This window comes from Arachis stenosperma, chromosome 4 (genome assembly GCF_014773155.1).
Source record: "Arachis stenosperma cultivar V10309 chromosome 4, arast.V10309.gnm1.PFL2, whole genome shotgun sequence".
NCBI lineage: Eukaryota > Viridiplantae > Streptophyta > Magnoliopsida > Fabales > Fabaceae > Arachis > Arachis stenosperma.
Window position 1 is genome coordinate 30,265,289 of NC_080380.1, and position 72,089 is coordinate 30,337,377.

Sequence of the window (72,089 nt, forward strand, 5' to 3'; positions counted from 1 at the left end):
ATTTTAGATGTGTTATACTTAAAAAAATAATTTTTATGAACAACCATTTTAATAATTTTAAAAATGTTAATATTTTAATTAGTAATAAAAAAATTCAACTAATAAAAAAAAGAAATATTACATGCGTTTTTGTCGAATAAGATATAAAAATATTAATTTTGTTTTTAATATTTAAATTTAAATTTTAGATTTATGATTTTAGATGTGTTTCATAAATATTTTATATATAACTTAATAATTTTAGATGTGTTATAATTGAAAAAAAATTTATGAACATACATTTTAATAATTTTAAAAATATTGATGTTCAAATATATAAGTAATAAAAAAAATTCAACTAATAATAACGAAATAAGAAATATTAGATGTGTTTTTTTTAATAAAATCTAAAAAAATTAATTTTATTTTTAACGTTTATATTTAAATTTTAGATTTATGATTTTGGATGTGTTTTAAAAATATTTTGTGTAAAACTTAATAATTTTATATGTGTTATAATTTAAAAAAATAATTTTATAAACATAAATTTTAATAATTTTTAAAACGTTAATGTTCAAATATATAAGTAATAAAAAAATTTAACTAAAAATAAAAAATAAAAATATTAGATGAATTTTTATCGAATAAGATATTAAGAAAATAATTTTATTTTTAAAGTTTAAATTCAAATTTTAAATTTATGATTTTGGATGTGTTTTAACTTAATAATTTTATATGTGTTATAACTGAAAAAAACAATTTTTATGAACATATATTTTAATAATTTTAAAAACGTTAATGTTTAAATGTATAAGTAATGAAAAAATTTAACTAATAATAAAAAAATAAGAAATATTAGAAGCATTTTTATGGAATAAGATATAAAAAAATTAATTTTATTTTTAATGTTTAAATTTAAATTTTAAATTTATGATTTTAGATGTGTTTTAAAAATATTTTGTATATAACTTAATAATTTTAGATGTGTTATAACTGAAAAGGAAATAATTTTTATGAACATAAATTTTAATAATTTTAAAAAAATTCAAATAATAATAAAAAATAAAAAATATTAGATGCGTTTTTATCGAATAAGATAAAAAAATTTATTTTGTTTTTAACGTTTAAATTTAAATTTTAGATTTAAGATTTTTGATGTGTTTTAAAAATATTTTGTATATAACTTAATAATTTTAGATGTGTTATAAATGAAAAAAAAATCAAATTTTATGAATATACATTTTAATAATTTTAAAAACGTTAATGTTCAAATATATAAATAATGAAAAAATTCGACTAATAATAAGAAAATAAGAAATATTAGATGCGTTTTTATCAAATAAGATATAAAAAAATTAATTTTGTTTTTAATGTTTAAATTTTAGATTTATAATTTTGGATGTGTTTAAAAAATATTTTGTATATAACTTAATAATTGTAGATGTGTTATAATTGAAAAAAAATAAATTTTATGAACATAAATTTTAATAATTTTAAAAACATTAATGTTCAAATATATAAGTAATAAAGAAATTCAACTAATAATAAAATATAAGAAATATTAGATGAATTTTTATGAATAAGATATTAAAAAGATTCATTTTTATTTCTGCAACAATTTTTTTATTTTGCATAGTCATTAAATTTTTTTTAATTGTGAATTATTGATAACTAAATTCACAAAGTAAATATTTAGAGGACTAAGTGATTAAGTCATTCACATATACTTTTATTTTTGTACTTCAAAACCTGAAAATATTAAAAATGAAAAAAATGTAACCAATAAATAATCAATAATCAATCAATCAGATGATATTAGATAGATATTATGAAATTTTTTTTAGATTTAGAACATAATTTATAAACTTAAAAAGAAGTATAATAATAATAATAAAATATTAAATTTACCTGTAAAAGAGTAGCACTTTTTGAATTGAATTTTTTTATAAAGCACGTGAGAGAGAAGAACCTAGGAGACAAAAGAACGTAGGAGAGAATAAAAAAATAAAAAAATAACTATTTTATGAAATGAGTAAAAAGTTAAAAAAATTCTAATATTTAAAATTTAAATTAATTTTAATTATTAAGATATTTATCTATAAAATAAGAATTTGTTTTAATTAAAATTTAATAAAATAATATTATTAATATAATTAGATATTTTTAAATATTGTCTTTTATTTAGCTTTTAGAAAAGAGAAAAAATAGAAAATAAATTACTCTTCTTCTTTTTTGAATAATTGATACATAAAAATAGATTTTTAAATTAAATAAATAATAATGAGCAATGCTAGGGGGCCAGCAATATTTGTGATTGGTAGCCATCAACTAGCCATCAATGATGATTTGATGGTATGAGATTGGTGTGAGATTTCATCCAATGGCTCACATTTATCTGCTGGTTACATACTGGCCAAAATGCAATAAAATTGCTGCCCCCTAGACTTTTCCATTAATAATAAATTTAAAAAAAAAAACTGAATAAAAATTAAAATTTAAAAAATAACTAATATTTTTTAATATTATTTGAATTAAAAATTAATTAAAAACTGAAAATTAAGAGACACCTAATATTTTTCTTTCCCTTGTTGTGTTCTTGATAAATATAGTTACATGTTCACAATGTGTCCCAGTATAAAAATGGATACGTAGTACGCCACATGTATGTGTATATCAAAAATAATAATTGTAGGTTAATTGGTGGTTATGTAATTATATAAATATATGTTATTTAATTATTATTATTTAAATTATTTTTTTATCAATAATAAATGTAGATTTATTTGTTATAATTTGTTTGAGTGAGAGTACATAAAGAGTACATAGTATATAAAATGTAATAATTTATTAGATATTTTTAAGAGAATTTTTCATTCTTTTCAACAACGAGAATAACTTATTTTTACCTATCTTTTAATCCTTTTGGTTCATCAACATGCACTCATTGCTGATTCTATATCAAACTCGACGGTAAACAAGTGGAATATCCTGTGCATTTTTGGACGTTGGAGAACGTATATGCTTAGAGAGATAAGTTAAATCTTAGCATAGGAGACCAACGATTGAACAATGTTATGACATATATACATCACTTTAGTCCCCAATAGTCACTATGAAACACTCTGAGGATTATGTCTCCTTCGACCATAAGAATGCCGTATACAAAGGCATCTAGACTTGATGAAGAGCCTCAGTAGTTTCAATATACTTGGGGCTTGATTTTAGGATAGACGGCTATTATGGAAGTTTATAGTCTTGCTTGTAAGAAAAATTTTGTTAGCTTTGACTCTATTATGAAAATTTATGGCCTTGCATCCGAGAAAAATCTAGAGAAATTTAAAAGTGATGAAATATTCTTTGGCAGTACTCCTCTACCACCTCCTACTCTTAAACGGAAAGAAGATTTAAAAAAACCATAGGTGGGAATAAACAGGCACTACTCTTTGGTAAAAAATATGGAAAATAACTTAGACATCATATATTTGTGTTCAAGTGTTTATGTTACAAAGTTATTTAATAGTTTGATTTTTTAATTGATGATTGAAAAACTATTGGGAGGAATGTACTAAAGACAATCTATAGTGTGCGATTATAAGGTAACATTATCAGATTGTATGATGAAAATGTTGACTTTTTTTGTTATGATACCAGGAGTAATCTTTGCATGAAATTTAGAAAAAAAAAATTTAATATCTATTGAATTATTACACTTTATATACTATGTACTCCATATATACTCTTACTAAAAAAATTATAACAAATAAATCTACATCTATTATTAATAAAAAATAATCTAAATAATATTTATTTTTAATATATATTTTATATTTAGAATATATTTTATATTATAATTAATTTTAGTAACTAATTTTAATATATAATATAAATAAAAAATATAACAAATTATCAATAATGTTCTAGTATGTAAATAAATTATAAATTAATACACGCAATGAATAACAATTCGAGTGTACAATGTGTTCTTTATATTGTGTGTATAATGCAAAGTGAGAATTAAATAAAAATTTAATTATTATTGATTTGGTAACTTATATCATTTATAAATTTTGTTATATTTTAGTTTAATAAAAAATATTTAAAATATTAAAATTAACTTAAATATTTTAAAATTATTTTATTTTATATTTTTTAATTATTTATAAAATAATTAAATAACATCAAATGCATTAAATATATAATTATAAATATTATACATATAAAATTATAGAATTTAAATTATTATCTTCTTATCACCCATTTCTAGTTACAAATTTCTTCCCTTTAGAAAAATGTCACAATAAAAAAGTGTGGTTGGTGTATTTATGCAGCAAGAGAATTAGAATCTATACCTGCAAATGGTACTTGAGTCGGGGAAGCAGCAGCAACAAACAGAGACAAACCATGCAAAAGAATAGATATGATGCAATCATTTGAGCCCCAAATATAGATATGCATAGGTGTATCTATATAATTAAGAATAATATATAATAATTAGTATGAAATAATAAAAAGGTTTGGAGTCGATCTCTTCTATCGCTATAACCTTTCTTTGTATGTATGTATATGCTTTACATTACAATATAATTATTGTTCACAATAAAGAAGTGTTCAATAGAGACTTCTTGTCAAATGGTGCAACCAAATAATCGTCTTAGATCAAAAAACATAAATAGAAAAGCGGAATACCTGGCTTGAGTTTGGAAATTTTATATTTAATTAAATGATGATTAAATATTATTAAAATATAAAATAAAAAATTATTTAAATTATTAAAAATTTTATTTAATAATTTTTAATAGGTTGTTTGATAATTTTTGTTTAAGTGTGCAGCAAAACAACCTATTTTTAATAGTGGGCCAAATTTTAATCAAGCCCATTTTTGAATATGAAACATTGAACTTTGGGCAAAACTAATTAAATCAAGTGGCTGAATAAAAAAAGGAAACAAAGGAGCCCAAATCCCTCAAAATTCATCATAAATTAAAGAAAAAAACAAATGGCCCAAAGATTTCATGCAAGCTTCGGTTGCCATGGTAACTAGAAATTAAAATCTAATTTGATTTAATCAAAAGAAAGTTTCCTCAAGAAGCTAAAAGTCTCGCAGGTTACTTTTGGTCTTAGAAAATGAAAGTGAGAATTCAATTAAGTTTAATTTACTTTGAATGCTTTCTTTAAAAGTTTCTTCTTCTGTCTTTGTTTTCGGTCACTCCAATTCATCAAAAAAGAATATGAAAGAAAAAATAAAGTCATAGAGAATAGCCAAAAAAGATATTTGTCATTAAAAAAATAATTTGAAGAAAAGTTTTAAAACTGTCGATTGCCAAAAATAGAAGCAAATCCGCCTTTGTCAAATAGAAGATCTAACTTGATAAAAGTTCATTTCCATCACTACAAAAAAAAGTAATATTTATAATAAAAAAATTGTTACAAAAAATTAAAATTTTGAAACAAAAGAGTTTTGTAACAAAAAAGGGGTCGTTGCAGTATGTCCCATTACAAAAAGTTTTTGTAACAAAAAATGAAATTGTTACAATTTAAAGTAATATTTTGTAACAATTTTTTGTGATACAAAAAATCAAAAATCGTTACAAAAGTGATAACAAATTTTGATCTTCAAAATATTTTTGGTGACAATATACCTATCATAAAATTTTGTTACAAAATATAACAATCATATTTTTTTCCTGTCTCATGGCCGACCACATTGATGAGACAACTTTCAATGAACCCTTTAAGAAAGACCTTCATCTTATGATAGATCATCTTAATGAAAAGATCATATGCTTCTTAAATGAAAACTATGATCTTGAATCTCAAGTTATCATTCTAAAAGAAGAAAATATTTTTCTTAAAGATAAATTAAAGGAAGGCGAAAATGCTGTTGATCTTATTGAAAAAAATAAGTAGTTAAAGGCTGAAATTAAGAGTTGTGAATACCATCATTCTGTGATTGCAAATATAAATTATTTTGAGAAAAATGAAATGTTGCATAAAGAGGTGAAAAGATTGAAAGAAGATCTGGCTAAATTTGTTTCAAGTTCAGAAAATTTAAATAATCTTTTGGCCAGTCAAAAATCTTTTTATGAAAAAGTTGGGTTGGGTTGGAAGCTTCTCCTTCTATATTAAGGGTGAATGGTCAAGGGGTTGAGATCAAGGAGAGTAAGTAAGAGCATAGAGTTCTCATAGCTACCAGAGCTTCTTGAGTTCTTCTCATTCAATGATGTTCATTTTGTTTTCTTTTTCTTAATTTTATCTGTCTGAGTCTCATGGTAAAAAAGACAAACATGGTGAGGTTTGTAAGAAAAAATCAGTGAAAGAAAAAAGACAGTGATCAAAATTAGAGAAAAAGTCATAGATGTTTCAGAGTTTCTTTGTATATCTTTCTGTTGTATTTCATGATCCTGTGTGGATTCTCTTACAAGTTGGGTTAGCACTTTGCAATTGAAAGTTAGGTTTTGAGTCTTAGTCGAATTCAGATTGGGTGTAGAATCTGAATTTGTCCCAAATAGAAATGGGTAGTTCCTAAAAAAAATTGGTGTTTGTAATGTTGTGAAAACATAATGAAATTCCATCATTATTGTGATGAAGACTAGATATAGACTACATTTAGTGACGGACCCAGAAAATTTTAAAAGTGGGGGCAAAAATATATATACTAAAATAAATTTTGTTAAATATTATTAATTATATAGAGATATAAAAATTAAAAGAGTTAGTGAACACTTTCATTCTTAAAATACTATTCATTATATATAATTTATAAAAAAATAATTTTTATTTCTAAAACTTTAACTTAAAATATTTTAATTAAATTATATAAATACCTTATTATCCTAACTAATTTTGTATACACATTTAATAATAAAAGACTGAATTAATTGGTATATTAGCACCTAATGATACACTAATATTTATAATTTGAAACTAGAATTATATATAAATACTAAAAAAATTAAATCTGTATACGAAAAGTATGTTTATATAAAATAATAAAAACATAATTCACTATTTTTTCTTTCTTTCTTTTTAAAATAATTAAATTTGTTATATATTTTTTAATTTAATTTTGATATAATGTTAGATGAAAGATTTTATAAATCTGTTTAATTATGTATTATAATTAAAATATTTTTTTATTACTATTTCTAAAAATAAAAATATATTCTAAATTAGTAAATTAATCAATTTATTTTAAAATTTTATATGCAACATAGGTACATATAATAGAACAAAAGATAAAAAATAAGTAATAAAAATGAATAAATCGAAAATAAAATAAAATATATAAAGTCACGAAGAAAATAAAATATTAGATTAATACCTAAACTACAATTGTTTGAATTAAAATTTGCAATTGAAAATATCAAAAAGAGAAATAATGGAATTAAAAGATACATAGGGTCATGGAAAACTATATAAAAAACATAAAAAATTTAAAATTTATTTTTTGATAAAGAGAAGATGACCACTAGATAAGGAACAGAAAAAAAAAAGTTAAAAATATAAAAATACAAAGAGGGTTTAAGGGAATAAAGGAGTGACGACACAAGAATTAAATTTGATTAGGTTAAATAATAATCAAAATGATAGAGAAATAAAAAAAGTGAATTTGGAACTTTAGCTAATTGAGTTTAATTTATTTATAGTGGGGTCATTTAAAATTTAAAGTGGGAGCATATTATATATAACTATATTTTTTTTAAAAAAAATTAAAAACACTGTGGGGGCAAGTGCCCCCTCTTCTTAACTAATGGGTCCGTCCCTGACTACATTACACCTAGTAGCTAAACTAGGATATATCTAGTGTTATTTCTTCTTCTCTACTCCTTTCTCAGTTTTTAGTTATCAGGAGACAAAAACAAAAGTGTCTCTCAACTCAACACGAGACAAAACAAAAGTATCTCTCAACTCGATACGAGACAAAAACAGAAATATCTCCTGAAATTTTTTTAAAAAGGCAAAAGTTAATATTCAATAAAAAATGACTAAGATTCAAACTCCCTCTCTCTTAGCCACTAGTTACCATCACCTTAAAAAAATTCAATACATAGAAAAAGAAAAATATTGTACGACTTATATTGTTAATATATTCATTCGAAATTAAAACTTATTACTTCATTACAATACGAAAGAGTAGTTCTCATTTTTTAACAATCGATATGTATCACATCCCATTCTTATTTCTTATGCAGATCCAATAGTACTCAATATAATAATAACTATCAAGAATGAATGAAAGGTCGTCCCTTTAATTAATTCGCCATAGCAGGCACATGAAGTTTCTCTCATGCCCAACTACCAATCCTAACTACCAAATTAACATATACCAATACATACACATACATATATGTCTCCCAATATATACTCTTATAAATAGAGCACACATTCCCACAGGTTTTCTCATCTTTCTCATCTCATATATTTTATAGCAACTTAAATTAATTATGAATACCATGAAAGCCTTTTTGTTGATGTTCTTGTTTTTCACCTATGTTGCTGCGGCTACTGATAATAAGCCATTTGAAGCTGATGCAACACAAGGTAAAAATATAATATAACGAGAATTTCTTAGATGCTGTAAAAATAAATGATATTTCTTCTTATTTATCTATATTGTGATATATCAGTAATCTTAGAAGGAGAAGAGAGGGGCTAGCTAGTTAAGTGTATTTTTAAATTTTGAAAATTTAATTTTAAAAAAGTAAAATGAGTCACATTATTGATAGCCACAGTATAATTAAATGGAATATATAGAGCAGGGATTCTTATTTCTTTCTCTTAGAGCACGTAGGAAATTTTCTAATGTATTAATACTATCATGTATACAATGAATTTAATTTTAACTCATTGACCATATAAAAAACTATACAATTGTATGATAATATCTACTCTTTAAAATAATTATTTATTATATAAATATAACAAATAATTATTTTTATTAATACGATAATATATAATTGGATATATATAAATTGCTTTAACATTAAAATTAAATTCGTTTAGAATATATATAGTGGTACCACTATTTATATGACATTTGTGAATGTATTCTCTAATATGTCTATATTATGATGATAGTTATAGATCTATAATGTTTCAAAAAATATTACTAAAATTAAATAATATTTTTTATTATTTTACAATACTTTTAAAAAATATTGTCAAAATATTAAAAAATAACTTTAAATGGTAATATTTACATAATTATCGTAACCATCATAAGTAGTAGGGACATACTATTTATTTTTTATAACTATATGGAGCATGCAGGAAGCATAACAAAAGTGTTGGAATCAATCCCTGGTGGAGCAGAATATTATGTGTTGGGTAAAGGAGGAGAGCTCAGCACATGCCATCACCATTGCATTATTGGCATCTTAATCTATTGTTGCGATTCTTACTCCCTTCCACGTAAGATCGCAAAATATGCATAGCTCTTTCCATCGATAATCTATGCATCACCTGCCCCAGCTTCCATCACTAAATATATAAGAGTTATGAAATAAAGTACAGAGTATTTCTATCTCTCTATATCTCTGTATACACCATGTTATATGTACGTGTACGTCTTGTATTGTACGTGTCTTCCATGCATGTGCCTTCCAATATCTTGTAATGTTACACTTATTGTTATCAATGTTATGTATTTTCAATTCATATAAATTAATAGTGTGTTTCAATCCCGGCCCCTGGCCTCTAACTACATGATTTTATTATTTATTAATTTTCTTCTAAAACGTTAATTATTTGTTTTATTTTTTCTTGGAAAACACAACGCACACTAACGTCAAAGTTTATATATAAATTATTAATACATGCAATGGATATAAATTGTTTATATGGGAAAATATATAGATAGTTATATCAATGGTGTTCTAGTACTAGCTAGTATGCCGTACGTCAGTAAATCAGTGAAGTCGTGTAACCAAATATTTTATAACTAAAAAATATTAATAAAAAATTACTAAAATTTATTAATTTTGATTTTATTTAATATATTTTATAATAAATAAATATTAAATAAAATAAATATATTTTTTTTCTAACATTATTACCGATCTTGTAATTATGTTCTTAAGAACTTTTAAAGTAACCCTATACATTGTTATTGAAATTGGACAAGACCAACCGATTCGATCAAAAAATCGATAAACTAAATTTATTATCAGTCTGGTTCAATATTTAAACCACACAAAGTATTGAATTAGAACGAATTGGTTAAATCTGAAGCGAATTGGTCCAACTAAACTGCTTAAAATTTATAAATTTTTAAAATGTGAGAATTCAGGTTCAAACCCTTATTATCTTTGAGTAAAATGTCCTCTTTTGCCACCAAACTGTTTTATTTTTTATTAATATATATGCAAATTATAATATATATAAATATATTTTTATCAAATAGTTTATTTTTATTTAATTTATTTTAATTTTAATTATAAATTCACTCATTTTTAAATTAATTATATTTTTATTTAACAATAATTATAAACTCGCTTATTTTTTCTTTTCATAATTATATAATATCTATTAATATTATTTTTTAATAAATACTTATAGTATATAATAATATAATAAATATAAACTAATTAATAAATTATTAAAATTTAAAAATAGTAGTTATTTTAATATAAAAACAAAATAAAAATATCTATGATAGAATAAAATTAACAAAATATTTATTGTTTCTATTCTATATTGTTTTAGAATAACTAGATATTTTTAAAATATTAGTAAAAAAAAGAAGTAGGCTGCAGAGGCAGAAATAAAGAAAAAAAGACAGAGAAAAAGAGGAACAGAGAGATGACAGAAAACAACGAAGTAGTGGACCCAAGTAGCGTCGCCAACAGTGTATTACGGAGTCGAAGATCAGAGAACAAGCACAATGCAAGGGAGAACAAGCAATCTTGCGGATGGAGAGGATCAGAAAACGACTACGGCGCAGAGAGAGAATCAGAGAGCGAACTACCGCAAAGAGGGAGGAACAAGGAATGAACGACGTTGATGGAAAGTAAAGAGAGGAGTAAAAATTCTAGCAGAGCTCTAAATTTTTCTCTTTAAAACTCAAATTAAAAGAAATAGATGAAATGTGAAAAACAAAAAAATTAAAAAATAAATATTTAATTATTAATTTTTTTAAAAATAAAAAATAGAATTTATTTTATAAATATTTTAGTGATAATTAATCATACTTTTATATAAAAGTAGGAGAAAGAAATTCGTGATCATGTTTTTAAAATTGGTAAAGATATATTCTCTTAGTCTCTAATTTATTTTTATTATCAACATGCTTATATGATTGTTAAAGACACGTGTCACGTTATAATTTAATTATGTGTAGCAGTATAATAACGAATTTATTAGTAATACTTAATATGTTAACACAAATAATTACATCATATGTCATAATATTACTTAACTACCTGTTAATTTATGTCATATATTATAATATTATTCGTTCACATATATAATTTAGGTGAGTTCTACCCAACCCCTTCTATTTCAACATGTAAATTACTCCTCGTGACGTGATATGCTTTAATTGGATGCTTAGTTTTAGTTTGAGTTAATTTAACTCAATAAGAGTTAATATGTTAACTAAAGTAGGGTAATTTTGTAATTAAATATTTTTATAAGAGAGATAAATATATAATTTCTATAAACATTAAAAAATAAAGTTATATTTTTATCATTGTGTAGAAATTCAATTTACCCCAGTCTCATTTCTCTCTGAAATTGAAAGAAAAAATCAACTCATTGGGTGTTCCATATTTTGATGAACCAGGAAATAAGGGTGTGTTTGGCAACCACGTTCAAAGAGAAGAAGTACGTTTAGATATCTTGAAAGCTGTAATTTTTGGTTTGGCAAATTTTTGATTCATGAACGCAGAAGTGATTTTGCATTCAAAACCACGTTTTCAAGAAGCAAGCTTCTGCGTTTCACCAACGGGCTTTTAGCCATCAATACTTAATCTTTATTTATTTTTTACCAATTTTATCCTTTATACATACTATTGTATTATTTATATTATTTTTGTTTATATGAACTATCTTTTTCTATTATTTACTATTTTTTATTAATTATTTATTTGATATTATACACTTTTATAATTATAATTTTTTTGTATTATTTTTATTTTTTTAAATATAATATATTGATCCTATTAAAAAAGTAAATTAAACAAAAAATTAATTGTAAATAATAATAATAAAAAATTATAACATACTAAAAAAGAGTATTAAGAGTACTAAAAATATACTGTATAAAAAATATCATAAAATTTTTTTTGATTTATTTCAATTACTACTAAAATAAATATTCAATTTTTTTTATTATTTTTAGTACTCTCTAAAATTTATATTTTGTTAGTTTTAATTAAAAGTATATTTTGCCAATTTTTATATATTATTTTTATCTTAGTGTATAAATATTAATTTTATTATAGAATTAATTAATAACATCTATTCAAATATCTAAATTAAAATAATATACAAAAATTATTTAAGTTGATGTCTATTTTAGTAATTTTGTATCTAAAAGTGATTTGAATAGTGTAATCCAAACAACATTTATTTTATATTTTATTCAAACTCCCGTTTGCAAACCGTAATCCAAACACACACTAAGTATTTAGAGAAAATAACTAATTAAATGGCCAGGAAAAAATTTTTTGAGTCTATCAGAACACTGTTCTTAGAACTCAATGATACAGATGTACGAGCCTATAGAATAGATCCTGTTCAAGTAAGGTCGTGTTCTGTGTTTTGTGTTCTTTGTGTTTAGTTATAAAAACTGCTTTTGTTTTGTGAACCTAGCCCATGTGAGACTAAGTTTACGTTTGCGAAATTTAGAAAATCTTAAAATTTAAGAACGTGAAATCGATTATGATGGCTTTTTATGATGATAGTGTAGAAGGGAAAGACGAAAAAGAAAATGAAAATAATGATGATGATAATGATGATGATGATGGTGATAGTGATGATGATATGAGATTTCTGGATGGCATTGAAATTAAATTTGGAGGTATTTAATTACATAATCACCCACTTTGGACTATAATTTAATTACCAATAAGTTAACCATAGTTAACATAGCAACCAATTAAAAGATGACATGTCACAGAGGGTAAATTACATGTTATTATAGGAAGAGTAGGCTAGAATTTACCTATAATTTATTATGTCATTATTGTAAAAATACTAAATTAGTCTTTAATTTTATATTAAATAACTCATTTTAATCTTTAAAATTAGTTTATGTAATTATGCACTAATTTTATTTTATAAATTTAAAAATTTTAATATTTTTAAATATATTAATTTTAATTATATTTTTTACATATTGTTTAAATATTATCATCTTTATAAATATTTTTAAGATTTTATCATTTTATAATTATAAGAATCGAAACAAAATGTATTTTAATTTTTAATTTATTAAAAATATGTGTTTTATGATATAACATATGATTCTGCAGATCATGTATAATATATCATATGTCATTGACTGATATGTCATTATATTATTATTACAAGTGTCGCTATCAAGTCACCTTAGCATCCTGTTAAAGAAAAAAAATATTAAGACTACAATAGTACGTTTTTTTAATCCTATAATTAATACCATTTGAATCTCGAGCGTCTCAGAGAACACTTTGAAATTTAATCTCCGATAATTAATAAAGCACTAATAATCTCCAGGTGGGCATGTGCGGTCAAGATTGCATTGCACATAATGTGGTCATAGTAGTAACACACTCCAGCCACAATCAATAGTGTATGTGGCAGTATATATTCATAGCTTCAGATATTTATTGTTTTCGTTTCATGGTTCAACCACAAACATAGACCAGCCCATAACACAGCGCTTTAGCTTGTTTAGTTTTTCAAGCATGCAATTCTTGTCAGTGGGTTTACCGGCCAACAAGGTTCCGGTTCGGTCACTGAACATGAACCCAACAAGAATGTCAATGAAGGACCCTGGCAACATGGCTGTGGTGGCTGCTCCCAAATGGGCCCAGAAAACCATTACTTTGCCTCCTCACAAACGCGGTTGTCATCTCGTTACTCCAAAGGTTCTCTTCTCTTCTCTTCTTTAATCTTAATTATTAATAATAATAGTAATAGTAATAGGAAAAACCCATCTTTGAATTAGTTCAGAGTTAGTTAGCAATTAGATAATTAGTTATTGCTGACTCAGCTAAGTTAGTGGAACTGCTTACACTTTCTACCATTCATCAATTTTCCAACCATTTTGGATGAGACGTGAAATTCATGATGTGTTTGCAAATCTCACACTCCATTACTTTGATATCCGAAATTGAAGAAGTAACTTAAACATAATTTTAATATACTGTGTTGGTGTCTATTGTCACGCATAGTTTCAGTGATCGATCATGGGATTCTATTTTTTCTGTAATTCTTTAAAACATTTGTACTGTATCATCATGGGTTAAACAAATGGTCATTGACTCAGATAGTGAAAGAAATTGAACAAGATTTGTCTGGATTCAAGTGTGGCCTAGCTCATGTATTTTGTAAGTATATTCTTGTAAATTGCAACGCCCCTCCCCCCTCCTTTGTTTTTTTTTTTTTTTTTGAATCCTTAGACTAACCTGAAAAATATAATGAGGAGAAAATACAGTGCATCACACAAGTGCTTCTCTAACCATCAATGAGAATTATGACTATGATGTTCGGGATGATACAGAAACGTTCCTCAATCGGATAGTTCCTGAGGTTAGTTCAATTTTAGTTTAGCTAATATGAATTAATTTACTCTAATGCCAATGATTTATGATGTGAAGAAGTCTCCATTTTGTAATGTTGTTGTGCAGGGGCCATCTGCACCTTGGAGGCATACTATAGAGGGTCAGTGCTGATTTTATTCACCAATAATCTCAAGTTTCTGCTTATTTATTTATTTTGAAGTTGATTATTTTAGTGATCTTTGCATTGTTAATTGGTGAAGTAATGAAATAATTGGAATTTGCACTTTGTCAGAACAGATTGAAGAAACAGTCATCTAATAGTATATAAAAGGGTGAATACTCATCTCTCCGATTTTTAATAAAAAAAAAAATTACTTTTTTGGATCTTTAATATTTAATTTTTGTGAGATTAATTAGTTTTTCTATCAATGATCTTTTTTCAGAATATATTTATATGATATGTTAATCATTAATATATTTTTTATTTAAAATTTTATAAATAAAAATAATTTAAAAATTATTAATATTTTTCAGTTTTACACAATAAATTTAATTACAATATTTTAAAAAATAATAAAAAATTAAATGATATTGACAATTATCCCCAACAGCTTAACAAAAATAAATATTAAAGAACGAAAAGAATTTTTTTTTCTTAAAAACTTCGTAGTGTTTCGAAATAATTATCACTGTTTAATTAAAGTTTTTCCTCTATATAAAATGAATTGGCTATAATATAATCTTCTACTTATGACTATAATTTCAGGCCCAGATGACATGCCTGCACATATCAAATCATCTATGTTTGGTTGTGCACTCTTGTAAGAAATTCAATGACTTCATGTTCAGCTTAATTCGTTATTATGGGTTATGCAGAATTATTTTATTTATATTTTTTTTCTACTATTTGTTCTTTTAGGATACCTATTACGAATGGAAGGCTTAACATGGGAACATGGCAGGTGAGTATTTTAGTAATGCCATATTGTAAATATTTTTATTGTCAAAAATCACATACTTGATAAGTTGCTTGGCGTTGCATTGGGTTCCTTTAATTTCAATGATTGTGCATGTGAGTTCTGTTTGTTGTCATAAGATGCTACTTCAAATTAAATTCATAGTAATATAGGGTAAATGTGATTAAATTGATTTGATAAAAAATAACGTTAAACTACTTTAAAATGAGTGACCTTGTCATTGACCCTTAATAAATGGACTCTGTCACTCCATTATTGTGGAAGTGGAACAATACCTTATCATTATCTGGATTATTATTCCATTAAACTATTGATTAGATTTTCTGATGATGTTTAATTATGGTTAATTGAAGGGTATATGGCTTTGTGAGCACCGGGATTATCCTACACCCCGCACAGTTGTCGTCACTCTTAATGGAATATGACATGCTATACAAAAGGCCTCCTTATCTCTGTTTTCAAGTAGGTCAATATTTCTTGAATAATGTAATCTTTATTGTAAGTTTATAGCTAGAAAACCACCACTTGAATATGTGTTTCGATACCAATGCCCTGAATCATTTAGGTAATGACATCAACCGAAATCAATTCTTCACCATGACTTTCCGTAAATTAAAGAATGAATATATCACCCATTCACCCTTGTTTCCAGATGCAATAGGAATATAGGATAGTCTTCAAATAATGGAAAGGGTCCAATGGTGAAAAGTTTCAACCATGATTCTTTTACACCAACTTTACTCATTATTAAGAAGGAAAATTTTCACGAATAATCACCATATAATAGAGTTTTTACTAACGAAAATAATTAATAACAAAAAAGAATCCAGCAAAAACAGTCTTAATTTATTTATTTAAGATTCAATAAATACTAAATAAGATAACCTCGAGCGGTTTTATTATTGATCAATATCCTCGGCGGAAGGTGCTAGGAAATTAAACCAAATATAGTATTTGACGTTCGATATTTTGTCCTCAATGCTTGTTTTCTGGTTGCCTTAGGATTACGCGTTTAATCAAGTATATCCACCGGATCAACGCAATTGTTTTTATTTGCATAGTTTTGACACATTTGGTCTTATCGAAATTAGAACATACAAGTGACAAGATAATATCATTTCAAAATTGATAATGTAACCTTAATTTGATAAAAGTTTATTATAAATATGTTTTGTATTAAGAATAATATCCTTTAATTTAAAATTAACATTATCAATTTAAGAGTGATAAGTTCATTATACATGTATATGATTATATCTTTAATTAGTTGACGATGAAGTTAGTTTTGAATAAATATTCAATTTGATTTTTATTCATTTTTATGAAGAACAAAGCAATCTTTGTTAATAAAAAGAAATATTTCAGACCTTAATCTTTTTATTTTAGGATATTATAATTTTTTGTTTAAAAAATTAATTAAATAATAACAAAAATTAATTTTGTGGTAATTTTATTTATAATTTATAGAATTTTAAATTTTCACAAATTATTCATAAATTTATTTTTTAAAAATTACTTCACTAGTGGTGATTAAAAAATCGTTGTTAGAAATATTGTCGCAAGAAAAAAAAAATAACTGCAGTCTGTAGTACGAATCCTTTTTAAGGAAAAAAATAATATCGAATAAGAAACGAAATAAAAGAATATTAATATTGATGATATTGGTTTTGGTGATGATGACGTTAGACAAGATAATAATGATAATAAAATATGGTTACACAACAAAAATAGTTAGAGCCGTTAAAATGAACTAAATCTATCGGGTTAACCCGTTTACCTCTTTAAACGGGCGAACTTTATCTCTAAAATTAAGTCCGTTTAAGTTTCGGGTTAAATGGGCTGAGTCCGATTAACCTGAAAAAATGAAGGGTTAAATGGGCAAACTCGCGGACTAAACGGGTGGTCCGTTTATTTTTTTCTTAAAAAATAGTACTTTTAGCTAATATTTTTCTCGATCTGTCCCGAAAATTTGACTCATCAATTAAAAAAAATACTGTTTGTTTAAGGTTTTTGATTCAAAAGTGATATTTTCTGTCAAAATATTTTAAAAAAAATAAAAGGATAAACAGGTCAATCCGTTTAATTCATTGGGTTGACCATAAATGGTCCCAACTGAAAAATTATGGTCTGCAAATAAAGTGGATTTAAAATGGACCGAGCCTAAATGGGTCGGGCTAACCTATTTGACATTCCTAAAAATATTAGAGGTATAAGTGATAATGATGAGGATGAAGAATGTGATGGTAGTAATGGTTATAGATTTATAGTTGGTTATATTGGTGAAAAGAATTTTGCGAGAAATTTAAAACTATTTTAAACCCCCACAAAATACAAATAAAACCCCCCAAAAAATAATTATCGTTATTATTTAACAAATTTTTTAATAAATAGGTCATATTATCCCAAAATAAAAAGGATGAAGGTCGAAGTGTCCTTTTTTTAGTGATAGTCTTGTCCTTCATGAAAATGAATAGAAAGAATCTTTACTCGTTAGCTTTTGCATCAATAATTTCTATATAAAATAAAAAAGAATAAAGCATATTCTTTTTCCTAAAATTTATTAAAAAAATCTCTAAATTTTATTTTACTTCAATTTTATTCATAAAGTTTTCGATTTGCATTAAATATATCACTAACAGTTAAATTTTCAAAAAATTTAGGATCAATCTAACAATAATGCATGACAACTAAGTTTAAAAAGTTAAATTTTTGAAAATTTCTGAGACAAAATTAAAACAAAATAAAACTTATAGATATTTTTAAAATTTTTAACAAATTTTAAAGACAAAATATAGTTTACTCAAAGAATGTAACAATAAAGAGTTTTATACATATGTTTTTTTTTTCTACTATATCTTTTAATTTGGCAAACTAAAGATTAATCCATCGTAAATTTAAATTCTATATAAGAATTTATTTTTGACCAATGAGTTGCTGCATATATAAGGCGTGATTCAAATCTCTAACACTTAATTAAGAGGAGTAGTGAATTAATCATAAGATCAACCCAATTTGGTTTATTTTATATACATTTAATAGTGTATTATCACATCAATACGGGTAAACTATAAAAAATATACCTAAATAATTTTGTTGCTGATAAAAATATACTCGAATTTTATTATCGACAAAAATACTTTCAAATAATTTAAAAACGCAATAAAAATATCCAAAAAGAATATTATTTTTTTGTAAGTGACAAGCGAACATTTGTATTTGACAAACTGTTTATGCATTTAATCCAAAATTTTATAGGAATATTTACATAACTGTTAAAAAATACACAAAAAAAAGAGATAAAAATTTGATCTCTATATTTTATTTTATTTTTTAAAAATTTTATTGATTGTTGATTAAAAAAATCACAAAAAAAATATACTTAACAAAAGATTATCAACTTTTAAAAATAAATAGTCACAAAAAAAACTTTTAAAAATAAAAATATCTCATTTTCCTAATTAAGCTTACCAAAAACCTGGATCAAAGTTCAATATCTAAAGCATTCTTTGAGAATACAAATTTAATGTTGGCCATTTTGTCGTATTTTAAAATTATTTGAAAGTATTTTTTCAATAACAAAATTTGAGTGTATTTTATCAACGACAAAATTATTCGAGTGTATTTTTTGTAGTTTATCCCATTAATAAAATAATAATTAATTTTTAAATTTATTAGATAAAAAAGTATCTAAACCCAAAAATTTAATAGAGTAATTGTACACAACTTTTAACATTGTCCACACATAGAAAAAAAAAATTTAAAATAAAATACGAATCCGCAGAGAGACATATAATAGCCTTCGTTTGAAATATAGAATATGCGTCACATATGATCTTTTTCCCCCTAATAATGAACAAGGACTGTTGCATATATAAACCAGACATTTTTGCCTCTTGGTTCACTTTGCCACTTCAAAGTTCAAACTATAAGCTGTGATAGATATGTCAAGCACAGATGGTGCAGGCGCAGGGATTTATGCAACTATCGTCGTTGGTAAGCTTTCTGGTCTCTATTATTATTGTTTTCATTATGTGTTGAGTCTCAACCCAACTATAAAAGTAATTAATTCGTTTCATCCTCACCATTGGTAATCATCTTTTTATGCAGTTGTGATAATGGTGAAGGTAGCTATTGTAGTTTGTGTATGCCGAGAAAGGATGAAGAATAATAAAGACGGATCGGTTCGTCCAGCCATACCGTTCTTGACAATCACAATTGATAAGTTCTTGAATGATATTGAAAGGGAGAAGCCAATTAGATTCACCGATCAGCAGCTACGCATTGCGACCGATAACTACTCGAATTTGTTGGGATCAGGAGGTTTCGGCGCAGTTTACAAAGGAATCTTCAGCAACGGCACAATTGTGGCTGTGAAGGTGTTGTATGGAAGTTCTGACAAAAGAATTCAAGAACAGTTTATGGCAGAAATGGGAACACTTGGTAGGATCCACCATTTCAATCTTGTTCGGCTGTACGGATTTTGTTTCGAAAGGAACTTGATAGCGTTGGTTTATGAGTACATGGGAAATGGATCTCTTGACAGGTATTTGTTTAGAGAAATCAAGGCTTTGGAGTTTGAAAAGCTTCATGAGATTGCGGTTGGAACAGCAAGAGGCATCGCTTATTTACATGAAGAGTGCCAACACAGAATAATCCATTATGATATAAAACCAGGGAATATTCTCTTGGACAAGAATTTCAATCCAAAAGTCGCCGATTTTGGTTTGGCCAAGCTTTGTAACAGGGATAATACTCATATATCCATGACTGGAGGCAGGGGAACTCCCGGTTACGCTGCACCGGAGCTTTGGATGCCATTTCCTGTCACTCACAAGTGCGATGTTTACAGCTTTGGCATGTTGTTATTCGAAATCATAGGTAAGGTAGATAGGTTGATATGTATAGATCAAGGAGCAAAATTTGTCCAAAATTGTTTACTATATCGTACAAGTTTGATTTTGATATACTTACAGTATAAAATGTTCTGAATAATCATTCAATTATATCTGTTCTGTTGGATTACTATTTTTACTGACATGTCATGCGATTAGATAAACGTGTAAAACTATTTTATATACGGTTCCGCTACGTTACCAACAGCATATCTGCCAACTTCTGCCAACTCTTATTTATAATTGTGTTTCATGGAAGTATGTTCGTGGATGTGTCTAATAAAAATGTCTTTTTTATAACTGTGTTTAATAGAAGTGTCTTTATAGATATATTTTCTGGATGTGTCTCTTTATATATGTATTTAAAATATATTAATTATTAGACACATCTACGAATACACTTCCATGAAACACAAATATAAATAAGAGTTGGCAGAAGTTGGCAGATAAATTATTACTAAAATTTTCTAAATTTATCACCGTAGGCAGGAGAAGAAACGTAGACACGAATCTTTCAGAAAGTCAAGAATGGTTTCCAATCTGGGTTTGGAAGAAATACGATGGCGGAGAATTAGGAAATTCGAAAATAGTGGCGGAAATGGAAGAGAAACAAAAGGAAATGACAATGAGAATGGTCAGGGTGGCTCTATGGTGTGTCCAATATAGGCCAGAACTAAGGCCTAATATGAGTGTTGTGGTGAAAATGTTGGAAGGTTCAGATGAGATTCCAGAACCATTGAATCCATTTCAACACTTGATTGGAGGTACTTTTGTTGCTCATCCAGTGCAAGTTTCACAGGGCTATACTGAAAGCAGTAGCATCTATACTGTCTCTTCTATTATGGTAACTGACTCAAGCATTGTGTGTGCAACTCCTATTATGCACAAGTATGAGATTGAATTAGCCTCTAGCAGAGTTGATGACTCATCCAGGACACATTAATTCTTCACATATAAAGCTTCTGTGATGTACCATTGATTAAGTTGTAAATTAAATTATGTAACCTTGTAATAATGACTCTATCAACCGATTTATATTTACCTGTTCCCTTTTTTTTCCCTTAAGTTAATGATGATCTCTCTTTTTTTCCTTCTCTGCTTGGAGTAAATTTAAACTTCATTCGATTAGTGAAGCAAACTAACTAATTATGGGAGACAGAAAAGAAGGCATTACAAATCTATACTTAAGATCCATCAGTGCACAACTTATTTCACTTTTTTTTGTTGAATAATTTTTAGATTAGAAATTTTGATCTCTAATAATTTTTTATTATTCTAAAAATCTTCGAAAACTATTTTTATCAAATAGATGGGGCATTTCGTGATTTTTTATAAAATTTTTAATATGTGTATTAAATAAGTAAATCTCTAACAAATTTTATTATAAAATAATTAAATTTTAAAAAATTATCATTGTAAAAGAATTAGTTCCAACTTCCAAGACCATAAAATCAATCTGTCTCAAAAAATTTTAGATTAACAAAAATTTGTTAGAAATAAAATATTCGATTAAAATTTTTTAAAGCACAATTTAAAAGTATACTCTATACTAAATTTTAGTAAAAACATTTTTGGTCATTTCATTTCATTTTTTGAATGCTTATAATCCGGATTTGAATGCTGGAGAGAGTTCGGGTTGGTCGTGGGGTGTGGCATCTTCTAGACTCTACTCAGCTAGGAATGGGTACAGTTGGCTAGCCAAAAGAAAATTTGACTGGAATGAGCATGATAATTGGTTGTGGGTATGGCGTCTGCATATTCCTGAGAAGTATAAGTTCTTGATTTGGCTCAGTCTTCATAATGCTATTCCTACGGCAGAGTTTCGTTTGGGTCGTGGTTTAGCTTTATCTAGCACCTGTCATCGGTGTCAGAATGGTTCTGAATCCATTCTTCATTGTCTTTGGGAGTGCCCTAGTGCCAAGGAGGTCTGGACCCTTTTAGGCCTGTATTCAGATAACTCGAATTTACATGGCTCTACAGAGGTGCAAGGAGTGGAGATGCTTTTCTTTTCTTTTCGACCATCTGGTGGATTTGGAGAAGTAGGAATCATGGCTTATTTAATATAGATGATTCATGGAGTGCTAGTAAAGTGGTGACTTTGATTCGTAGTTCAGTAAGGGAGTTTCACACTATTTTTGCTATGCATCAATCTCTGTCTCCTCCTTCACTTTGTTTGCATTGGGTTCCACCTCCGGTTCATTCTGTTAAATTGAATTGTGATGCTAGTTGGTTTGCTCCTTCTGGCTATGCTGGTTTTGGTTGTATTATTCGCATTTCTGATGGATGTTGGTTGAAAGGTTGCACTGGAAAAGTCGAAGTGTGCAGTGTTCTTTTTGCTGAATTGTATGCAATTTGGAGAGGTTTACTTCTTGCTTGGGAGAGTGGATTTCGTGAGGTTATTTGTGAAACAGACTGTTTAGAAGCTCTTTTCTTGGTAAACCAAAGAATGCTTAGTAAGGATATTCCGGAATGGGATTTGGCAAAGCATATTCAGGAGGTTATGAATTGGAATTGGAGAGTCTCTATTCTTTTAATTCAGAAGACTGCAAATAGTGTTGCAGATTGTATGGCTAAAGCAGCTGCTTCTGTCGCGGACATTCACTCGAATTGGAGCCAACCATGGAGTGAACTTCAACATCTAATAGATTTAGATATGACCCTAGCCAATTAATTTAGTTTTGTCTCTTTTTTTTCTTTCTTTTTTGTTTAGTCACAAAAAAAAAAATAGAACGCATAACTTAATAGGAGAATATCTATATTAACCATCTATTCCAAATTTCCAATCAACCGTGCTATCCTTAATTGTCCATCTCACACGTTCTATGAGTATAACATGTGACACATAGGGCACCGTGTGTTCGGTTTGTCGTTAATCATGTCTTAACACACATTAAGATTGTCTCGAATAAATATAATTGGTGTTTGAGTAATATTTGATTAACTCAATGTGGATTGAACTTTTATTTAAACATATTTTTTATAAAAACAATAATTTCTAACTTTTTCATCTTTTAGAATGATGTTGAAATAGTGATAATATGTTAATTACTTATTTTATTTGATCTTTTATATTAAGATGCTAGTCTTTAACTTTCACTTTTTTTTGTTATTTTTTATTTTAATATAATTTTAAATAATAATATTTAAATAATATTTATTTTTTTAAAATTACGTTTGACCAAAAAATAAAAAAATTTGGAGAGCCAACTACAATATAAATCAACTAAGTCAATCTCTTTTTATTTATAATTTTAAATTCAAAAAATTAAAATAGTGGGAGTTGATTTTTTTTGTAACGAAAATATTTTTTAATTAGTTAGTTTCTTAGCAGAACCGTTCATATTAACATTTATTTACAAACATTAATTCTCAGACACACAAATAATCAGATAATTATCTTTTTTGAGATAAAATCAAAGTCGATTATATTACGAGTAAATTAATAATTTTTATGGATATGTCTAAAATAAGCACAACAATTATGTTTTTATTGGATATGTCATATTTATATAGATCATTAGATTTTATTAGATGAAAATTAAAGGCTAATATAAAAGAAGAGTACTGATAAATTCTAATAAATATAGAATATTCTACTAATACATAAATAAGTATTTTAAATGACATACAATACTTTAATACACAATACTTTAAATGGCAATAAAATCTTTTAGTCTTAAATAATTAAATATAAAACATATAAATACAAAAAATATGAATATTCTTTATTCATTAAGATTAATTATTATGCAAAAAAAATTTATAATATTAAAAAATTATATTAAAATAATATTTTAAACTGTAACGTAAAAATACAAAATAATTAAAATTTGATTTTATATTACTTAACAAATAATTAGATTATTATATTTAAAATTTATTAACGAACTATTTTTGTTAAAAATATTCTTATATAATATAATTTTTTATCAAAATATTTTACAAATATAATTTATTTAAAATATTATATATAATATATGAAAATATTAAATTTTTTCATTTTTTAGAAAAATAAAATAAATAATATAATTCTAAATACATGTCTATCATATTATATATTTACTTATATTAATAAAAGGGCAATTTACTTATTTAAATAGAATGGGAGATTTCTTTACCTAAATGTGCAAAACTGTTTGTTGTTACGTGTATGTGCAAAAAGCTATTTCTATGTAATCCATGGCAACCCACCACGGTTTCAAAACGTGCATAAACCGTGGCAGGTCCCAGCGGTTTAGGAGCAAAAAATATAGAGTGTAAACCGTGGTAAGTCACCACGGTTTACGAAGAAAAAATGGCATGCATAAACCGTGGAGAGTCACCACGGTTTATGAGGAAAGTTGATTGCACATAAAACCCGGTAACTCACTGCGGTTTATGTGTGTGTAGCTATATAAGTAATCCGATGAAGGCAGGGACGGATCATTTGAGACAGCACAAAAAAAAGCAAGTTGTTGTTGTGTTGAGAGGATTTGGAAAAGTTTGGAGGTGTGAAGGAGGAGTGGGTGGTGGAGCCAATGGAGGATGAGGATCGCTTGTACTGACTAAATGGAGTCGCTCACGTGGCAGGATATATCGACGAAGAGGTTAGTTACTATTATTGTTATTATTATTGTTATTAAAATTCATACTAATATAGCAATTGATATTATTAGAAATATTGTTAGTAAAAATATTTTATTATGTTTATTTGTATTGTTATTCTCATTAATGTTATTTACATAAATATTGATATTATTATGGTTACTGTCAATCAAAATGTGAGGCATTTATTAATATTGTCTACGTAAATGTTAATATTATTATCGGTATTGTTAGTAATGCATATTTGATTATGCTTATTTATCTTGTTAGTCCGGTTAATAGTATTTTTGTAAAATATTTTATTATAAATGTTAATATTTTATTGAAAAATATTTTTTTTCTGTATTTATATTTTTATAATGAGTGCATAGTAATCGTAGCTTCACTGTTTATTACACAATAAGAGAATCAATGAATTTAATATGACGAGTCTAATAATTTTTACGAAAATTATGTTTGGTGTTGTTTGTAATGGTGGTATGTTAAGGGATTTTGTTACCCACGTTTTGCAGCCTAGTAGGGTTATTAGCGCCGTTAGGCGGCAGCAGAATATGCCCTTACATGACCGGATTATACCGTATCTGGAGACTGCGGGCTTGTATCATCTGGCTAGGCTAAACAGTCAGTGGTTCTGGGTTGATGAGTCTCTCCTTAGCGCATTTATTGAGCGGTGGCGTCCGGAGACCCACACGTTCCATATGCCGTTTGGTGAGTGCACCATTACTTTACAGGATGTTGCGTATCAGCTGGGTTTGCCGATTGATGGTGCGCCCGTTAGTGGGTGCTTGAATGAGTTTGAGAATCTGATGGAACACGGTAGACCAGCATGGGTGTGGTTCGGGGAGTTGTTCGGGGAGTTACCTCCACAGAGTAAAGTCAAGCAGATGACAGTGTGTTACACATGGTTCCACGAGAGGTTCCGGGTTCTCCCTGCAGATGCTACTGATGAGACCGTGCGTGTATACGCACGCGCTTATATCCTGATGCTGTTGTCGTCTCAGCTGTTTGCAGACAAGAATGCAAACAGGGTACACCTTCGCTGGTTGCCTTATTTGGCATCATTGGACGACTTGGGCAGATATAGCTGGGGCTCCGCTGCATTGGCCTGGTTGTATAGGTGTCTTTGTCGTGGTACAAACAGGAACGTCGTTAACTTGGCTGGGCCGCTACAGCTACTACAATCTTGGATTTTCTGGAGGTTTCCCACTCTGAGGCCCACTGGTTTTGACCGGTTCGAGTTTCCTCTTGCTTCCAGGTATGGTTTAGTATTTTCCGCTCATAAATTGTAAAAACAGCATCTGTTATGGTTTGTTTTTACATCATTTCAATTAAAATTGTAGGTGGGCTGAGTTTGTGCCGAGGAACGATGCAGGGGCACAGAGATTAGTTTCTGCACGCCTTGCACTGGATCGACTGCGTGTCCACGATGTGAGTCATTTATTTATTACTGATAGTTGTAGTAGTTTTTCTTAAATGTCACTGTCTCATCAAACTCTTACTGTTTCTATGCAGTTTGTGTGGGAGCCTTATTCTTCTGTTGATGTTGCTGCTGTTATTCATCTGGAGATACTAGCTGACGAGCACTGACGGCTATGGACGGCCGTCACTAGCCTGATATATTTTGCTGCGATCGAGTGGCACCAGGTCGATAGGGTTCTACCCCAGTTTGGCGGTGTTCAGCATCTCCCAGAGGGAGCTCTGAACATAGATTGGCTACATGCGAAGGATGGTAGGGGTGGGGACCGGTGGTTTCCTACATATTATCAGGAGTGGCACCAGTTTTGGGAGGACAGGCTTCAGTCAGTCATATGGGTCGATCGAGTCCTCGACCCTGGTCCATCAGCAGATTACCTGGAGTGGTGGTGCCGTGTGGCACACAGGTTTCTATCCCCCGATGTAGCATTTCAGGATCCGAGGCCGATTGTGTTGACTGAGGAGGCGCGTCACAGAGGGTCGTCCCAGGCACCTCCTAGAGTGCACGTTTATGATAGACCAGATAACAGACGAGTCGATCGGCGTCGCCGTATAGGGACCCGGACCACCGATCGCGAGTAGAGGGAGTTTGCCGTGGTCTAGATAATGTTAGTAATGTATGGATCAGCTGACGTTTGACGTGGGTACTAGCTCTCAGCTGTTTGGGAACGTGAGCCTACATGCTTTTGCTGAGTTTACTACCGCGGCTGTCGGGATGGACATTGCTGATGCTGTTACTAAGTCCGAGTTCTACAGGGACATAGCAGACATGCTTAGGGATGATGATGATACCCATTATAGGCCACAGATGCCTGAGGTGCATGCCCAGTTTGCTGATCAGCAGCCACGGAGTGACGATGTTCAGGCTCACTTGGCAGTTGACCTCAACGAGCCTGCAGTATCTCCGTCTGACCCATGGTTTGCGTTAGGAGGGACACCTGCCTCTGCTTTCAGCGCGGTTCCCGCACAGCCCTCAGCACCAGCGGCAGATCACAGACCTAGGCGGGTGAGGCGTCCTCCTTTGTGTGGCACCGGAGGACACCTGCTTGGCCAGTTCGACGATGATGACAGTGACACCATTGAGGATTCAGATTAGTTATGTTATATGTTCCTGTCCGGTAAGGACTTTGTTAGTTTATGTATTGAGCATGCTACTTAGTATTTATGGCTTTCAGACTTATGTTAAATATTATTTATCTTTTGACCAAGTAGTTTAACCGGTTTCAGATTATTTGATATGTTCCTCTACGGTTTATATTATAATGCACAATGTGAAAGATGTCCAAAGTGGTTTAATCAAACAGGTTAAATAACAGGAGTTTATTCATCTGAAATTTTTGTGTTAAAGAAACATCTTGACAGTTACATACTTAACCAACCATACATTACTAACATTATCTAGACCATGAAACAACTGAAACAGCATAGACGGCATGAGATCTACGCATCCCCTCCACCACTTTGTCTTCGCTGGTGACAGTTCCTCCGCGTATGCCCAGGCTGACGGCATAGCCCACAACGCTTCGGCTGATTCTCCTGAGACTGATCCATACTTCAACGGATCCTGGTTGCCTTTGGACGACCTTCCTTTGCACGCCGCATATTAGGGTCAGGAATGATGGTTGGCCCAGCGTATGGAGGCCATAGTCCTTCAGGGATAGGTGGGAGAAACCCCTGGTTGTAAACGTTGAACACCTCACTCATACGATACACCTCGTGAACATATGACGCCCAGTTAAGTCGGGAGTAGGCGCAACACACAATGGCGTGGCAACAAGGATAATGCAGCGCCTGGAAGTGGCCACAGTCGCATCGGTGATCTTTAAGGGAAACTCTATAGCTACCTAGCGAGAAGGTCCCCGTTGGTGTTGTCTCAGCGACGGTGTACTCGGACTGATGCCTGTCGTATAATGTCACAGTGAAGCACCTAGAGTCTCTTAGGTTCCGATCAATAGCCTTGACCAATGCCTGACAGAATTCATGGCCAGATTCGAGTTGTGCCTCTGCTGTCTGTCCCCGTACCACAAATAGCTGAGCAAGCCTCCCGTAGGTTGACTTAACCAATGATGTGACCGGCAGGTTGCGAGTTCCCTTTAGCACGGAGTTCACACATTCACTGATGTTTGTGGTCATGTGCCCAAACCGTCGACCAGCATCCTCATGTTGGGTCCATTTGTCATACTCCATACGGTTGGCCCAGTCACACATTGCTGGATTCTCAGTCCGCATGATGTCGAACCAGTAGTAAAACTCTGCCTCAGTCTTTGCGTAGGCAGCATTCACCAGCATCCTCCTTGAGTCCTTACCTTTGAACGTTAGGGCAAAATTTGCAGCCACATGCCTTATACAGTAGGCCCGGAAAGCCCAAGGAGGAAGCCATCCAGTCTCATGTGCCTCAAGCGCTGCCTTGATCCCATTATGCCTGTCAGAGATAACAAGGATACCCTCCTGAGGAGTCACATGCTCTCGGAGATTGGACAAGAAGAATGACCACGACTCTGCATTTTCGCCCTCCACAAGGGCAAATGCTATCGGGAGGATGTTCGAGTTTCCGTCCTGAGCTATCGCCAACAGCAGCGTCCCTCCATACTTCCCATACAAGTGGGTACCATCAATACTAACGAGGGGCTTGCAATGTCGGAATGCCTCGATACAGGGTGGAAATGTCCAGAAAAGCTGGTGAAAGTACACCGTGGACTCATCAACCCCACCACCAATCCGAACAGGAGACGTCTTCAGCACCGTGATTGTTCCCGGCATTGTCACCTGGATCCCTAGCATCCAACGTGGCAACTCCGCGTAAGACTCTTCCCAATCTCCGTATATTTGTGCCACTGCCTTCTGCTTAGCCATCCAAACCTTCCTGTAACTAGCCCTGAAACCGTAATCAGCTTCTGTCGCTTGTTGAAGTACCTTTACCGTAACCGCAGCATCGGCCCTAACCATAGGAAGAATCCTCACACATATAACGTGGTAATCCAGCTGACGGTGATCACTTGAAATAGAAGTTGCGAGGCATGTGTGTGGCCCGTTGTACCTCCTAACCTCCCAAGTCCCCTTTCGTGCACGAAGCGCTACACGAATCAACCAAGTACAACCCTTGCCGAATTCCTTGCATTTTCCATGATACCTCAAATGATCCGATTCGATGACTCTGTACTCAACACCTCGCCGGATGCTATAGTCCTTTACACTCAGCACAGCTTCATCTTTACTCTGGAATGATTGCCCAATCTGAAATTCTATAGAAGATCCCCCCACTCTGTTACCACTGTCTTCCTGTTGACCAAGAGCTTCCAAGTTTAGTGTGGAGAAGTGTGGAGGGTATTAATGAGAACTAGAACTTGAAGGCCGATGCTGCGCATGTGGATCGCCATCTATGTCATCGTCGCTATCACCATCGATATCAACAGGCTCCTGGTCAGACTCATCGTCACACATTGCATTCTCTACTTGATCAGGTCCACCAAAGTCTTCGATATAAGGTACGAGGCCACCATCGGTGCCCACAACGTGGGGAGGCTCAATGACTGCTGCACTCTCCAAAGGTACAGAACCAACAACCTCCGTTCGGTCTAAATCAGCCGCAAACGAAGGTGATTGAACCGGCGGAAGATACGGTCTGACCGCAGGCATCGAACTAGATGCACCACCCGCGGCAGCTGGGCAAGGAACTGGAGCGGATGCCCCAGAACTATCGACACCAACCTCCAACTTCGCGAACAACTCATGGATTCTGATCTCCGGAAAACTCCTTACACAGTAGAACAGAACCCTAATATCTTTATCAGCCTTAACCGCAAAGGTTTCATACTGAATACCGATCGAGACAACCGCCATGGGAATCTTGTAGAATAGTTTCTTCACCCACTTGCTACCCAACACGCCAAGCTTCTCCAAGATGCTGTTCTTCAAATCTGACAAACTCATCGACGAACTGATAAAAATACTTAGTGGTTCTCTGTCTGTAAACTTCACACCTTGGCTTTTGCTTTTTTTTTTTATTTTTCCAGAGCAATGCACTAGGGCAAGAAAACTCTCTTCCTCACTAGCCATTGTGAGAATGATCTCTTATGGAGTTTGAATCACCCACATATATATAGACTTCCCGTCATAGTAAACCGTGGGAACCTACAAGGTTTTCTGGCCATTATTTACCTACATAAACCGTGGTAACCCACAAAGGTTTATGTGCAATCAACTTTCCTCATAAACCGTGGTGACTCTCCACGGTTTATGCATGCCATTTTTCCTTCGTAAACCGTGATGACTTACCACGGTTTACACTCTATATTTTTTGCTCCTAAACCGCTGGGACCTGCCACGGTTTATGCACGTTTTGAAACCGTGGTGGGTTGCCACGGATTACATAGAAATAGCTTTTTGCACATGCACGTAACTACAAATAGTTTTACACATTTAGGTAAAGAAATCTCCCATTCTATTTATTTAAGTAAATTGCCCTTAATAAAACCTAAATTAATTAAACTTACGCAATTAAAAATATTAAAATTGAATACAAAATTAGACTATTACAGAAATATAATCACATAAATACATTATTTCCTTTGATAGCTTTTCTAAAATAATATATGTACTATATACTATCTTAATTAACATGCATTCCAAAATAATATATATATTATATATTATCTTAATTAATATGCAAATCAGTTATTATATATAATTACACACACGCATATATATATGAATTTGTCTAAAAAAAATAAATTATATTATTTATTTAATTTTTTTAAAAAAATTTAAAAAAATAATATTTTCATGTATTATATATAATTTTTTAAATAAATATTATTTTTACAAATATTTTGATAAACAATTATATTATATAATAATATAGTTAACAAATTAAAGTAATTAGTTAATAAATTTTAAATATAATAATTTAATTATTTGTCGGATAATGTAAAATAAAATTTAATTATTTTATACTTTTATGTTGTAGTTTAAAATATCATTTTAATATTATTTTTTAATATTATAAAAATTATCTTGCATAATAATCAATCCTAATAAATATAAAATACTTATATTTTTATTTATCTATTTTATATTTTTAGAATAAAAAACTTTCACTTTTATATAACAAAATATGTGATAATTTTTTAATATATATATATATATATATATAATATACTATTTATTAACTTTTTATATATTAAATAATTATAATAATATAATAAACATTAAAATTAGATAACATGTTAAATTTGTTAAATTAAAACTAAAAATTATATATTTTACTCTTGAATTTAACAAAATATATTTTTAATAAATTATATATGATGAAAAATATTGTGAAAGAAATTTGTATATTAATTTTTTTGTGTATATATATATAAGTCTGGTCGAGTTAGAGAATAAAAAAATTAACTAAAAAAATAAAAAAATATTTAAAAATAATAATAAAAAATAAAAAATGATCTTATTATAAAGATGTAATTATAAATATTATATATAAAAAACTATAAATGTTAAATTTAAAACATAATTTTAAATTATTATCTATTTAATATTATCACAAAATAAATATATAAATAAGAGAGTCATGAAATGGCATATATATTTGAGAGTCTAAAAAATAAAAGAATATATACAAATCCTATATCAGTCACTATTATATACATATATGATACATATATATAGTTGATACATATTATTTATTTAGTCTTTTTTAAATAAAAAATAACATTTCAGGTATTATATATTATATTTTAAATAAACTATATTTTAACAAATATTTGATAAAAAAAGATTATATTATATAATAATATTTTTAACAAAAGTAATTAGTTAATAAGTATTGAATATAATAATTTAATTATTTATCAAATAATATAAAATAAAATTTAATTATTTTATATTTTTTTGTTGCAGTTTAAAATATTATTTTAATATAATTTTTTAATAGTATAGAAATTTTTTTGCATAATAATTAATTTTAATGAATAAAAATATTTATATTTTTTGTATTTATATATTTTATCTTTTTGATTAGGTAAGTTTGATTAGTTTAGGTCTTACTAATATAAGTAAATATATAATATGATAGGCATGTATTTAGAATTATGCTATTTATATTATTTATTTCGTTTTTTAAAAAAATTGAAAAAATAAAAAGTTAATATTTTTATGTATTATATATAATGTTTTAAATAAATTATATTTTAAAAATATTTAGATGAAAAATTATATTATATAATAATATCTTTAATAGTAGTTAGTTAATAAATTTTGAATATAATAATCTAATTATTTATCGAGTAATATAAAATAAAATTTAAATTATTTTATATTTTTATGTTACAGTTTAAAATATCATTTTAATATAATTTTTTTAATATTATAAAAATTTCTTACATAATAATTAATCTTAATGAATAAAAAATACTCATATATTTTATATTTATATATTTTATATTTAATTATTTAAAAATAAAATATTTTGTTGCCATTTAAAGTATTGTGTATTAAAGTATTGTCATTTAAAATATTTATTTTATGTATTAGAATATTCTGTATTTATTAGAGTCCATCAATGCTCTTCTTTTATATTAGCCTTTGATTTTCATCTAATAAAATCTAATGGTCTATATAAATATGGCATATTTAATAAACACATAATTGTTGTGCTCATTTTAGACATACCCAATTTTTTTCCTTGATAGATATTAGAGTATATACCCATTTTGGTCTTCAAAGAATTTCGAGTCAGACACTTTAGTCTCCAACTAAAATTAATTACTCGATTGGTCCCTAATAATTAATTACATCAGTCACTTAGATCTTTGGCACCGTCAACTCTAACAGAAGACAAAATGGTCCCTGACAACATTGACAGTGGGCAAAATGATCCCTGACAACTCTAACAGGAGACAAAATGATCTCTAACCCCTTTGTTCGAAAATGACACTATTCTTCCCCAATTTTTATCATATCTTAAACAATCTTAACATTCGTACTCTCCTTCTTCATATTCACAGTCTTCTTTTTCATATTTTCCTTCCTCCTTTTTAATTCCAAAATCAAGCCATGGTGTAACTACCACGCGTGTCGCACCTACCTCAACATGTCATGGATCACATATTTCCTAAATCTCTGTGACTGGTACACCCTCCTCCTCCGTACTTCACTCACTATAAGCAATCACTTTCACGTCCTCGATAACAGCATCACCTCCAACCTCGACAACGTCCGCCACATTTTCAAGATCAAGTTCCACAACTATCCTAAGAGCACGCCTTTCTCCACTCTCTAGCAAACAATATAAATTGTTGGACATTAAGACATCATGAGAAGATTCTCCTTTGACATCATATGTAAATTCTCATTTGGAATGGACCCCAAGTATTTCAATTCTTCTTTTTCGGAGTCCAAGTTAGTAGATAACTTCGATATCGCATCCAAGCTATCAGTACAACGAACAATGTCACCGTTGCCGCTCATATGGAAACTGAAGTGATTACTGAAAATTGGTTCGGAGGAGAAGTTGAAGGAGGCGATCGGAGTGGTGGACAATGTGGTCATGGAGATAATAGGACAGAAGAGGAGGAAAATGGCGACAACGATGACGGGTCTTAACAAATCAGACTTGCTGTCTAGATTCATGGGATCCGTCGAAGATGTCAAGTACTTGAGAGACATAGTCATTAGTTTTTTTAGTATAAATTGGTTGAGAACAAGTTGAAGATTTTCTTATGAACATTGAAGTTGCAGAGTGTATATTGTGTAACTTGAAGTTACAGTGTTAAACTGTTAATATTATGCGAGACATGATGAAAATTACAAGAGAACCGTGTCGTTTCTGTACAGAGAAGGTCAGGGATCATTTTGTCCCCTGTTAGAGTTGTTATGGATTATTTTATTTTCTGTTAGAGTTGATGGAGTCGAGGACCTAAGTAACTAATGAAATTAATTATTAGGAATCAACCAAATAATTAATTTTAGTTGAAAACTAAAATGTCTAACCTAAAATTTTTTAAGGACCAAAATAAATAAATACTTAAGATATTATTACTAGTTACTAGCTAACAAAACATTCGTTCAAAAATTAATAATTCTCTAATTTGTCAAAAATTAGTTAGGGTTAAGAACGAAGTGCATCTAAAATTATTATTATTATTATTTTAGAAATTTATCAATAGCCTAATTTTTTTAGTTATCATATACATAGTAATTAAACTTATATATAACTGATTTTTGTTTTTATATTTAACTGTGATATAGTCTTATATTTATTATTAGGAAAAAGAAAAAATAAAAAGATACTAGAAATAAAAAATCAAATAAAGGATCGGAGGAGAAAACTAACACAAGAAATTTACACTAATTTAAAATAATTGATTATAAAATAGTTAATAATTAAAAAATATTAAATTATAATTTAATTAAATTTATTAAATTATTAATTATTTTTAAATATTAATTTTTAAAATAACTACACGTAAATTTCTACTTTATTTTCACTATTCAACTCCTCTAATTTTCTGACGTACAATGTTTATAGCGATTTATGAATGAGAAGCATTATCTTGTAGGGGTGTTCGCGGTGCGGTTTGGATCGGTTTTGAGTCAAAAACTCATCCGATCCGAACACTAATTTTACTTGCGGTGCGGTTTGGATTGGATGATGTTTTAAAAAAAATCCGATCCGATCCGATCTAATTTCAAGCGGTTTGGATTGGATTGGATTTGCGGTTTTGTAAATTAAAAAAATTAAATACATATAACAAGTCTTAACATCAAATTTTAAATAATTAACAATGACATAATAAGTCTCAACAATATCTTAAAAAGTTAACGATAACATAACATAGAAATAAAATTATAGGTTAGTTAAAATAAATAATAAATAACATTTTGAACATAAACTATTTATTAAATAATAATAATACATGAATAATATAAAAATATATAATAAATTAAACATGTTATAAGTATAATTATAAATATAATAATAAAATAATAATATTATAGCACATTGTGCGGTTTTGATTGGATTGGATCGGTTTTGAAAAGTAGATCCGAAATCCGATCCGATCCAGCGGTTTGTAAAAAATAAAATCCAATCAGATCCAAATTAGTGCGGTTTTAATCGGTTTCGGTTTGAATTTGATTAGATGAGCGGTTTAATTTGGATCGGTTTGGATTTGAACACCCCTATTATCTTGTGTCTAGACTATATACGTTGATACCGTTTCCATTATTCCATATGTTGATTAAACGCGTTATTCCAATAAACGACAAATACTATTGTTCGGTTTTGAACTTTCCTGGTACCTTCCGCCGAAGACATTATTCCATATGTTGATTAAACGCGTTATTCCAATCAACGACAAATACTATTGTTCGGTTTTGAACTTTCCTGGTACCAGGGACGGACACAAGCCGCGAGCGGCCGTCTCGGCCCTCCAATTTTTTTTAATAATAATAAGTTATTATGTATAATTTAATTTTTTTAAAAAAATTATTTATTATTTTGTCTAATATAAATAAAAATTCAGTCTAATTTAAATATTAATAATTTTTAATATCTACAAAATAAGTAACAATATTAAAGAAATCTAAAAGATATTATTACTAATATTTTTTAATTAAATAAAAATTTTCAAATCTCATAATTAAAGTGAATTCTTTTTTTTTTTGTGGCCGTCTTTTTTTATTCATTTGGTATTAATTTTCTCTGTTTCAACTGCTATAATTAAGAGATCTTTTTTAACTATGAATATTGTGAAAAATAACTTAGAAACAAAATAAAAGATGAATTTCTTACTAATTGTCTCTTAGTTATATTGAAAAGAAAATTACTAAAAAATTTGACACAAATTCTATTATTGGTGAATTTTATGATACGAAGATTTGACCACTTCATTAATAAAAAGTATACATATATTTTTTTTTTATTTTAAAATATATTCTCTGTCGGTATATTTTTGTAATACATCTTATATTATATAATTTTTTTACATAATTTTTAATATTATATGTATTTTTAGCCCCATAATATCATTTCTGAATCCGTCCTGCCTGGTACCTTCCGCCGAAGACATTATTAATTTATTTGGGATTCCTGGAAATTTTTCCTTCGTCTTGATAAGTAACGACATTTCAACATTAAACGGAATTGTCATTCCATCAAAACTGATAAGGAAAGATGAAAACGATTGATGGGGCACCAGCCAACACGCATTTGTATTTTTTAAAATTAGAGATATAATATTTTTCTATATAATCAATTAGAGTTTAATATTAGATAAAAATTTAAATACAGTTAACCTTACGTGAAATTAATAATTAAATTTTTTTTAAATAATTTGATAGATTTAACTAAATTATAATTTATACCTCTTAATTATCAACTTCACATGAAAGTAACTGTACCTAAATTTACACTTTAATTTTAATATTCTAAATTCTGATACTATAAAATATTTTACACAATATTCAATTACATTCGGATTTTTATTACAATTTATGCAATCAATTAAAAAGATAATTATTTTTACTACCATATATAACATTGTTTACTTTGATGCATAATTATAAAAACTGAATCGAATTCATTAGTTTGACCAAAAAATTAGTGAACCGAATTTTTAACTAGCCCAATCTAGTTGTAGAATCATTTAAGGATGAGAACAAGTCAAATTCGATGAGAACTGATAAAAAATTGGTTCAACCAAATTGTTTGAATGAAAATTTTAAAAGTGATGAAGATGTGATTCGAATTCGGATCCTCTTTATTAGAGCAATGCTAGGGGGCCAGCAATTTTTGTAATTGGTAGTCATCAAATAGCCATCAATAATGATTTAATGATGTGAGATTTGTGTGAAATTTCATTCAATGACTCTTCTTTCTCTACTGGTTACATGCTGGCCAAAATTCAATAAAATTGCTGGCCAAGACTTTTCCTATATCTATATGTCCCTTTTATTGACCCAATCATCATTAGAAAGGTTTGCATAGAACTCTAAGGTGAAATTTGTCTTCGTTATGATCGAGTTTAGGCTAAACTTACCTTGATTCTTGCAGTTATAAGAATCATTTTGGTCTTGTAAGTTTTAGTTGGTCAATAGTAATCTTTTAAAGATAAACAAATGTGAATCAATTTACTCGTTTGACAATGGAATATAATTAAATTGAAAAAATTAAAAAATTACAAATTAATCAATAAGCTGTGGAAAGCCTTTTCACTCCTAACTAGCTAGACTAACAATTCGATCTCATTATGACTCTTGATTGGAGTAGTAGATACAATATTATTGGATTCCACCACAATCACACTACCACTTGAAGTTGTACTAGTAGTGTACGTATTTGATGAATCTTGAGGTGAATGATCATGAGCAGCAGTGAAACCATTGTCCATCAAGTATTGAAATGGATTCGAAGGTTGTGGAATTTCTTCAGAGCCTTCCAACATTTTCACGACAGCACTCATCATAGGCCTTAATCCTGGCTTATACTGAACACACCACAAAGCTACCTTAACCGTTCTTTCTACCATCTCCTTATGTTTCTCCAACAATAATTCAGACACTAATGTTGAATCCTGTAATTCTCCAGCATCAAATTTTTTCCAAACCCACATTGGAAACCACTCTTGGCTTTCTGGAACATTATTATCAACATTTCTTCTCCGACCTATGATCTCAAACAACAACATTCCAAAGCTATAGACATCGCACTTGTGAGTCACCGGGAACGGCATCCATAGCTCCGGCGCAGCGTAACCGGGGGTTCCCCTGCCTCCTCCTCCACCGGTCATAGATATATGAGTGTTATCCCTGTTATAAAGCATTGCCAAACCAAAATCCGCAACCTTAGGATTGAAATTCCGGTCCAATAAAATATTGGCCGGTTTAATGTCATAGTGAATAATTCTTTGTTGGCAGTCTTCATGCAAATAAGCAATGCCTCTTGCAGTTCCAACCGCTATCTCATGAAGCTTTTCAAATCCTAACGTCTTGTTTTCTTTTAACAAATACTTGTCAAGAGATCCATTTCCCATGTACTCATAAACCAATGCTGTCAAGTTTTCTTCAAAACAAAAGCCATATAACCGAACAAGATTGAAATGGTGGATTTTACCAAGTGTTCCCATTTCTGCCATAAACTGGGCTTGACTTCTTTTGTCACAATTTCCATGCAGGACCTTCACGGCTACCATGGCGCCATTGAAAATCCCTTTGTAAACAGCACCGAAACCTCCTGACCCCAACAAATTAGAGTAGTTATCGGTTGCAATTTGTAACTGCTGATCAGTGAATCTTACTGGCTTCTCCCTTTCGATATCATTCAAGAATTTTTCTATAGTGAGCGTAGCAAATTGTGGTTGTTGCTGGTGATGCGTCTGGAACTTAGGTATGTCCTTCTTCAAACTTCGGCGGCATTTTAAATACAAACTCACTAGGACGCCCAACGCCATAACTGCAATGTTTTTGCCATCAATTAGAAACAAAAAAGTAACAATGAACCATATTAGCATTTTTCTTACTGATTTAATTGCATCAAAAGCCAGTACTAATATTTGTATGGATATTGTTAAGATTAGAAAAGTAAAATAATTTTATGAATTAATGCTATGTCGGTGTAAAATAATTTCGTATGCATCTAATTATGTAAAGTCATATTAGTAAAAATAAGTATTTTTTATATTCACCACATGAATAGTCATTTAAAAGAACTAATGTGATTGCAGGATTGTGTAAAACTCTTTAAACTGTAGTTGTATTAAAATTAAATTCTAATTTTATATAAAAAAACTTACAGCTTTTTATATTTTTAATGATATTAAATGTAAAGAAAAATCATTTCTGTAAAATATTTTTATTTATTCGAGTATTCTTAGTTCAACTACTTATGTACATTAAAAATTAATCATCAATCAACTATCTATCATACAAATATACGTATTTGATATTCATAACAAATTTTAATATATTAATATAAAAAAATTTGATTATTCGATTTTTGCAGATATGATTATTCTACAAAAGCAGATTTAATTATTCTTAATCACTAATTATTTTAACATGCATAAATATACAGAAACGTATAATATATAATTAATTTTTTATATTTATATAAAATTTGTTCTTAATTATCAAAACCCTTTAAATCATATGAAAAACCAAAAAGTGCATATTTAATTTTACATGAAAAACTCTCTTTTAAACCAACAGTATACAATAATAAAAAAAGAAGATATCTTATCACAGGTTAAAATCCTACCTCCGCCGGCGATAGAAAAATTTACAACTACAAAAGTGGGCCGCGCTAGATCCGTTGCCCATGAGTTGTCCGGCGTGCTCGCCATAAGAGCTTGAAACTAAATGTAACTGTGATAGTGAGGAACAAATGCTAGAAGCAGCAAAGTACGTTGTGGAATAATTTATATTCAATCTCCCACGTTCAGTATATATTGGGATGGATTGGAACGAAATTAAAGACTTCTTGCTGAAATTCTAATACTCCTCTCTGAAATTTCTACACAGAGAACCAGATTAGTCTAATTTATCTATAGTAATAGATGCAGATAAATTGGTAAATTTAAAAAATAAAAAAATAACAGAATTAGACTTTAAAATAGACTTTGAAAGTTGAAATTGTAGGGTATCGGAATTTTAAAATTTATGAAATATAGTACCGATATAAAAGAGTTGAAAAATATAAGTGCTGATATTAGAGACATAGAATGGTTTCATGACATCAGTTGACATAAAATATTTTTAAGTAAAAAAATATATATATCAACAAAGAAAGAAACAACAAAAGGAAGCAGCTTGACTACTATGTTTCTGTAAATAGAGAGAGGAGAGTAATACCCTCGTGACAAGGAGAATACAAGTCTCACCTTCGGAAAGAGCTCCTCAGAAGTTAAATGGAATTATAACATGATTCTCTGCATATTGAATTACAGAAAAGCTCTGCATATGCTTTACAAGTTCATTAACCAATAAACCCTCAAAATGCGCTGCAACCCTACGTCCAATACATGCGCTATATAACTACCAAATTTAAAAGATTTGTTTTCTTTCTTCGTTCTTCTTCTCGTTCTTCTTCTTCTCGTTCTTCTCTCCTTATTTCTAGATTTGTTTCGTTCTTCATTCTTCTCCTTCTTCTTCTTCTTCTTCTTCTCGTTCTTCTTCTTCTTCTTCTTCTCGTTTTTGTTTATTGAAATCAAAGTTTGGATTCGTTTTGAAGATAATGGTTGATTCAACGTCAGATTCTTAGCTGAATCAGGGCGAAGTGGATTATGAATTTGAATCTAACGAAGTTTCTGAGGTTTGATTTACATATGTTTACTCTGAATTTTGTTGTAGTAATTTGTATAGCATTGTGTAGCTGAATAATTCGTGAACATTGACTGTGAGACTAACGCGTCAACATAAATCTGTGGATTGAATGTAATGTATTAGTTTTGATTGATTATCTGGAATTTATAGCAGACGCTCGGGTGTAGATCAAAACTTTTTTGGGTGTATTTGTTTCGGTAGTGTGGGTGTATTTACATTTATGGCTTTTTCTGTTATTTTAGCTGTTGTTGTCGTTCGGGTGTATTATATCAGACATGATTGGGTGTGTTTTTTGTTTTTTGTGACGGTGTATTGTGCAGCATGTGTGTTTACAACTTATGGCTTTTATTTTCATTTTAGTTGAGTTGGTGCCATTCGGGTGTATTATATTTGCAATAGTTGGGTGTATTTATAGTTTTTGACATGGTGTATTCTGCAGCCTCTCTCTGTTGTTGATGACCAGTTTATTCCGAAGGTTGGAATGACCTTTACCACCCTTGAAGATGCTGAAAAAATTTACAGGAACTACGCCAAGGTTGCAGGTTTTTCTACAAGAGTTCGGAGCACAAATAGAAAGGAAAACGAGATTAAGAATCAATTGATTACATGTAGCAGAGAGGGAAAATGAAAATCTAAAATATCTCCGACCGAGAAGACGAATCTGACAGCCGGTTTAAACTGTCCTGCAAGAATTTATATATACACATATAAGGATGTTGGTGCTTGGATCATTTCAAAGGTTGTGCTGGATCATTCACACCCCTGCTGTCCAAGTAAAGCAGAGATGCTCAAACAGCACAGAGAACTAAGCATGTCCATTCGTCGTACAATAGAGAATAACGAGGAGGCCGGTATCAGACCAAGCAAAATCTACCAATCATTTGTTGCGGCTACCGGGGGTCACCGCGAGTTAAATTTTATCGAAAAGGACGTGAGGAATTACATTACCAGGGAAGTGCGGAATGTTTCTGAACAAGAAGATGCAAAGGAATTCGGGAAATATTTGTTAAGAATGAAAGAGAAGAATAAGAATTTCTTTTTTGAGCTTGAACTCGAGGAGGATCAATCGATTAAGCTGGCTTTTTGGGCCGATGCAAGAAGTAGAGCTGCCTTTGAGTATTTCGGAGATGTCATTTCATTTGACACCACCTACAATACAAACAGGTAACAAACTGCCCCTGTTTATGATGCTAAATTAATGTATTTTTATGAATCCGCAGCAGAGTTGTATATTGGCTGTTTTTTGGGTGTATACGAAGCATGTGTTGGGGTGTACCTAATGATTTTGCATTCTGCACTATGGTAATTTGTTTCAGGTATAATTTGGTCTGTGGTTCTTTTGTCGGGGTGAATCACCACGGTCAGTCAACACTTCTCGGATGCTCTTTGATGAAAAACAAAGAAATTGAATCATTCAAATGGTTATTTCAATGTTGGCTTCGTTGCATGGGAGGAAACGCTCCCAAAGGGTTTCTCACCGATCAATGCGCATCAATTAAAAGGGCTTTAGAGGCCTGTATGCCAACAACAATTTACTGTTGGTGTATTTGGCACATCATGAAGAAGATTTCAAGCAAATTAAACGGTTACAAGGGACATGCAGATATTGAACAAGAAATGAGCCAAGTTGTTTTTAACTCTCATAGCAAAGACTCATTCGATAGGAATTGGAATGATTTTCTGCTGAATTTTGGTCTTGTGGAGAACAAGTGGCTTTCAGGTAATGTTTGTTTAAAATCTGCAGCAAAGGTATAAATTGCATGTTTTTTCGGGTGTATTTATAGTCTGTGTTTGGGTGTATTCTGCTGATCTGTATGAAGACCGTCATATATGAGTTCCTATCTATCTGGATCACCACTTCTGGGCAGGGATGAGAAGCACACAAAGGAGCGAGAGCATGCATTCATTTTTTAACAAGTTTATCACCCAGAACAGCTCGCTTATTCAGTTCGTCAAACAATACGATAATTGCCTCGGAAGCAGGGAGCAAGCAGAGAGAGAATCAGATGCTACAGATTTTCATACGGTCATACCGTGTGCAACCAAATCCTCCATTGAAGTTCAGTTTCAAGATGTGTACACTCATCAAAAGTTTAGGGAAGTCCAAGCGCAATTCAGAGGAAAGGCGAATTGCATCACCAGATTAACGAATTCCGCTCTAGGCTATTCAGTATACGAAGTTGGAGAACAAGTTTCCAGCTCAATATTCAACAAGTTTGTGGTTACTTACGACTCAGTTGCAGCCGAGGTAAAATGCCAATGCTTATTATTCGAGTCGAGAGGGATACTGTGTCGTCACGCATTAAGCGTGTTAAGCTTTGAACAAGTAAGCCAGGTGTCACCTAGATATATACTAGAACGATGGAGCAAGAAGGTAAAGAGGCGACACACACACATCAAGAGCAGCCATGACGAGCCACTGATGGAGCCAAGAAGCAAGAGGTTTGACCAATTGGTTTTTCGTTCGCAAAATATTTGCGAATTTGCATCCGAATCGGAGAAGCTGACTGTAATTCTGCACCGTGCATACGATAACGTCATGGCTGAGATGGAATCATTAAAAGCCAAAAGGAAGGGGACATCTTCTTTATCCCACGAAGACGCCAACTTGGAATCCGTTAACGAGCTTCGAAGCCCGCCAAGGATCCGAACAAGAGGACGTCCAAAAAATAGGCTAGGTTCAAAGTTGGACAAACAGATTGCAAATGCCACAAAGAAGAAGAAAATGAAAGTTTTAAGCGAGGTAAAAGTAATGTTCTTTAAATTTGTGGTGATTGAGTTTATTTTTCTCGTTAATAGTTTAGCTAATATGTGAGTGTTATATTCAGATAAACCTGTTTGATGCTGCATCAGTGTTGCATTCAAATTCCAGCCAATATCAAGGACATGTTATGAATTATCAGTTTACGGTACCAGCAGCAGGGGATAACTCTTTGGGTGTATAGTTTTACAGAATATGGGTGTAAAAGCACTGTTTCTCTTGGGTGTATTTTTGTGAATTCACATTTTACATTTTAAGTGTTTAGGGTTCAAGGTTTTAGTCTCAAAGCATCATGGGGGGATAGATTTCAGGGTGTATATTCAACTTTATTTGGGTTTAAAAAATCGCAGGTTATGGGTGTATATTTGATTTGATATTTTTCTTCATATTTTAGTACGTGTAATTCATACATTTTGAATACAGCACAGACAATTTAACAGCACAAACAGTTTGGGTGTATATTTTAAGCAATCTTGGGTGTATATTAAACTTCCGTTGGGTGTAAAATTTATAATTTGTGTTTAGATCTGCCTTGATGTTTTCCTTCATATTTAACCACCTGTAATACAGCTTTTGAATACAGCACAGACAGTTTAACAGCACATATAGTTTAACTATGGAAAAAAATTTCATTGAATAGAAGTTGTTTATAAATGGCAAGTTTTTACAGCATTTGTTCAATTTACAAACTAGCTAGCAGTTGGATTACACATTTTCTATATCAGTAGAATTTATCTGACAAAACGGACTCAATAATACGGAGGATGGCTTCGACAGTCTTATTACATTACTCGCTCTAATTGCTTCATCTCTCTCTTTACTCATTTCATTGAATAGTATCCGCGAAGCATACTCCACTCTATAGTGGTCCACCTCGTCCTACAATTAAAAAGTATATTCTGTTTAAACAGCAATATTAATTCAGTAAAGTAATACAGAGTTATATAGTTCTAAAGACAGTTACCTGTTTTCAATTATCCCATTCATACTTTCCCTTTTTAATGTTTTCCGGCTCAATTAACTCAAGCCACTTCATAACGTAGATAGCGCAGTCATATCTGAAATGAAGAAAATAAATTACGAATCTCATTTAGGAAAGTTTAATGTTTAGAGTCACAAATTTATACGTTGATTTTTGGCCTGATATCTTAACGTATGATGCTTTAATTTCCTTCTCCTTCTCGCCTTTCCTCAGAGGTTCCCCGCCAACATATGCTCTCATTCTTGAAATTACATATCCCTTAAATACCAAAACAAATCAGTAATACACCCGAATGAAATACACCCAAATGAATGCAAACAATGATTATTTAGAACATACTAAAGATATAAAATACACCCAAATGAATGCACAAGATACAACCAACTGAATAAACAACATACACCCAATTTGATTAACAAAATACACCCAAATGGTACCACAAAATACACCCAAATGGTACCACAAAATACACCCAAAGGAGAACACAGAGCCAACTTACAGTGAATTTATTAAGCTGCTTTCTCTGATCGCTTGGAGCTTTCTTGTGTAGCGGGTCAAGTATATGAAATCTCCGCTTTCTTGTATCAATCACCGATAACCACCAATGGTCCGCGTGGCAAACAGGTGCAAAAATCTGAAGGATTGCCATATTTCAACAGTGTGTTATTTTATTTGGCATATAAGTAAAGAACGGTACTAACAAATTTTACAAATGAAAACTTACATATGGATGCGAAGTTAAAACTGATTGTTCTTACACCCATAGATATGATTCAGATACACCCATAGATATGATTCAGATACACCCATATATATCAGTCAGATGCACCCATAGATATGAATCAGATACACCCAACAATTTATGCCATATACACCTAACAAGTTACTCCATATACACCCACTAAATTATGCAATATACACCCAAGAACAACCAATATTACAAGGACAAAAAATATCAGAATAGTTGCAACAGTTGATTATATTACACTATATCAGTTCAAAAATTTACATCCAACAAATTATGCCATATATACCCAACAAATTACGCAATATACTCCTAAAAATCAGTTACGAGAAGAACTAGAACAAAAAGATCAGTAAAGCGTAGAATAACTAAGAAGAACAGTAAAACCTAGAACCACGAAGAACATTAAAACGTAGAACAAGAAGAATATTAAAAACAGTAAAATGAGAGATAGAACAAGAATAACAGTAAAACCTAGAAGAACGTAGAAGAACAGTAAAACCTAGTTCTTCGATTTTGAAATGTGAAAAATCTACAAGATGAGTAAAATAGTAACGTACCTTGAGTAATATTTCTTTGTTTTCTCTTGAAATTGTTGATCGAGAGTTCTATCTTTTGTTGATGGTTTCTGCTAATCTCTGCGACGAGTTATATCTTTTCGGTTTGGAATGTTACTCGAAGTTTGAAGGTTTGTGTTTTGTTCGAAGGAGAAGTGGAAGAGTGCGCCATAACGAGCGCCTTTTGCGAAGCGTAACGGTTGAGTTATGCGCGTGGCACTGACGCTCCATTCAAAGGGAGTGAGTGCGCGTGTCTTTATCTTGGATTGGGCCAACTTGTAACACTTGTAGGCCTTTTTTGTTTGTATGTGTAACAGTCCCCATTGAATTATTTGAATAATACAATGCAATGTTGTGTTGAGAACTTTTGCCTTTGGGTTTGACTCAATAAATAAATTAAATATAAGAGAAACCTCTATCCCGCAGCTTCATCAAAAGTAGGAGAAATTACTTTAAAGTTTAAACCACCTGTTTACGAAAATAGATGTTTTCAATTTTCTTTTATCAATTGTGTTGTAAAATATAATTGTTTATTTTTACATTTTTTAAATAAAACAAAAAGATATGTAAAAAATATCAAATAATAAAAAATTAACAGAATTTACTTTCCATATTTATCATATAAAAAATAACAATTATGTTACGTGTAAATTAAAATCAGCCATCAAAGTCAACCACCATATAAATATATATTGAAATATATATACATATTAAAAATAAATTAAACTACACATGTATTTATATACAAGTATATTAGTAACTGATTTTAATATACAAATATCATGTATAAATGATTAATAAAATTTAGAGAAAATATCATTCCCCTCCCCTACGAGATACTAAAATGACACTCTTCTCCCCTCTATTTATAAAATTTATATTCCTCTCCCTTATAACTTTTAAAAAACTTCCTCCTTAATCCGTTTTAAATTTTTTGTGTTAATTAATGTTAACTTTATTCATTTTTCAAGAAAAAATAAATTATTTTTTATAAAAATATCTTTTAGCAAAAATTTTATTTTTTATCATTAAATTTTGCTAACCAAAATACTCTTTGATAAATTATTCTTTTATTCATTAAATTGTATTTTTATCAAAATATTTTTAAAAAAATTTAATAATTAAAATTTTTTTCTAAGATACCCTTTAACAATTTTTTAATTATTAAATTATAATTTTACAAAAATTTTTTTAACAATTTTTTATATTTTACTATTAATTTTATGATATTAATATATATTATTTTAACATTAAATAAAAATTCTTAGTAAGATTATTTTTCAATATAAATATATATTAATTGTTATACATATTAACAATAGTAAGATTTTTTTATTTAATATTAAAATAATATATATTGATACGAAAAAATTAATAGTAAAATATAAAAATAATTATTAACAAAAATTTTGGTAAAATTATAATTTAATAATTAAAAAATCATTGAAGGATATTGTAAAAAAATAATTTAATTATTATTTTTTAAAAAATATTTTAGTAAAAATATAATTAATTAATAAAAAATAATTTATTAAAGAGTATTTTGCTAAGCAAAATTTAATGACAAAAAGCTAAAATTTTAGTTAAAGGGTATTTTTATAAAAAATAATTTTTTTTTAAAAAAATAGATAAAGTTAACATTAGTTAACACAAAAAATTTAAAATAGATTAAAGATGAGATTTTTTAAAAGTTATAAGAAAAGGAATATACATTTTATAAATAGAGGGGAGAGAAATATCATTTAACATCTCAAAAAAGAGGAAAGCGATATTTTTTCTAAAATTTGTTATTTTTTATTAATATTTAATTAATATTTTAAATATTAATAATTTGAAAATAAAATATTAATTTAAAATATTGATTTTCTTGTGACTATTGAAAATATTGATTAGTATTAATAAAATGTATTCATCCTCGACATTTTTCTTGCATATCATCGAAGGAAGATTCGGCTAACTAAAACGGTAAAACCTCTTCACGCGGAACGTGTAACGACCGCAAGAAGTTGTTAGTCAGTAAGGCCTTAATACTCGTCCGGCCGATTTAGCCCGTCTCAGCAGTGTTCAAGCTCGCTGGTTCTTCAATGGCCTTCAGCAACTATGGCAATTCAGAACAAATAGGTGAGTGGAGTTATTAGAAATTCATGTGTTAGAATCCGTTTCAGAGTCATACCAAAAAAAAAAAAATCCGTTTCAGAGGTTTTAAAAGTAATTTTTTTAATTTTTGACTTATAAAAAGTAGTAGTATTAATGTTTGATACAATTTTTAAAATTAAATTGTAACTTTCTAAAAAATTATTTAGAAGTTGATAGATAAGTAAAAAAAATGACTTCTCTCATAATAAAAAGTTTTTTATTACATTTTTTTAAAATAAGTATTTTTAGAACTAAAAACCTAAATACAAAATAACTTGTTTATAAATTACTTTTAATATAGACATTTATTATTTAAACTATTTTAAAAAAAAAGTTTAATAATTAAAGTCTAATTTGGGTAAACAGTTTAATTAAGCTCTTTTTGAAAAAATAGCTTAAACAACAAATGGTTGTATTAAAAATAGTTTATAAATAAATTATTTTGTGTTTGGAATTTTAGTTTTAAAAATGTTTATTTTATAGAAATGTGATAAAAAATAGTAGTATTATGAGAGGTCACTTTTTTTAAATTTCTCTATAAAATCCTAAATATCTCCTTAAAAAGCTGCAATTTGATTTTAAAAATTGTACCAGACATTAATACTACTACTTTTCATAAGTCAAAAACTTAAAAAAATTATTTTTAAAATTTTTCAAACGGACCTAAGTTATTTATCCAAACTGCACCTTTATTGTTGTTGTAATTTAACATTCTTCAAGATTTTTTTAAGATTAAAATATTATTTTAATTGTTAAAAAAAGTTAGAATATTTATTTTAAAAAAAAAGTTTCAGATGATCGAACTCTTAACCTTTCGAATCTAGAACTCTAATACCATGTCATGAACCTACTCATCCCAAAAGCGTAACCTGACAGGATAATGTAATACTAATAGTTATATCTCTAATACTTCCTAAACTTTCATTGTACACATTGTATGCTTAGGCCATTAGCTCTCTATACTTTTTTTATTATAATTTATCTTGTATGTTACACGAATATTTTTAATTAAACTATTTATTTTAAAAAAGTTGTAATTGATAACATGCAGTTACATATAATAAGAATATATTTTTAATCTTTAGTCATTGTGTATTCTTCCCACAATTTTAAATTTTTATCTATAATAATACTACCAGAAATACAAACTTTAATTAAAAATAAAATAGCTAAACTCCAAAATAATTGTGGTAACAATGCTTTTGCCACGAATAAGCATTTATATCTCTAGAATAATTCAACCTTGTACTTTAGAATAGTCAAACTTGTAATTAGTCCTTAATGTATATGTAGGTTGAGGGATATTACCAGAAACTAAAAAAAAAAAATCAAATCTACATTATACAAATAATCAAGGCCAATTTTATGGTGCCTGTAATTTTGGTGTCGAAATTACCGAAATTATCTTTTATGGTAAGTTTTAAATATTAAAAAATTATTTATTTTTATATTTTTTAATTTAAATATTAAAATTTATCTCATTTTAATAAGTTAGGCAAATATATATAGGCACCATAACATGCACCAATAATCAATTTTGTTTACAATAATAAAATAAAAATCTTTCATGAGATGCCATAGTCCCTCTAAATTGGATCAGCAATTACAATATTGGAGTCCACAGCAATCACAGAAGAGTCACAATAACTACTTGTAGTTACAGTTGTCGTACTATTGCAATTATACGATGAGTATCGGTGTGGAAGAGCAGCAGTGAAACCATTGTCCATCAAGTATTGAAATGGATTCGAAGGTTGTGGAATTTCTTCAGAGCCTTCCAACATTTTCACGACAGCACTCATCATAGGCCTTACTTAATCCTGGCTTATACTGAACACACCACAAAGCTACCTTAACCATTCTTTCTACCATCTCCTTATGTTTCTCCAACAATAATTCAGACACTAATGTTGAATCCTGTAATTCTCCAGCATCAAATTTTTTCCAAACCCACATTGGAAACCACTCTTGGCTTTCTGGAACATTATTATCAACATTTCTTCTCCGACCTATGATCTCAAACAACAACATTCCAAAGCTATAGACATCGCACTTGTGAGTCACCGGGAACGGCATCCATAGCTCCGGCGCAGCGTAACCGGGGGTTCTCCTGCCTCCTCCTCCACCGGTCATAGATATATGAGTGTTATCCCTGTTATGAAGCTTTGCCAAACCAAAATCGGAAACCTTAGGATTGAAATTCCGGTCTAACAAAATATTGGCCGGTTTAACATCATAGTGAATAATTCTTTGTTGGCAGTCTTCATGCAAATAAGCAATGCCTCTTGCAGTTCCAACCGCTATCTCAAGAAGCTTTTCAAACCCTAATGTATTGTTTTCTTTTAACAAATACTTGTCAAGAGAACCATTTGCCATGTACTCATAAACCAACGCTGTCAAGTCTTTTCCAAAACAAAATCCATATAAGCGAACAAGATTGAAATGGTGGAGTTTACCAAGCGTTCCCATTTCAGCCATAAACTGTGCTTGAATGATCTTGTCAGAAGTTTCATGCAGAACCTTCACAGCCACCATGGTGCCAGGGGCGGAGCTTAGTTAAGACAAGGGGGGCCACGGCCCCAAACTTTTGTAAAAAAATTAGTAGTATTTTTTTAAAAAATAAAAAATAGTTCATTTGGCTCAAATACTTTACTATGACTTAAAATATCAAAGTTTAATCTTCATTTCTTACTTTTATTGCACAATAGTTTTTATGAAAAAAATCAAAAAATTGATGCATTTTTAAGAAGAAGGCTAATATTCAAGAAGGAGAACATATAATTTTTATAATATCAACCCTTGTAGGTAGTTCTTCTACTTTAATGAATTACGAAGAAAGTGAGATACAACCTTTAAATATTTAAAGAGTTGCATCTAATAATTTTGACCTTAATTCTTTAGAACGAAACACTGAAAAACGACTTTAAATTTGGCAATGTCACCCAAATCAGAGAGATGAAGTGTTAGACGAACTTATCTTAAATGAGATCCATATAAAAAACATCTTGACAATTATCTTCTATCTGACTCCCAAAATTTTATTTCAAGCTCTGCCACTGCATGGTGCCACTGAAAATTCCTTTGAAAACTGTTCCAACCCAACCCCCCCAGCCTAACAAATTGGTGTAGTTATCGGTTGCAATTCGAAGTTGCTGATGAGTGAATCTGATTGGCTTCTCATTTTCGATATCATTCAAGAACTTTTCTATAGTGAGCGCAGCAAATTGTGGTTGCTGCTTGTGATGCCTTTGGAACTTAGGTATGTCCTCCTTAAAACTTCCCCGGCATGCTAAATACAACCCAACTAAGAGGCCCAACCCCATTACTGCGTTGTTTTGGCCATCAATTAGAAACCAAAAAATTAAACTAACACACAACAACATAAGGCTAATTAAGCTAATTGCATTTCCGCTCAAGATATTTTATGCAACAATCCACCAATAAAATAGAGAATGATGATCAAAATATAAATATTAAAAAGAGGAGTGTTAGGGTCAGTAAGTTTTGTAATTTATAATCATTAATTAGTAAGTATTAGTATTTTTAATGGTGTGAGATTTCATTCAATAATGTGAAATTACTCACTTTTCTTTTGCTGATTAAGTACGACTAAATACCCATTTTGGTCTTGAGATTCACGCGATTACTCATTTTCGTTCCTGAAATTTAAAATTACCTATATTGGTCCTCGAGATTCAAGTTCGAGTACCAATGTGGTCCCTCAACTATTTTCGACGATGATAAAGCAAACGAAATGCTAAGATGACACCCCTCTATCACGCTAGACACTGCAACGGCTAACTGATGTGACGAGAGTTGTATTTGTATTCAATTTAGTTCCTGAAATCCTAATTATCTTATTATTTATCTGAGTTATAATGACAAAGTTTCAACAAGTGGGACTAAATTGGATACAAATACAATTCTCACCACATCAACTAGTCGTTACAGCGTCTAACGTGACAGGAAATGTGTCATCTCAGCACTTCATTTACCTAATCATCACCGGAAAGAATCAAAGGACTATATTGGTGCCCAAACTTAAATATGAAGGATCAGTATAGATAATTTTAAATTTTGGAGACCAAAATGAGTAATCGCATAGATCTCAAGGACTAAAATGGGGTATTAATCGATTAAGTATTGGCCAAATTTTAATAAACCTAGATTTTTCTACTAGAAACTCAGGTTGTCATGATGGAGATACAGAAAAACTTAACCTGATGGAAACATTATAACCTATTATTGGTTAAAATATTTGGTTGATAGCCTTTTTTATTTTATTAAATTAAATAAGTGTAACTAAAAACATGACATATATATTAATACAGCCATGTCTTGGTTTGTTATGTTAACATTCTACTAGTCATAATTTAATGAATCATATTAGCATTTACTGATTTACTAAAATAAAAAATCAATACTAATATTTATATGGATTTTGTTAAGATTAGAAAAGTTGAATAATTTTATATTGAAAAACTAAAGTTTTTATGTTCCTAATGAGATATTAAATGCCAAAAAAAGTCATTTCTATAAAACATTTTATTTATTTGAGTATTCTTAATTCAAGTACTACTGAATATAAAAAAATTAATCTCTAATCAACTATTGAAATATACGTATTTGATATTTATAACAAATTTAATATATTGACATAAAAAAAGTTTGATTATTAGATTTTTGTAGATATGATTATTCTATCAAAATAGATTTAATTATTTTTAATCATTGATTACTTTAACATGCATAAATATACAGAAATGTATAATATGTAATTTAGAAACTAATTTTTTATATTTATAAAATTTGTTCTTAATTGTCAAGACCCTTTAAATTGTATGAAAAAAAAATGCATATTTAATTTTATAAGCAAAACTCTTTTTTAAACCAACAGTATGCGATATAGTAGAGTAGTCTAAAGGCAAGATGCTTTTATCTTTCACATCTCCTGATTTAAACATATATATGGTGTTATATGCGATATCGAAAATTAATTGTCTAATACATACACCTCAAAGGCTTTTATCAAAATCGAATTCGACAATATCAGCATAATTTTAAAGTCCTTTAAAATAGACTTTAAAAACGTTGGGCATCAGAATTATTATGAAAATTATAAAATATAGTATCGATGTTAGAGATATAAAATGGTTTCATGACATCAGCTGACATAAAATATTTTAAGTAAATAAAAAAAAAAACTATCGAGAAAGAAAGAAACAACAAAAAGAAGCAGCATAACTACTATTTTTCTGTAAATAGAGAGAGAATAGTATTATTACTCTCGTGACAAGGAGAACACAACTTTGTCCACCGGAAAGAGCTCCTCAGAAGTTAATCGGAATTATAATGTGTTTCTCTGCATATTGAATAATACAACAGAAGGTTGTGTTGAGAACTTTTGTGTTTACCATATCATAATTCATGGGAGGAAGATTCAGCTAACTAAAACCTCTTCGTAGCATTTATGAAGCTTTTAGTAGCAGCAGCGTTACGGTACTCGCTGGTACCCAGTGTTAGGTGATGATACATGTAAGTAGCGTCGCGTGTGCACTTTGCGTTTGAATTGTTATTGTTCTTGACTTCTTGTAATTCTTGCTTCGTTTCGGAGCAGGTTGGGTCAACTATTCAACTCAATCCGATCCATCACAAAGAAAAAATAAATATTTTAATTAAGGGTTATGCTAGGTAAAAGTTATCACAATTTTAAAACGATATATATATGCACAACAACTCGAGTGAGAGAGTGAGAGAGATAAGCAATTAAATGACAATGTATATATGCAAGAAATATTTTACATTGAAAATAGATACAAATTAAATAAAACTCTATTAAACGGACTTAACTAAATTGGTAGATAAGCAAAATAATTTACGGAATGACCAAGTCGTAGAAAGCTTTCTTTAAGGAGTATATATGTATATATCTTCAGTCACTCCTTACTACACTAAATCAGTCGTTACAATATTGGAGTCCACAACAATCACAGAAGAGTCACAATAACTACTTGTAGTTGCAGTTGTACCTGTTGATCGGAAAAATATTTTTCGATGAAGGCAATTGGTTCGAAATAGTAAAGAGGTCGAAGACATAAGCAGTTTTCGAAAAGATACACGTGCAAGCATTAGACGGAGGTATTCGACATGGATTCGATCTCAAGGCCCTTATTAAATCAAACAAGTTCAATCGAACAAGGTGCTTGAGTCAGGTAATCGAATAAGTTATTCGAATAAGTGGACCGAGCAGTTATGGTAATGGAGGCGTTAAAGGCTTTTATCACGCGAGAAAATCATGGGTAACGTTTATAGGCAAAGAGGCAGGAACAGTTACCAAGGGATCTACATTTAAGGCTGTGATTTTGTAATTAATGATAGTTAATTGGCAGTTACTAAATGTAGATTATAAATAGTAGAAAGTTTTAGGGAATAAGGGTTGGAATTTTAACTCAGAAAAGACATTCAAGCACACTCACATCCCCAGAGAATTCCTGAGTCTGCGATCGAGCTACTTTTCTATAGGGTTCCTTCCACATTTTCTTCTTTCAATTTATTTTCTTGTAAACTTTATCTTTCAAACGTTCTTTACTTTCAATGTCCAATTTACATTTCTACACTTTTAGTTTTCATGTCAAAGCCATTTGACTCAATCGAAGCCATTTTACTGCTTTTTTTTAAATTTCAACGCAAATTTTTCCGTTTTCCGTACATTTGCTTTTTGAAAACTTTATTCATTTGTTTCTTTTGTTGATTTCCAAATTTTATTTTATCTTTTATCCCAAACGCCATCTAATCAAACACACTTTGATGCACTTTTAGAAAACTGGTACTTGCAAAGAGGAGTAGGTTTCGCTCGCAGACCACTAGATATCGAACTACCATCGATTTGCTAAAAATAGACAAAACAAATTAGCACGCCCAGTGGGACAGTTTTAAAAATTTGAAGTGTGTCAAATAAATATTTTTTCGGTGTCATTCGGTGTATGCGATTACGAAGTGGAAAGATCATTCACATGGCTGATGAAATATCAAATGTGAATGGTGGTTCATCCACCAATGATAGCATACCAGTATCTGTGCAACAAGCGAACGTGACTTCACGTTCGGAAGGTGCAATTGGAAGTGAAAGTATAGCAGTTACGACTGTTCAAACTGGGAATGTTGGACGTAATACTCGTCCACGTGGCACTTTGCCACCATTCCAGCCTCCACTAACCGCTGGTTGGCCACTATATGGTCTTCCTCCTACTTATACCCCACCAGTGGGTGGTTTTGTTCCACCTATTCGTTTTGGGAGTGCAAGTGGAGTGAATAATTTTCAAAACCCACAACAGCATTCTGAGTATTCTCGTAATTATAATGTGGGCTCTACTTTGAATGCTGCTAATTCAATGGCAGTATATCGACAACAAGTAGAGGAAATTCATCATGAGTTAGTCAATTTATTGACTCAACAAATGACCACAATTCTGAATCCTATGATGGCTGATCACGAATCAAAATTCAAACGTCTTGCTAGGCAAGTCGAACGAATTGCTCGAATTGTTGATTATGATGAGGGTGAAAGGCATAATGTTAGAGGAAATAATGAAGGATTCGGGAATGAATTTCAAAATGAAAACAATCTTTTTAATGATGAAAATCTCATGTAGTTCCTCGTGGACAAAATGCAGATGAAGTTCTGGCTAGGTTACGTGCTAATCATGGCGGTGAACGTTATCAGGTAACCAAAATTGTGGAAGAAGTACTAAATCGAGTTGGTATGAATGTTGGTTTTATGAACCGACCACACTTTGTGTCTGCTTTCCCTCAAGTTGTTCAAATGGCTGAGGTGCTAAGAGGGGTAAAAAATCCAAAGATAGTCACAAAGTTTGCTGGAAAAGTTGGAGAATCAACTACTGAACATGTTGCTCGATATTTGGTTGAGATTGGAAACTTAGCCAATGATGAAAATTTGAAAATGAAGTTTTTTCCCTCTTCGTTAACAAAAAATGCATTCACTTGGTTTTCGAATCTCAGACCAAATTTGATAGCAGCATGGAATCAGTTAGAAACTGCTTTTCACGCTCAATTTTATCGAGGAGAAATGAATGTAGCGGTTACTGATCTAGTGGCTCTGAAACGTGAAGATGGTGAAACCGTTGATGATTATCTGATACGTTTCAAGAATGCTAGGAGTAGATGCTATGTTTCACTACCTGAGAGTGAGATAGTAAAGATAGCAACTATGGGGCTAGAGTTTTATATGTGCAGAAAGCTGCTTAATGTGTATATCCCTGATTTAGCCCATTTGGCTGAAAAGGTTCGTCAGACTGAACTCATAAAAAAAGAAAAAGAGAAATATAGAAGTGAGCAAAGATCGAAGAGTAAACCCTTTACTCGAAAAGAGAAAGTTGCCTATGTGACTATGGAGTCCTCGGAGGAGGAACTCGATTTCGAAACAGAAGTCGATTTGGCCGAACTTAAGAAAGAACCTATGTATGTTTGTTCTTTACTCAAAAAGCTTCCTAGTAATGAAAAGTCAAATGATTCAAAACTAAAAAGTGAAAAGAAATATAGTTTTGATATTTCGAAATCTGATCAGATTTTTGATGTGTTGCTTAAAGATAAACAATTAATTCTGCCTGAGGGTAGAACTTTACTTTCGGTGAAGGATTTAAAAGGGAAACGTTATTGCAAGTTTCACCAAGCAACAAGTCATTCGACTAACAGTTGTGTTCGTTTCAGAGATTTGATTATGAAAGCAATAATGGAAGGGCGGTTGAAATTCTATGATAGCAAAAAGGAAAGGAAGGTTGATGTTGATCCCTTCGATGTTGATGCCAGCTTTGTCGAGCCATGCTTTGGAGTGAACTTGGTTGGCATGTCCTATGATTTTGATGTGGCTCTTGATAATTTTGAGTCACAAGTGAGATCGGTGTATCCCTGGGCAGGTGACGGTTTATTGGAATTCCTGGTTCAGCAAAAGATTAAAGATCGGGACATATCTCTGTATCCACGATGTAATGTTGTTTTTGATGCCGAAGCAGTGGCAATCTTTGAAAAGGAGAGAATGAAGAAAGAATTGGCTCATAGAGAAGAGCAAGCGTGCTAAAGACAGCCAATTCGGTGCATAGAGGGTCAGAGTTCTAAGACACCTCAACAAAGTGTGGCTGCACCTTTAAGCCGATCTCAGGCTATAGGTGTGTAGTGGATTCAGAACTGCCAGGAATTCCAGAAAAGGGATGCTTTGTATCGAAGCAACCCAGGATGGGGACATCGGGAACCTCCTCGAAATCAGTATCCCTATTATCGTGGTAGAGCCAGAGGGTCTCTGAGAGGCAGAGGAGGAAGGAGAAACTTCAATCAAAATAAAAAGCCTCAAACAGAAGTAAGCAAGGGGGCAACGCCATCTATACATTCCTGAATCGTCTTTCCTTCCGATGGAGAGACTTGTCCAAAGGGAATTTCATCTCCTGCAAAGATGGAAAAGGGCAAGGCGATAGCCCAGTCCTCAGGAGTCGATAAAAACAAAGAAGTCGATGTTGATGAAGAGTACTTTGAAGAAAGGGATGACGACATGATTGGAACGATTTCGATCATTCCAACAGAGTATCTGGGGAAATTCGAAGGTGACCCAGAAGAGGATTACGATATGGAGGATGAGGAAGCCTTTTCATTCATTTGAATTAAAGATGAGCCGGGGTATTTTCTTCGGCCTACTGAAAAACAAATGTCACATCTCCGCCCACTTCATATAACCACTACTTTGAGTGGGATCAAGGTAAACAAAGTCTTGATCGATGGTAGGGCAACAATCAGTCTATTGCCTGAGAGGATGTTAATGAAAATGGGAAAGGACCCTGATGACTTAGTCCCCACAAATATTGCTGTGACTGATTTCAATGGGGCTTCAACTCCAGCGAAAGGGCTGATTACTTTGACTGTGAAGGTTGGATCATCCGAATGAAATACTGTGTTCGTGGTGGTTCTGTCAAAAGCAAGTTATAATACTTTGTTGGGGAGAGATTGGATCCATGGTGTAGGGGCTGTACCTTCTACTGTGCATCAAAGCATGCTTCTTTGGTCAAAGGATGGCATGCCTGAAGTCATCAAGGCAGATTTGAACCTCTATGTCGAACAGCTACACGTTGATTTCAGGATGTATAATCCTAAATTAAAACCTCTGAATGTCGACATGACACTGAATTCTTATAATTGAGAAGGTTGCTACTTGTCCTCGGAAGGTTTGTCTGTGAAGTTGCGTTATCCAGAGTTAGGATTTGCTCCAACTGGTTGGGACTGTCTATCTTGAAGGTCTCTTGGAGATTTTCTTATGGACCAGGTTGAGGAAATTTCCGATTACCTGGTAACTTTACATAATTATTTAATTAGTTTTCATCTTGTAGAAAATAAAGATGATTCTTCTGATGAAGTAGAATCACATAGGGTTATTAGTTTTTTTAATTATAATTGTATCAGCTCGATTTCTTCAGTCGAGTCTTGTCATGATTTAGATATTTCTTCTATATGTAATGAAAGTGATGCTTCGAATCCAATGGGTGATTTAATAGAAAAAGCACATTGTAGTGAAATTCGAAGTGATATTAATAAAGTGAATAATTTTGTTTGTTCTATTTCTAATGAAGTTGTTGATTTCACCTTTGATTGCATCTATGATTTAGAACCTTTGGATTTCGAGAAATATTCTGTAAAAGATGAGGAGCAGTTTAAGGGATTTGAATCTCAAGATCCCTTAGAAGAAATTAATTTGGGAACTGCTGAGGATGTTCGAATTACTTATATTTGCAAGGGACTTGCTGATCCTTTTCGAACTGAACTTTTTCATTTTTTACATGAGTTTAAAGACTGTTTTGCTTGGAATTATCATGAGATCCCCGGTCTTGATCGTTCTCTTGTGGAATATCGATTAGCATTAAAACCAAATAAAAATATTAAAGAAGAAATAGAACGCTTGATTAAAGCAAAATTTATTCGAATTGCACGTTATGTTGAGTGGGTTTCAAATATTGTTCCTGTAATGAAGAAAAACAGAAAGTTGAGGATATGTATTGATTTTCGAGATTTAAATAATGCTACTCCAAAAGACGAATATTTTATGCCAATTGCAGATATGTTGATTGATTCTGCAGCAGAAAACGAAATATTAAGTTTTATGGACGGTTATTCAGGATATAACCAAATCTTCATTGTAGAAGCTGGCGTGTCCAAAACTACTTTTCGTTGTCCTGGGGCGTTAGTCACTTATGAGTGGGTAGTTATGCCTTTTGGTTTGAAGAACGCTGGTGCAATGTATCAGTGAGCAATGAATGCTATTTTCCATGAGTTTATTAGGAAATTTATGAAAGTATATATCGATGACGTTATGGTCAAATTGGTTTCAGTGAATCAACATATTGACCATTTAAGAAAGGCGTTTGTTACCATGAGAAGAAAGGGATTAAAAATGAATCCTTTAAAATGTGCATTTGGTGTGTCGGCTGGAAACTTTTTGGGTTTTGTTGAGCATAAAAAAGGAATTACAATCGATAAAAATAAGACAGATACAATATTGGCATTATCTGCGCCCAAATCGAAGAAAGAAGTGCAATCCTTCTTAGGAAAAGTGAACTATCTTCGAAGATTTATTTCGAATCTTTCTGATCAAACCCGAGTATTTGCACCTTTGGTAAAACTAAAGAATGAATCACTGTTCGAATGGACGAATAAGCATCCATTAGCGTTCGATTCGATTAAAGATGATTTGTTTAAGGCTCCAATTATGGCGAATGTTCGTTCGCATGAGCCCTTGAAATTATACATTGCAGCATCTAAAAATACAATTGGGTGTACGTTAGCCTAAGATGATGAGAATGAGCATGAATGGGCTGTTTATTACCTTAGCCGAGTTCTAACTGATATCGAAACAAGATATTCCCCAATAGAGAAATTATGTTTATCTTTGTATTATGCTTGTATGAAACTTAAATGCTACATGGTGGCTAAATCAGTGAAGGTTATAACACAAACTGATTTCATCAAATATATGTTAAGTTTCCCAATGTTACTGGGACGTCCAGGGAAATGGATGCTAGCTTTGACGGAGTTTGATTTATAATACGTCCCAGCCAAGGTTGTAAAAGGTCAGGTCATTGCAGATTTTCTTGTGGATAATTCGAATAATTTGAATGACCAGGGGACAAATGTAATCGATATCGAGGTCGATTATTGGAAGTTATATTTTGATGGATCGAAGCATAAAGATGGCGCGGGAGTTGGAACTCTTATTATCTCACTAGAGAGGATTTCATCAGAATTCTTGTTTGATTAAAATATCCCTGCTCAAATAATGTGGCAGAGTACGAAGCTTTGATTTTGGGTCTTGAAATATTAATTAGTAAAGGGGCTTTGGAAGTTCAAATATTTGAGAATTTTTAGTTGGTTTTAAAGCAGTTATCAAAGGAATTTAAATGCAATAATGAGAAGTTGCAAACATATTTAACAACTTCTTGGGAGTTGTTAACTTCTTTTTGAAAAGTTTCTTTGGTTCACATCCCCAGGATCCATAATGAAATTGCTAATGAATTAGCACAGATTGCTTCGAAATATAGAATCGGTCCAGAAACATTAAAAAAATTGGCTAGTATCCGTCAAATATTAGTGCCTGCGAGTGAAAGAGAAGTTTTGTGCATAAATGAATGGGAAGCTACTGATTGGAGAAAGCCTATTACTCAGTATTTAAAGAATCCCAGTATTCGAGTCGATAGAAAGATAAAATTGCAAGCAATAAATTTTGTCTTGATGGCTGATGAGTTGTATAAGAAAGGGATCGATGAGAGTTTGTCGAGATGTTTAGGCCAAGATGATCAAAACCTTGCTTTCGGTGAAGTCCATAATGGGATATGTAGAGCCCATCAAGATGGAAAAAAGATGAAATGGGTGTTATATCGCAACTATGTGTATTGGCTATCTATGATAAAAGATTACATCGATTATGCAAAAGCATGTCAGGAATGCCAGACACATGGTTCTATACAGCAGATTCCGGCATCCGAGTTGCATTCGATAATCAAACCATGGCTGTTTCGAGGTTGGACTCTGGATTTGATTAGGTTGATTCACCCTCCTTCATCGAAACAACACAAGTTTATCTTGGTAGCAATTGATTATTTCACAAAGTGGGTTGAAGCAATTGCCTTAATAGAAGTTGGTCAAAGTGAAATAATAGACTTTGTCGAGGAACACATTATCCATCGATTCAGAATTCCTCAAACATTAAGTACTGATCAAGGAACTATGTTTACCAGTCAGCGAATTAAAAATTTTGCAGCCTCGAGGAGTATCAATATGATTACCTCAACCCCTTATTATGCGCAGGCTAATGGGCAAGTAGAGGAAGCGAATAAAATCCTAAAAGTTTGATAAAAAAAAGCATATCGGGAACAAACCTCTAATGTGGTATGAAACTCTAAGCCAGGTATTATGGGCTTATCAAAATTCACCAAGGGGGTCAACGAATACTTCACCCTATAAATTAGTTTATGGCCATTGATGAGCGGATAATTTATACGCTTTTTGGCATTGTTTTTAGTATGTTTTTAGTATGTTTTAGTTATTTTTAGTATACTTTTATTAGTTTTTAGTTAAAATTCACTTTTCTGGACTTTACTATGAGTTTGTGTGTTTTTCTGTGATTTCAGGTATTTTCTGGCTGAAATTGAGGGACCTGAGCAAAAATCTGATTCAGAGACTGAAAAGGACTACAGATGCTGTTGGATTCTGACCTCCCTGCACTCGAAGTGAATTTTCTGGAGCTACAGAAGCCCAATTGGCGCGCTCTCAATGGCGTTGGAAAGTAGACATTCTGGGCTTTCCATCAATGTATAATAGTCCATACTTTGCCCGAGATTTGATGGCCCAAACCGGCGTTCCAAATCAGCTCAAAACTGCCCGGCGTTAAACGCCGGAACTGGCACAAGAATGGGAGTTAAACGCCCAAACTGGCACAAAAGCTGGCGTTTAACTCCAAGAAGAGTCTCTACACGAAAATGCTTCAATGCTCAGCCCAAGCACACACCAAGTGGGCCCGAAAGTGGATTTTTCTATCATTTACTCATTTTTGTAAACCTTAGGCTACTAGTTCTTTATAAATAAGACCTTTTGCTATTGTATTTTCATCTTGGTAGCTATCTTTGGACGTCTAGTTCTTAGATCATGGGGGCTGGCCATTCGGCCATGCCTAGACCTTGTTCTTATGTATTTTCAACGGTGGAGTTTCTACACACCATAGATTAAGGTGTGGAGCTCTGCTGTACCTCGAGTATTAATGCAATTACTATTGTTCTTCTATTCAATTCAGCTTGTTCTTATTCCAAGATATTCATTCGCACTCAAGAACTTGATGAATGTGATGATTATGTGACGCTCATCATCATTCTCACTTATGAACGCGTGCCTGACAACCACTCCCGTTCTACAAGTAAACAAGGCTTGAATGTTTATCTCTTGGATTCTTTAATCGGAATCTTCGTGGTATAAGCTAGAATTGATGGCGGCATTCAAGAGAATCCGGAAGGTCTAAACCTTGTCTGTGGTATTCTGAGTAGGATTCAATGATTGAATGACTGTGACGAGCTTCAAACTTCTGAAGGCTGGGCGTTAGTGACAGACGCAAAAGAATCAATGGATTCTATTCCAACCTGATTGAGAACCGACAGATGATTAGCCGTGCCGTGACAGGGTGCGTTGAACATTTTCACTGAGAGGACGGGACTGTAGCCACTGACAATGGTGATGCCCAACATACAGCTTGCCATGGAAAGGAGTAAGAAGGATTGGATGAAGACAGTAGGAAAGCAGAGAGACGGAAGGGACAAAGCATCTCCATTCGCTTATCTGAAGTTCTCACCAATGAATTACATAAGTATCTCTATCTTTATGCTTTATTCATATATCATTCATAACCATTTGAATCTGCCTGACTAAGATTTACAAGGTGACCATAGCTTGCTTCATACCAACAATCTCTGTGGGATCGACCCTTACTCGCTGGTGGACGAAATTGTGATCCATGTTCTAACTATTTTGTATGAAATCATTACTATGGCACTGGCTGAATTCACAACTCCGTTCAACTAACCAGCAAGTGTACTGGGTCGTCCAAGTAATAAACCTTACGTGAGTAAGGGTCGATCCCACAGAGATTGTTGGTATGAAGCAAGCTATGGTCACCTTGTAAATCTCAGTTAGGCAGATTAAATTTGTTTATGGTTTCGAAAATTAATAATAAAAGAGAAATAATAAAAGGGATAGAATACTTATGCAAATTTATTGGTGGGAATTTCAGACAAGCGAGTGGAGATACTGTATGTTCAAGGACGCCTGCTATTTTCCTGCTTCAACTCAATCCTTCTTAATCCTTTCCATGGCAAGCTGTTTATAGGGGTTCACCGTTCGACGATGGCTACTTTCAATCCTCTCGGGAAAATGGTCCTCTGCGGCTGTCACTCGCATGGCTAATCGTCTGGAGGCATCACCTGGCCGAAGGCTACATCCCATCCTCGCAGTGAAAACTACGCTCACGCGCTCTGTCACAGCACGGCTAATCACTGGTTGGTTCCCGCGCCTACTGGAATAGAATCCCTTGATTCTTTTGCGTTTGTCACTAACGCCCAGCACTTGCAAGTCTGAAGCACGTCACAGTCATTCATTACCGGAATCCTACTCGGAATACCACAGACAAGGTTAGACCTTCCGGATTCCCAGGATCCTACTCGGAATACCACAGACAAGGTGAGACTTTCCGGATCCTCATAAATGCCGCCATCTATCTAGCTTATACCACGAAGATTCTGTTGGGGAATCTAAGAGATACACATTCAAGCTCTGTTGCATGTAGAACGGAAGTGGTTGTCAATCACGTGCGTTCATAAGTGAGAATGATAATGAGGGTCATATAATCATCACATTCATCATGTTCTTGGGTGCGAATGAATATCTTGGAATAAGAATGAGAGAGAATTGAATAAAAGAAAATAGAATTGCATTAATACTTGAGGTACAGTAGAGCTCCACACCCTTAATCTATGGTGTGCAGAAACTCCACCGTTGAAAATACATAAGTAAAAGGTTCAGGCATGGCCGAATGGCCAGCCCCCTAAAACGTGATCAATAGCCTCTTAGGATGAAGAATAAAACAAAACTGAGACCAAAGATGTCTAATACATTAGTAAATCATCCTATTTATAATAAACTAGCTCCTAGGGTTTACATGAGTAAGTAATTGATGCATAAATCCACTTCCGGGGCCCACTTGGTGTATGCTTGGGCTGAGCTTGATCAATCCACGAGCTGAGGCTTCTCTTGGAGTTGAACTCCGAGTTATGACGTGTTTTGGGCGTTCAACTCCGGATCATGACGTTTTTCTGGCGTTTAACTCCAGACAGCAGCATGAACTTGGCGTTCAACGCCAAGTTACATCGTCAATTTCCGAATAAAGTATGGACTATTATATATTGCTGGAAAGCCCTGGATGTCTACTTTCCAACGCCGTTAAGAGCGCGCCAATTGGAGTTCTGTAGCTCCAGAAAATCCATTTCGAGTGCAGGGAGGTCAGATTCCAACAGCATCAGCAGTCCTTTTGTCAGCCTTTTTCAGAGTTTTGCTCAAATCCCTCAATTTCAGTCAGAATTTACCTGAAATCACAGAAAAACACACAAACTCATAGTAAAGTCCAGAAATGTGAATTTAACATAAAAACTAATGAAAACATCCCTAAAAGTAGCTTAAACTTACTAAAAACTACCTAAAAACAATGCCAAAAAGCGTATAAATTATCCGCTCATCACAACACCAAACTTAAATTGTTGCTTGTCCCCAAGCAACTGAAAATCAAATAGGATAAAAAGAAGAGAATATACTATAAATTCAGAATATCAATGAATATAATTCTAATTAAATGAGCGGTACTTGTAGCTTTTTGCTTCTGAACAGTTTTGGCATCTCACTTTTTCCTTTGAAGTTTTGAATGATTGGCTTCTCTAGGAACTTAGAATTTCAGATAGTGTTATTGATTCTCCTAGTTAAGTATGTTGATTCTTGAACACAGCTACTTTTGAGTCTTGGCCGTGGCCCTAAGCACTTTGTTTTCCAGTATTACCACCGGATACATAAATGCCACAGACACATAACTGGGTGAACCTTTTCAGATTGTGACTCAGCTTTGCTAGAGTCCCCAGTTAGTGGTGTCCAGAGCTCTTAAGCACACTCTTTTGCTTTGGATCACGACTTTAACCACTCAGTCTCAAGCTTTTCACTTGGACCTTCATGACACAAGCACATGGTTAGGGACAGCTTGATTTAGCCGCTTAGGCCTGGATTTTATTTCCTTGGGCCCTCCTATCCATTGATGCTCAAAGCCTTGGATCCTTTTTACCCTTGCCTTTTGGTTTTAAGGGCTATTGGCTTTTTCTACTGCTCCTTCTTTTTCTATATTCTCTTTCTTTTTTTTTTCTTTTTTTTTTCGAATGCTTCTCCTTTTTCACTGCTTTTTCTTGCTTCAAGAATCAATTTCATGATTTTTCAGATCATCAATAACATTTCTCTTTGTTCATCATTCTTTCAAGAGCCAACAATTTTAACATTCATAAACAATAAGATCAAAAGACATATGCACTGTTTAAGCATTCATTCAGAAAACAAAAAGTATTGTCACCACATCAATATAATTAAATTAAATTCAAGAGCTATTTTCGAAATTTATGTACTTCTTGTTCTTTTGAATTAAAACATTTTTTTTATTTAAGAGAGGTGAAGGATTAATGGAATTTATTCATAGCTTTAAGGCATGGTTACATACTAATGATCATGAAATAAAGACACAAAACATAGATAAACACAACATTAAAAACCGAAAAACAGAAAGAAATAAAGAACAAGGAATGAATCCACCTCTAGTGGCGTCTTCTTCTTGAAGGACCAATGATGTTCTTTAGCTCTTCTATGTCCCTTCCTTGCCTTTGTTGCTCCTCCCTCTTTGCTCTTTGATCTTCTCTTATTTCTTGGAGAATGATGGAGTGCTCATGATGTTCCACCCTTAATTGTTCCACATTGTGACTCAAACCTTCTAAAGAAGTGTTGAGTTTGCTCCCAATAGTTGTTTGGAGGAAAGTGCATCCCTTGAGGCATCTCAGGGATTTCTTGATGATGAACTTCCTCATGCACCTCTTGAAAACCGTGAGGAGCTTCTCTTGCTTGCTCCATCCTCTTCTTGGTGATGGGCTTGTCTTCTTCAATGGAGACATCTCCTTCTATGATAACTCCAGCTGAGTAACATAGATGGCAATTAAGGTGAGGAAAAGCTAGCCGTGCCATAGGTGAGGGCTTGTCGGCTATTTTGTAGATTTCATTGGAGATGACCTCATGAACTTCTACTTCTTCTCCAATCATGATGCCATGAATCATGATGGCCCGATCCACAGTGACTTCAGATCGGTTGCTAGTAGGAATGATGGAGCGTTGAATGAACTCCAACCATCCTCTAGCTATAGGCTTGAGGTCCAGTCTTCTTAATTGGACTGGCTTGCCTTTGGAGTCTCTCTTCCATTGAGCTCCTTCCACACAAATGTCCATAAGGACTTGGTCCAACCTTTAATCAAAGTTGACTCTTCTAGTGTAGGGGCGTTCATCACCTTGCATCATAGGCAAGTGGAATGCCAACCTTACATTTTCCGGACTGAAATCCAAATATTTCCCCCTAACCATTGTGAGATAATTCTTTGGACTTGGGTTCATACTTTGGTCATGGTTCCTAGTGATCCATGCATTGGCATAGAACTCTTGAACCATTAAGATTCCGACTTGTTGCATGGGGTTGGTTAAGACTTCCCAACCTCTTCTTTGAACTTCATGTCGGATCTCCGGATACTCATTTTTCTTGAGCTTGAAAGGGACCTCAGGGATCACCTTCTTCTTTGCCACAACATCATAGAAGTGGTCTTGATGGCTCTTGGAGATGAATCTTTCTATCTCCCATGACTCGGAGGTGGAAGCTTTTGCCTTCCCTTTTCCTTTTCTAGAGGATACTCCGGCCTTAGGTGCCATTGGTAATGGAAAAACAAAAAAAAGCTTATGCTTTTACCACACCAAACTTAAAATATTGCTCGCCCTCGAGCAATAAAAGAAAGAAGAGAAGAAGAAGAAGAAGAAAATATGGTAGAGAGGGAGAAAGGTAGGTTCGGTTTAGGTGAAGAAGGAGGGGTTGTGTTGTGTGAAAATGAAGTAGAATGGAAGGGTATTTATAGGGAAAGGGGGGGGGGAATTATGTTCGGCCATTTGGGTGGGAATGGGAGGGAAATTGGTTTGAATTTTTGAAGGTAGGTGGGGTTTATGGGGAAGAGTGGATGGATGTGAGTGGTGAATGGGGTAATTGGGAAGAGGAATTGAGGTGATTGGTGAAAGGTGTTGGGAAGTGTGAGATGGGGAAGAGTGGATTTGGATTAGGAGAGTGTGATTAGGATTAAAAGGTAAGGTGGGAATATGTTAGGTGGGGATCCTGTGGGGTCCACAGATCCTGAGGTGTCAAGGAATTCCATCCCTGCACCAAATAGGCATGTAAAATGCCTTCGTGCATCATTCTGGCGTTTAAACGCCCATTGGTGCACATTCTGGGCGTTCAACGCCCATGTAAAGCATATTTTTAGCGTTAAACGCCAGTTTCATGCTTGTTACTGGCGTTCAGCGCCAGTTTTTCCTCTCTGGGCACATTCCTGGCGTTCAGCGCCAGGATGTTGCTTGTTTCTGGCGTTCAGCGCCAGAATGGTGCTCTGTTCTGGCGTTGAACGCCAGCCAGATGCATCTTGCTGGCGTTGAACGCCAGCCTGTGCTTCCTCCAGGGTGCGATTTTTTTCTTCTGCTGTTTTTGATTCTGTTTTTAATTTTTATGATTTTTTCGTGACTCCTCATGATCATGTACCTAATAAAACACAAAATAACAATAATATAGAATAAAATAAAAATTAGATAAATAAAATTGGGTTGCCTCCCAACAAGCGCTTCTTTAATGTCAATAGCTTGACAGTGGCTCTCATGGAGCCACAAGGTGATCAGGTCAATGTTGTATAGTCCCAACACCAAACTTAGAGTTTGGATATGGGGTCTTAACACCAAACTTAGAGTTTGACTGTGTGGGCTCTTCTTGACTCTGAACTGAGAGAAGCTCTTCATGCTTACTCTCTTCTGTCACAGAGGGATGGCCATGTGCCTTAAACACAAGGTAGTCCCCATTCAATTGAAGGACTAATTCACCTCTGTTGACATCTATCACAGCTCCTGCTGTGGCTAGGAAAGGTCTTCCAAGGATGATGCAATCATCCTCTTCCTTCCTAGTGTCCAAGATTATGAAATCAGCAGGGATGTAAAGGCCTTCAACCTTTACTAGCACGTCCTCTACTATTCCATAGGCTTGTCTCAATGACTTGTCTGCCAGTTGTAATGAGAACAAGGCAGGTTGTACCTCAATGATCCCCAGTTTCTCCATTACAGAGAGTGGCATTAGATTTATCCCTGACCCCAGGTCACACAGAGCTTTTTCAAAGATCATGGTGCCTATGGTACAAGGTATTAAGAACTTGCCAGGATCTTGTTTCTTTTGAGGTAGAATTTTCTGAATCCAAGTATCCAGTTCATTAATGAGCAAGGGAGGTTCACTTTCCCAAGTCTCATTACCAAACAACTTGGCATTCAGCTTCATGATAGCTCCTAAATATTGAGCAACTAGCTCTCCAGTTACATCTTCATCCTCTTCAGAGGAAGAATAGTCTTCAGAGCTCATGAATGGCAGAAGGAGATTTAATGGAATCTCTATGGTCTCTGTATGAGCCTCAGATTTCGTTGGATCCTTAATAGGAAACTCCTTCTTGCTTGAGGGACGTCCCAGGAGGTCTTTCTCACTAGGATTTTCGTCCTCCTCCTCCCTTGTGCATTCGGCCATATTGACTATGTCAATGGCCTTGCACTCTCCTTTTGGATTCTCTTCTGTATTGCTTGGGAGAATACTGGGAGGAGTTTCAATGACTTTCTTACTCAGCTGGCCCACTTGTGCCTCCAGATTTCTAATGGAGGATCTTGTTTCACTCATGAAACTGAAGGTGGCCTTTGACAGATCAGAGACTACATTGGCTAAATTAGAAGTATTTTGTTCAGAATTCTCTGTCTGCTGCTGAGAAGATGATGGATATGGCTTGCTATTGCCCAGCCTGTTGCGTCCACCATTGTTAAAACCTTGTTGAGGTTTTTGTTGATCCTTCCATGAGAAATTTGGATGATTTCTCCATGATGAGTTATAGGTGTTTCCATAAGGTTCACCCATGTAATTAACCTCTGCCATGGCAGGGTTCTCAGGATCATAAGCTTCTTCAGAAGCTGCCTCTCTAGTACTGTTGGATGCATGTTGCAATCCATTCAGATTTTGGGAGATCATGTTGACCTGTTGAGTCAACACTTTGTTCTGAGCCAATATGGCATTCAGAGTATCAATTTCAAGAACTCCTTTCTTTTGAGGTATCCCATTATTTACGGAATTCCTCTCAGAAGTGTACATGAATTGGTTGTTTGCAACCATGTCAATGAGTTCTTGAGCCTCTTCAGGTGTTTTCTTCAGATGAATAGATCCACCTGCAGAATGGTCCAATGACATTTTCAAAAATTCAGAGAGACCATAATAGAATATATCTAATATGGTCCATTCTGAAAACATGTCAGATGGACATCTTTTGGTCAGCTGCTTGTATCTTTCCCAAGCTTCATAGAGGGATTCACCATCTTTTTGTTTGAAGGTTTGAACATCCACTCTCAGCTTGCTCAGCTTTTGAGGAGGAAAGAATTTGTCCAAGAAGGCAGTGACCAGCTTATCCCATGAGTCCAGGCTATCCTTGGATTGTGAATCCAACCATATTCTAGCTCTGTCTCTTACAGCAAAAGGGAAAAGCATGAGTCTGTAGACTTCAGGATCAACTCCATTCGTCTTTACAGTCTCACAGATCTGCAAGAACTCAGTTAAAAACTGATAAGGATCTTCAGATGGAAGTCCATAAAACTTGCAGTTTTGTTGCATTAATGCAACTAGTTGAGGCTTAAGCTCAAAGTTGTTGGCTCCAATGGCAGGAATGGAGATGCTTCTTCCATCAAACTTGGACGTTGGCTTTGTGAAGTCACCAAGCATTCTCCTTGCATTATTATTATTTTCGGCTGCCATCTCCTTCTCTTGTTCGAAAATTTCTAAAAGGTTGCTTCTGGATTGTTGTAATTTAGCTTCTCTTAATTTTCTCTTCAGAGTCCTTTCAGGTTCTGGATCAATTTCAACAAGAGTGCCTTTATCCCTGTTCCTGCTCATATGAAAGAGAAGAAAACAAGAAAAGAAAGAGGAATCCTCTATGTCACAGTATAGAGATTCCTTTATGTTAGTAGAAAAAGGAAGGGGTAGAAGAATGGAGAAGGAGGTTCAGATTTTTAGATGAAGAGAGGTGAAGAGAAGTGTTAGTAATTAAATAATTAAATAGAAGAAGAAAAGAGAAGAGAAATTTCGAAAATAATTTTGAAAAAGAGGTTAGTAATTTTCGAAAATTCAAAATAAAATAAGATTAAAATTAAAATTTAAAACAATTAAAACGAATTTTTGAAAAAGGGATGAGATATTTTTGAAAAATTAGAGAGGGAAAAGTAGTTAGGTGGTTTTGAAAGAGATAAGAAACAAACAAAAAGTTAGTTAGTTGATTGAAAAAGATTTGAAATCAAAATTGAAAAAGATAAGAAGATAAAAAGTTAGATAAGATATTTTTTTTTTGAAATCAAATTTTTGAAAAAGATAAAATTTTGAAAAAGATAAGATAAAAAGATAAGATTTTTAAGAAAAAGATATTTTGAAAAAGATTTAATTTTTAAAATGACTTAACTAACAAGAAACTACAAGATAAGATTCTAGAATTTAAAGATTGAACCTTTCTTATCAAGAAAGTAACAAACCTCAAATTTTTGAACCAATCACATTAATTGTTAGCTAATTTTCGAAAATTAGATATAAAGGATAAGAAAAAGATCTTTGAAAAATAATTTTTAAAATTTTCAAAAAATAGAAAAAAAATGAAAAAGATATGATTTTTGAAAAAGATTTTGAAAAGATAAAATTTTTAAAATTGAAAATTTGACTTGACTTGTAAGAAACAACTAATTTTTAAAATTTTTTGACCAAGTCAACCCAAAATTTCGAAAATTTGGAGAAAATTAAGGAAAAGATATTTTTTTGAATTTTTTGAATTTTTAATGATGAGAGAGAAAAACATAAAAATGACCCAAAACATGAAAATTTTGGATCAAAACACATGATGCATGCAAGAACACTATGAATGTCAAGATGAACACCAAGAACACTTTGAAGATCATGATGAACATCAAGAACATATTTTTGAAAAAAAATTTTTAATGCAAAGAAAACATGCAAGACACCAAACTTAGAAATCTTTAATGCATGGACTCTAACAAACGAAAAATGCATATGAAAAACAACAAACAACACAAAGCAAGAAAACATCAAGATCAAACAAGAAGACTTGTCAAGAACAACTTGAAGATCATGAAGAACACCATGAATGCATGGGATTTTTGAAAAAATGCAAGAAAAATTTTTAAAGCATGCAATTGACACCAAACTTAAAAATTGACTCAAGACTCAAACAAGAAACACAAAATAATTTTTTTATTTTTATGATTTTATGAATTTTTTTGAATTTTTATTAATTTTTTTGAAAATAAAGTTTAGAAAAAACGAAAAATAAAAGAAAAATTTTGAAAAAGATTTTTGAAAAGAAAATTACCTAATTTGAGCAACAAGATGAACCGTCAGTTGTCCATACTCGAACAATCCCCAGCAACGGCGCCAAAAACTTGGTGGACGAAATTGTGATCCATGTTCTAACTATTTTGTATGAAATCATTACTATGGCA

At 31.7% G+C, this 72,089-nt stretch overlaps 5 protein-coding genes and 1 pseudogene across 6 annotated transcripts; 3 read left to right on the forward strand and 3 right to left on the reverse strand.

Moving 5' to 3' along the window:
• Nucleotides 1-13,781: 13,781 nt before the first annotated feature.
• On the forward strand, nucleotides 13,782-16,303 carry LOC130976246 (uncharacterized). Its single transcript, XM_057901051.1, has 7 exons — nucleotides 13,782-14,051; nucleotides 14,453-14,513; nucleotides 14,621-14,715; nucleotides 14,814-14,847; nucleotides 15,454-15,508; nucleotides 15,607-15,649; nucleotides 16,018-16,303. The coding sequence occupies exons 1-7, from the start codon at nucleotides 13,869-13,871 to the stop codon at nucleotides 16,087-16,089; spliced, it is 543 nt and encodes a 180-aa protein (XP_057757034.1). The 5' UTR covers nucleotides 13,782-13,868; the 3' UTR covers nucleotides 16,090-16,303.
• A 3,150-nt stretch (nucleotides 16,304-19,453) lies between these two features.
• LOC130973109 (rust resistance kinase Lr10-like) lies at nucleotides 19,454-21,621 on the forward strand. The gene is made up of 3 exons (XM_057897519.1): nucleotides 19,454-19,657; nucleotides 19,772-20,542; nucleotides 21,042-21,621. Exons 1-3 carry the CDS (start codon nucleotides 19,606-19,608, stop codon nucleotides 21,497-21,499), a joined length of 1,281 nt encoding a protein of 426 aa, XP_057753502.1. The 5' UTR covers nucleotides 19,454-19,605; the 3' UTR covers nucleotides 21,500-21,621.
• Nucleotides 21,622-28,167: 6,546 nt separating this feature from the next.
• Nucleotides 28,168-30,543, reverse strand: LOC130974837 (uncharacterized). The gene is made up of 2 exons (XM_057899683.1): nucleotides 29,958-30,543; nucleotides 28,168-29,906 (listed from the first exon to the last, which is right to left on the reverse strand). Exons 1-2 carry the CDS (start codon nucleotides 30,541-30,543, stop codon nucleotides 28,168-28,170), a joined length of 2,325 nt encoding a protein of 774 aa, XP_057755666.1.
• A 7,191-nt stretch (nucleotides 30,544-37,734) lies between these two features.
• On the reverse strand, nucleotides 37,735-40,286 carry LOC130976146 (G-type lectin S-receptor-like serine/threonine-protein kinase At5g24080). The gene is made up of 2 exons (XM_057900914.1): nucleotides 39,869-40,286; nucleotides 37,735-39,064 (listed from the first exon to the last, which is right to left on the reverse strand). The coding sequence occupies exons 1-2, from the start codon at nucleotides 39,951-39,953 to the stop codon at nucleotides 37,839-37,841; spliced, it is 1,311 nt and encodes a 436-aa protein (XP_057756897.1). The 5' UTR covers nucleotides 39,954-40,286; the 3' UTR covers nucleotides 37,735-37,838.
• LOC130976145 (protein FAR-RED IMPAIRED RESPONSE 1-like) lies at nucleotides 38,771-44,187 on the forward strand. Of its 2 annotated transcripts, XM_057900913.1 has the most exons (6): nucleotides 38,822-38,998; nucleotides 40,841-40,921; nucleotides 41,372-42,096; nucleotides 42,249-42,652; nucleotides 42,801-43,675; nucleotides 43,761-44,187. In XM_057900913.1, the coding sequence occupies exons 3-6, from the start codon at nucleotides 41,717-41,719 to the stop codon at nucleotides 43,875-43,877; spliced, it is 1,776 nt and encodes a 591-aa protein (XP_057756896.1). In that variant the 5' UTR covers nucleotides 38,822-38,998; nucleotides 40,841-40,921; nucleotides 41,372-41,716; the 3' UTR covers nucleotides 43,878-44,187. The 2 variants fall into 2 exon arrangements, with proteins under 2 accessions (XP_057756895.1, XP_057756896.1); XM_057900912.1 differs by lacking the exon at nucleotides 40,841-40,921 and having other exon boundaries at nucleotides 38,771-38,998.
• Nucleotides 44,188-49,699: 5,512 nt separating this feature from the next.
• Nucleotides 49,700-53,450, reverse strand: LOC130974838 (rust resistance kinase Lr10-like; annotated as a pseudogene).
• Between the last annotated feature and the right edge of the window lie 18,639 nt (nucleotides 53,451-72,089).

Bases quoted from the DNA above. Each gene is read 5' to 3' on its own strand.
- LOC130973109 (XM_057897519.1), top strand. From the start codon at position 19,606: ATGTCAAGCACAGATGGTGCAGGCGCAGGGATTTATGCAACTATCGTC. The intron at 19,658-19,771 runs GTAAGCTTTCTG...CTTTTTATGCAG, and splicing joins TTATGCAACTATCGTCGTTG to TTGTGATAATGGTGAAGGTA. The intron at 20,543-21,041 runs GTAAGGTAGATA...TTATCACCGTAG, and splicing joins GTTGTTATTCGAAATCATAG to GCAGGAGAAGAAACGTAGAC.
- LOC130976146 (XM_057900914.1), bottom strand. From the start codon at position 39,953: ATGGCGAGCACGCCGGACAACTCATGGGCAACGGATCTAGCGCGGCCC. The intron at 39,065-39,868 runs GTAGGATTTTAA...AAAACATTGCAG, and splicing joins TTTTTCTATCGCCGGCGGAG to TTATGGCGTTGGGCGTCCTA.
- LOC130974837 (XM_057899683.1), bottom strand. From the start codon at position 30,543: ATGAGTTTGTCAGATTTGAAGAACAGCATCTTGGAGAAGCTTGGCGTG. The intron at 29,907-29,957 runs GTTCTAGTTCTC...TAAACTTGGAAG, and splicing joins TGCGCAGCATCGGCCTTCAA to CTCTTGGTCAACAGGAAGAC.
- LOC130976145 (XM_057900912.1), top strand. From the start codon at position 41,717: ATGCTCAAACAGCACAGAGAACTAAGCATGTCCATTCGTCGTACAATA. The intron at 42,653-42,800 runs GTAATGTTTGTT...ACTTCTGGGCAG, and splicing joins GGAGAACAAGTGGCTTTCAG to GGATGAGAAGCACACAAAGG. The intron at 43,676-43,760 runs GTAAAAGTAATG...TGTTATATTCAG, and splicing joins AAATGAAAGTTTTAAGCGAG to ATAAACCTGTTTGATGCTGC.
- LOC130976246 (XM_057901051.1), top strand. From the start codon at position 13,869: ATGCAATTCTTGTCAGTGGGTTTACCGGCCAACAAGGTTCCGGTTCGG. The intron at 14,514-14,620 runs GTAAGTATATTC...GAGAAAATACAG, and splicing joins TGGCCTAGCTCATGTATTTT to TGCATCACACAAGTGCTTCT. The intron at 15,650-16,017 runs GTGAGTATTTTA...GGTTAATTGAAG, and splicing joins TTAACATGGGAACATGGCAG to GGTATATGGCTTTGTGAGCA.